This window comes from Peromyscus leucopus, chromosome 1 (assembly GCF_004664715.2).
Source record: "Peromyscus leucopus breed LL Stock chromosome 1, UCI_PerLeu_2.1, whole genome shotgun sequence".
Lineage (NCBI taxonomy): Eukaryota > Metazoa > Chordata > Mammalia > Rodentia > Cricetidae > Peromyscus > Peromyscus leucopus.
The window spans coordinates 59,021,326-59,075,944 of NC_051063.1; the positions used below are offsets into that span (position 1 = coordinate 59,021,326).

General features: G+C 52.3%; 2 protein-coding genes across 3 annotated transcripts; one reads left to right on the forward strand and one right to left on the reverse strand.

The window, feature by feature from the left end:
• Positions 1 to 18,653: 18,653 nt before the first annotated feature.
• On the reverse strand, positions 18,654 to 27,663 carry Mrpl21 (mitochondrial ribosomal protein L21). The gene is made up of 7 exons (XM_028871512.2): positions 27,526 to 27,663; positions 25,763 to 25,820; positions 24,401 to 24,486; positions 22,391 to 22,554; positions 21,714 to 21,766; positions 20,681 to 20,784; positions 18,654 to 18,875 (listed from the first exon to the last, which is right to left on the reverse strand). The coding sequence occupies exons 1-7, from the start codon at positions 27,623 to 27,625 to the stop codon at positions 18,811 to 18,813; spliced, it is 630 nt and encodes a 209-aa protein (XP_028727345.1). The 5' UTR covers positions 27,626 to 27,663; the 3' UTR covers positions 18,654 to 18,810.
• Positions 27,664 to 27,694: 31 nt separating this feature from the next.
• Ighmbp2 (immunoglobulin mu DNA binding protein 2) lies at positions 27,695 to 49,725 on the forward strand. Of its 2 annotated transcripts, none has more exons than XM_028871502.2 (15): positions 27,695 to 27,993; positions 28,607 to 28,776; positions 30,428 to 30,617; positions 30,788 to 30,885; positions 32,983 to 33,146; positions 34,431 to 34,631; positions 35,974 to 36,121; positions 38,158 to 38,332; positions 41,295 to 41,477; positions 41,733 to 41,851; positions 42,505 to 42,599; positions 43,425 to 43,548; positions 44,386 to 45,234; positions 47,864 to 48,033; positions 48,959 to 49,725. In XM_028871502.2, the coding sequence occupies exons 1-15, from the start codon at positions 27,908 to 27,910 to the stop codon at positions 49,160 to 49,162; spliced, it is 2,976 nt and encodes a 991-aa protein (XP_028727335.1). In that variant the 5' UTR covers positions 27,695 to 27,907; the 3' UTR covers positions 49,163 to 49,725. The 2 variants fall into 2 exon arrangements, 1 of the variants encoding a protein (XP_028727335.1); XR_005092208.1 differs by lacking the exon at positions 48,959 to 49,725 and adding an exon at positions 47,085 to 47,480 and having other exon boundaries at positions 27,730 to 27,993; positions 47,864 to 47,953.
• Positions 49,726 to 54,619: the final 4,894 nt, after the last annotated feature.

Sequence of the window (54,619 nt, forward strand, 5' to 3'; positions counted from 1 at the left end):
TCCTTCCCCTGCCTCTGAGCATCCATCCCTTCTGTTCCCTCTACAAGTGTCTTCTGGTCTTCTCTTCCTGTCTTTGTGTACAGCTATGCACCAGAGACCTGAAGGGAAGGTAGGAACCAACCAGACTAGTCCTGGTTCTCTAGGGAAGACGTACTCAGAGAAGGGGCAGGCTCTGGTCACCTGCCATGCTGGACCCGCAGGGCCACACGGAGACTCCAGTGTCAGCAAGGCAAACGGGGTGATGGTGAGACCTACCATGCAGTGGCTGCATCCGGCTCCGCTTAGCTCTGTGTTCAGCCAATGACCTCATCATTGTTGTATGTTGGTATTTTTTAAATGTAAGGTTTCAGCTTTTAAGTCTACAATGATATGACTCATGTTTCATAACAAGTCATTTGGAGACACACAATCTGGTGGGTTTGGAGCTACAAACAGGGTGCTACAATCCTTGACGAAATCCAGTTCCAGAAGTTTTCTCTAAACCCTTTCCATTCAAAAGGCCACTGGTCCCCAGCTCTCAATCCTGGGCAGACCACTAATCTGTTTCCTGTCAAATTAAAAAATAAGGATTTGGGCGCTGGAGAGATGGCTCAGAGGTTAAGAGTACTAGCTGTTCTTCCAGAGGTCTTGAGTTCAATTCCCAGCTCACAACCACCTATAGTGGGATCTGGTGCCCTCTTCTGGCCTGCAAGTATGCATGCAAGCAGAACACTATACATAATAAATGAATAATAAATAAATACATATACATAAATAAATATACATAATAAATAAATCTTAAAAACATAAGGATTTCTCTTTTCTAGACATTTCATATCAGAGGGACCCTATAACATAATCATTTGTGTCTGGCCTCTTTGAGCATGGCCTTTTCAGGGGTCACCTGGGTGTGTTGTTGTACATGCCCTTAATTCCTTCTTATGGCTGAGTAATATTCCATCTGTATGGGCATACCACACTTAGTTTTTTTCATTTATCAGTTGAGGGATGACCATGGCTCCTAAGGAAGTGTGCTGTTGGTAGGAGTCCCTCTCACTAATGACCTTGAACTATGAGTGGATTGCTTCCCATTTGGGAGATAAATGGACTCTAAGGTCCAACCTTGAGGTCACCTGCTTCATCTCTTAGGCACCACCTCCCTGCCCCCGCCCCACTAAAGAGACTGATAACCCTGTCTTCCTGGCTTTGGGGCAGCCTTCTGTGGGACTGGCAGTATCCCTCTGGAACTTTCCTGAGGTCTCGGGCCCTTTCAACCCTTTAAAACTTGTACAATGGAAGAGGTAGATGGCCAGGTGCTAATAGGTCTGCAGGTAAGCTAACTGTCTCGTCCCCACACACCCAAGATGGGACCAGCCCTAGAACTACGGAGGTGGGAGCTGGAGTGACCGTTCCTTGTGGCCTGTGGAGATGGGAATGGCCAGGAGCTGCCGAGACCACGCCCCTCCCAGGTTAAGTTAAGAGACACCTGTTTGCTCAGCCCCCTTAAATGTATTTCCCTTGCAAGCCACTTAAGGGGAATCCAGAGGACCTGTGCTGGGGGAGGGGGAGGGTAGATGGCCAGGCCAGGCAGATGGGGTCTGACCACGGGGTGGGGCAGTGTGTCGGTCGCCCACCGGTGATTCCTTCAAGGTCAAGGTCAGCCAGACTGCTGGAGGAACAGGCCACCTGGGTATTTACCCCGCAGAGAGTGAGAGGGCACCCCTAGCCCTGTGCGGAACTCAGGGGGTCAGTGGGGGGCCGCAGTGGTGCCCTCTGCATAGAGTTTCTGGCAAGGCAGTGTGCACTCCCGGATTCCTGCTCTGGGTCGGGGCCTTGGCAGCAGTAATGGCCAGTGTAGTGCCCCAAGCTTATGCTGTTGTTAAAGACAAAGTCTTTCTATTTATGTAGCCCAGGCTGGCCTTCAGCTTGCAATAGCTCTCCTGCCTTGCCTCTCAGAGTTCTTGAATCACAGGCATGGGCCACCAAGCTTCTTTATCCTAACTTTACACTGTAAAATGAATAAGTACTCATTGTGGGGGGAGAAAAAGCCGAAATTGGAAACAGAACCTAAATAAGTAAGTAAATAAGTAAATAAGTAAGTAAATGGCTATATTTCATTGTCTTTAAATTTTTTTACTTTAATTTATTTTTGAGGCAGGGTCTTGCAACTCTCTATGTAGACCAAGCTGGCCTTGAACTCACAGAGATTAGCCTGCCTCTGCCAAGTGTTAGGATTAAAGGTGTGCATACACCATCATACCTAGTCAAAATTAATAGAATTTTAAAATTGCTTTTTGTCCTGTGGCCGGCTCCCATTTCCGTCTTGAATTTACTTGCAGATCTTGAAGCCTCTTCTCTTTAGCAAACAGCTTCCCTGTTGTTCAGCTTGACTTACTGGTTGCCAAGAGTCCCCTTCTAAAGCTTTATTTTACCACAACTAACTTGTTCCCCACACCAGGAGGGTCTCCAAGCTTTTCCTGCCATAGAAATGGAGCCACAAATAACTGTTCTAAGGTCATCTGCTCTACCTCAGGCCCGGGGTATTGTGGACTCTCAGAGCTGACTGCTGGGTTGAGGCCACATGCAGAACAATGGTTGGTGTCCTTTTAATGTCCTCTACCAAGTTGTCCTCTTCGTTAGCTGTCAGAAGAGGCTGGCCTAAAAGGAGATGCGGATGCACTGTGTGCTGACGTGTGCATGCTTGTAAATAGGTACATAGGCTTGTGTGTGGGTTCCTGTGGGCGTGCAGCTTGTGCATGCCTGTGACTCACTGAGGCTGCCAAACACCCAGACTGCCCTCTGCAGCTGCAGGTGCTGCATTTGTCTCTGAAGACCACAAGCTTGAGAGCCAGGCAGGGAGATGTCACAGTGTGGGTTCAAAGACAAGGACAGTGATTCTCCAAGGTCAAGGCAAGAGGAGACCCCTCTCATCTGAAGAAAGGCCAGTGTCGGTGTCCCACGTAGGCCTCCGACTTACGGAATGATGTCTGTCCCTTAGTGACAGCCATCTGGAGGCTGGGGCAGTGCTTCATCTGGAAAGCATGTGCTGTGCCAGTGTGAGAGCCTCAGCACCAAGGGGAAGAGCCAGATGTGGTCGCGTGCACATATAATCCAGCACTGGGGAGAAGGAAGAGGATCCCCGGGCTTGCTGGCTAGACAGCCTAGCCGCATGGGTGAGCCCTCGGCCAGCGAGAGAAGAATGTGGCCAGCTCCTGAGGTTGATCTCTGACCTCTACATGCACGTAAGTGGGGAGGGAGAGAGAGCATGCCATCTGCCCCACGTGATCTGTTAACTTGTGTGTCAATCTTAGCTGCAGCCTTACAGACGGTGTTTGATCCTCTTTGTGTGCACTCTGTGACTGATGCAGGACATCAGCCATTGACACTCTGTGGTGACTGGCCCTTTTTGTGACTCCCTGAAGCCATTTCATAGTCTCAGCAAGGGTGGATGCCAAGGGGCCGGGTGGCTCAGTGGTGGAATGTTGGTGAAGCATGTACAAGGCAGTTGGTTCCATTCCCAGCATTCCAAGCAAAATGTAGCAGGTGCCCAAATGTGAGATATCCCTGCTCGGAGAAATGAATAATGGACCTGGGGTCTTTTTTGTTTTGAGACTGTGTCCTGCTCATAAGGCCAGGCTAGCCTTAAACTCATATCCTCCTGTTTCAGCTTCCCAAATGCTGGGACTATTGGCACGCTCGTGAGAACTCTATGGGCAATTTTCATTTGCATTTCAATTAGTTATTCATTCATATGTTCACGATACCAGGAATGGAATGAGCCCAGAGTCCTGTGCTTGCTGAGCAAGTGGCCTACCTCTGAGCCACGCCCAGGCCCGTACTTCACATTTTCTTTTCCATTATGAATAATGCTGAGAGTTTTGCATTTCCTTTTCCACTCACCACCCAGCCACTCTGCCTGGTTTTCTATTAGGCTGTTAGTCTTTTTATACATTAAGCTGAAGAAAATTTAGCAGAACATCTTCCAAACAGAAAAGCTAGGCTGGTGAGGGGGTTCAGTGGGTAAAGGTGCTCTGGGGCCAAGCCTGACAACCTGAGTGGGATCCCTGGGACCCACCCGGTGGAAGAGGAGAACTGACTCCTGCAAGCTGACCTCTGACCTCCTCAGGCACCCCGTGGCACTCGAACACAAACACACAAATAAACAGAAGTGATAAAACAGATGTAGGGCTTGGTGTCGCAGGCTTGCAATCCCAAAAGGCATGAGGCAGAGGCAGGAAGATTGTAGCAGGTTCCATGCCGTCCGGGCCCACACAGCAAGTTCGAGGCCAGCCACAGAACAAAACGAATAAACAGGAACAAAACCAAGCAAAGAAGCAACTGGCCTTGGTGACACATGACTGTCACCTGACACAACCCAGGCCTTGACAACCGGGGTTGATGGTATTTCATGAGCCCTGCCACCATCAGCTCCATCCATTTCAGAAACATTCACTACCGGACAGGAAATGCCTGCCATCAGCAGCCACTCCCACATTCTGCCCTCTGTCGGCCCCAGGGGACCATTGGTCTGTTTTCTGTCCCTGTGGACTGGCCTGTTCTGGACATTTCATAGAATGGACTTCATAGAAGTGAAGTCACACAATGTGTGGCATTTGTGCCCGGACTCTGTATTGTAACAGCGACGGTGAGCCAATCCCACCGTGTCTATTTCCCAGGTGCTGACGTTACAGGCGTGTGGGGCTACCCTGGCCTGCTGAAGCATGCTTGGGTGTGTGCATGCTTGCATGTAGGAGTAGATGTGTGTGTGTGTGTGTGTGTGTGTGTGTGTGTGTGTTCACGTGGAGGCAGAGGACTACCTCCTTAGGAGCTGTCCCCTTTGCTTTTGTGAGAGAGGGTCTCTCAAGAGCCCTGGAACTTGCTGGTAGGCTAGGCTGGTTGGCCAGTGGGCCCCAGGGATCCACCTGTCTCTGCCTCTCAGGCACGGGGTTAGGGGTATGTGTTGCTGCAACTGGCTTTTGTGTGGGTTCTGGGAGCTGACCAGAGGTCTTCATGTTTATAAAACAGGTACTTTATCCAGTTACTCAGTGAGCCATCACCCTAGTACAGGTTTTGCGTTTTTATTTATTTTTTGAGACAGTTTTTTTTTCCTGTTCTTGTTCTTTTTAGAGACAGGGTTTCTCCATGTAGCCCTGGCTGTTCTGGAACTCACTTTGTAGACCAGGCTAACCTCAAACTCACAGAGATCTGCCTGCCTCTGCCTCCCAAGTGCTGAGATCAAAGGCGTGCGCCACCACCGCCCAGCTCGAGACAGGGTCTTTCTATGTAACCCTAGGTGGCCTGGAGTTGTATGTACAGATCAGGCTGGCCTCGAACTCAGAGATCCACCTGCTTTTGCCTCCTGAGTACTGGGATTAAAGGTGTGTACCACCATACCCAGCTTCTATGTGTTTTTTGAGTAGGGTCTCACTTTGTAGCCCAGGCTGGCTAGATTCTCTGTGTAGTGCAGGCTGGTCTCAAACTCATGGAAATCCTCCTGCTTCAGCTTCCTGGGTGCTGGGATTACAAGACCCAGTCACCAGGCCTGGCTTCCGGTATTTACTGAGAGCCCAGTGTGTGCTGGGGCCTGGGCTCCAGGGGGAGCTAGAAGCCTCTGGACTCAGTTTGATATGCTCCTGGGCTCCGCAAGCTGCGTTTTGTTGTATGTGGGCCTGAGACCTCCACCCTGGTGCCACCTGACACAGAAACCAGCTGGACATGGGTAAACTCATTAGCATCCAAGCCCATGTTGGTACAGTGCAACCCATGGAGTTCCCATGTGAGGGACAATCATCTCTTTGTCTCCTGTGTCTCCTCGCTCCCGAGGACCTTCAACAGTGAGACTTTTCTACTCTGCTGCCTCAGGAGCGTTCTGCCTCTTGTTTCCTCTGCCTCCCCATCTCCTCCTGTCAAACTCCGGGTGTCAACATCCCTACAGTCTGCTGTGAGGTGGAGGGCTGCCTGGCCTGCCATCGTACTCAGGCAGGACCTCCCTGGTGTTCATGCCCTGTTCCTCCTGGCACTGTGGCGATACTCCACCGTGACCTTGTTCATTAACTTGTCACTGGCTCTGCCAGCTTGAATAATAACAAAACCCACTTACAAATTGGGGTGCTGGGGAGATGGCTCAGTGGATAAGTCACCTGCTGGGCAAGTGTGAGGCCCTGGCTTTGGATCCCCACACCCAAGTCAAAGCTGGGCTGGGCAGTGTGGGCCTGTAGTGCTAGCTGGGTGGCAGAGGGAGGTGGATCTCAGAGGCTCATTGGTTAGTCTAGCCTCGTGAGTGAGGGATGATTGAGGATGACATTCCCACCTCAATCTCTGGCCTCTACATACACCCACCTAGGTGGTGAATGTACCCTCTACACACACACACACACACACACACACACACACACACACACACACACACCCCACTTTGTTATTTGAGGCAGAGGCAGGATCTCATGCAGCTCAAGTTGCCCTCACACTCTCTGTGTAGCTGAAAATGACCTCAAACTCTGGGTCCTTCTGTCTCTACGGCTCAAATCCTGGGATGACAGATGTAAGCTATCACACCCTGATAGCTAATGCAGTCCCGGGCATCATGCTTTCTAGTCAAGCACTTTACAGACCAAGCTACATCCTCAGCCTGCATGAGGGAGTTTTTTAAAAGTTCACTTCAAGCCGTGCAGTGATGGCACACTCCTTTAATCCCAGCGCTTGGGAGGCAAAAGCAGATGGATCTCTGAGTTTGAGGCCAGCCTGGTCTACAGAGTGAGTTCCAGAATGGCCAGGGCTGCACAGAGAAACCCTGTCTTGAAAACAACAACAAACAACAACAACAAAAAACAATTCAGTTCAGACGTTCTTGGGAGCCTCAACACTCCCAGAGCCTCTGAGAATCAATCTTCTCTAAGGCAGAGCTGGGCCTGAGGCAGTGTGTGCAGAGGGAGAGATGGTCAGACACCCTCTGCTTCCTGCAGCCTTGGGTCAGCCCTCCAGGATGACGTGTGCTCTTTGGTTCCACCAGAGAATTCAGACTGTCGAAATAACAGTGTTTACTCCAGACACAGGCTTGCCTCTAGCTGCATCTGGCATCTGCTGTGTTTATTATCTGTCTGTCTGTCTGTCTATCATCTACTTATATCTTCAATCTGCCCATCTGCCCACAATCTATCAACCAATCTGTCTTCTGACAGCTGTCAATCTATTACTATCAATCATCTATTCATCTATCTGTCCATCTATCCCTCCATCATCTATTATATCTCATCAGTTTTTCTATCATCCATCTACCTATCCATCTGTCTGTCCATCTGTCATCTGCCTATCTCTCATCCTTCCATCTGTCATTTATATGTCCACCTATCTATCTCTCAATGTATTTATCTATCATCCATCCATCCATCCATCCATCCATCCATCCAGCTAGCCAGCCAGCCAGCCAGCCATTAAATATCTACTTATCTATCATCTGTCTACTAATCCACCCATTTATCCATTGTCTATCTACCTACCTACTTTTATCAACCAATCTGTCATCCATCTATCTGTGTCTGAAAAAAAAATGTTCCTAGGGATTTCCCAGCTCGCTCCTCTGCTGGGAAGTGACCTGCCACTCATATGGGAGATGGAGGCAGGGAGACCAGGAGTTCAAGGCCTTTCTCAGCTATATAGGAAGTGTTAGATCCAATGGGCTACATGAGATCCCATTTCATAAAAACAAAACAAACATGGGCTGGAGAGACGACTCAGCAGTTAAGACACTTGTTCTGTCAGAGGACCTGGGTTCAATTCCCAGCCCTCATATGGCATTCATACCATCCATAACTCCAGTTCCAGGGGATCTGACTCCCTCTTCTGACCTCCGAGGACACCAGGCACACATATGGTGCACAGACATAAATGGGAACAAAACACTCATTGTAAAGTAAATAAATCTTAAAAAAAAAAATAAAAACAAAAAGGAATTACTAGTCCAGTCTGTGATTGTATTAGATGGATATGTTTCCTGGGAGGACCACCTGAGGTTGCAGACTTCTGTTAGGTTTTACCAGGTTCCAAAAACAGCCATGGGCCCCTCTATACATGACCTTTGCCTTCTGAGGAATCTGGCAGGAATGAGCTAAAAAGCTCCTGACTTGTAAAAATTATTAGATTTTATTTGCAGTCTGTGTGCATGTATGTGGACATTCACATGGCAGGGTGCACATGTGGAGGTCAAAGGCCAACTCCCAGGAGTCAGTTCTCTCCTTCCACCATGTGGGTATGGGGAATTAAACTCGGGTCGTCAGTCTTTGCAAGTGCCTTAATCACTGAGCCATCTTCAAGGCCTTTGTGTAAGAGAGGACACCCCTGTGTACAGGCCCAATTCACTCCTTTATCCAGAGCTATGATTCTTCTTCACCCACTATGTGACCCAACTTTACCACCTGTAGAAAGGGACATTAAGTTTGGCCATGTGCTAGAACAGGCAGCAGGCAGAGGCAGCACTGGTCTACCAGGCCTTGAGCAATGGGCACCACAGTTTCATTCAGCCCGGCACCCCAAAGACTCTCAGCTGGGAAAGCTCTGAGGGGCTTTGGAATTCTGATATATTGAAAGCTTAAAAGAAAAGCCATGGGGCTGGAGAGGTGCTTCTTCCAGAGGACCCGAGCTTGGTTCCCAACAACACACAATTGTCTGGCAACACACAATCCCTGGGATCAGACAGCCTCTCTTACAGCAAACTCACACACACACATGCATATAAACAAAACTTAAAAGTAGATTTTTGTTGTTGTTGTTGTTGTTATTGAGACAGGGTTTCTCTGTGTAGCCCTGGCTGTCTTGAAACTCACAGAGACCTACCTGCCTCTGCCTCCCAAGTGACAGGATCAAAGGTGTGCACCACACTGCCTGGCTTAGATATTTTTTTTTTAAGAATTACCAGGCAGTGTGCGCACACTTTAATTCAGCATCGGAGGCAGAGCAGGCGGATCTCTGTGAGTTCGAGGCCAGCCTGAACTACCAAGTGAGTTCCAGGAAAGGCACAAAGCTACACAGAGAAACCCTGTCTCGAAAACCAAAAAAAAAAAAAAAGAATTACAGCCATCGTGTGTGTGTGTGTGTGTGTGTGTGTGTGTGTCTTTTGCAGGAGGCAGGACAGTGCTTACTGGTATTTTCCACCCCAGAGACTGTGCTATGGGACACTGTGCTCTGGGCAGAAGGGCCATTACCATTCCAACCAGAGCAGCTGTGACTACCAGCTAGAAACGTCAGTAATGGCAGGCCTGGAGCTGAGAGATGCTCAGAAGTTAAGAGCACTGACTGCTCTTGCACAGGACCTGAGTTTAGTTCCCAATACCCACATCTGATGACCCACAACTACTTAAAACTCTAGCTCCAGGGGATCAGACACCGTGTTCCAGACTCTATGGTCCTGTACACAATGCACATACATACACACACACACACACACACACACACACACACACACACACACAACATTTTAACATTTTAGGTTTAGTTTTATCTTACATGTACGAGTGTTTGCCTCCATGTATGTCTGTGCATAACACTTCTGGCTGGTGTCTGTGGAGGCCAGAAGAGGGCATCAGATCCCCTGGAACCAGAGTACAGATGGTTGTGAGCCACTGTGTGGGTGCTGGGAACTGAACCCTGGCCCTCTGTAAGAGCAATAAGTTCTTTTAACTGTTGAGCCATCTCTCCAGCCCCTAAATAGACAAGCCTTAAAAAAAAAAAAAGTGAGCTTGTGGTGTTCTTGTCTGAGAGGGTGGCAGTTAGTCTCTCCTCACCTGAGATCCAGCTGCTCTCCTTGGGCTTGCTGGCCACCTAGTCTGGCCAGATTAGGGAGCAAGATTCAGTGAGAGACAAACTCAAAAACTAAGGTGGAACATGACTGAGAAAGTGTTGAACTCTGGCCTCCACACATGAGCATACACATTTACACCTACATGAACTGAACACGTATGAATTCACACACACAAAGACCTCTTCCCTCTCCCTCTCCCTCCTCCTCCTTCTTCTCTCTCTCTCTCTCTTCTCTCTCTCTCTCTCTCTTCTCTCTCTCTCTCTCTCTCTCTCTACACACACACACACACACACACACACACACACACACACACACACACACGGTTTCTCTGTGGTCCTAGCTGTCTTGAAACTCACAGAGATCTGCCTGCACCACTGTCCAGCTAAGAGCTCTTTCTCTGTGTGTGTGTGTGTGTGTGAGAGAGAGAGAGAGAGAGAGAGAGAGAGAGAGAGAGAGAGAGAGAGAGAAAAGAAGAAGAAGGAGAGAGGAAGAGAGGAAGAAGAGGAAGAAGAAGAAGAGAGGAAGAAGAAGAGAAGAGGAGGGGAGGAAGAGGAGGGAGGGAAGGAGAGAGAGCAGTATCTATGGAGGCCAGAAGAAGGCACTGGATCACTTGAAGCTGGAGCTAAAGGTGGTTGGGAGCTTCCTGATGTGGGTGCTGGTAACTGAAGTCTTCTGGAGGTGCAGCACGTTCTTAACAGGGTCCATCCACTCTCGAACGCCTGGATCTTCTTTCAGTACAGGAGCTCAGGGGACCACAAGCTCCTATTTCGCATCCTGATTAATAACGGCTTACAGGACAGGATGAACCTACTGTGGTCCTTTCTGTTGCTATGACAACACACTTGAGAAAATCCATGTGGAAGGAGAGAAGCTGGATCTGGCTCAGTTTCTGAGGTTTCCTTCTGTGTGGGGCTGGCCCTGTGCTTTCGGGCCTGGTTGTGGCAGGACAGTCCTTGGTGGAGGAGGTTACTCCCTCACAGAACTGAGGAGAAAATGTGAGCGCGGAGGAGAGAAGCCAGGGATGGAAAGGCAGGCTTCTCCTCTCCAGGGATGGCTCCATCATTGTCAAGATGTGGAACCACCTAGGAGACACACTTCCTTCTGTGAGGAGATTTGCCCTGAGCTGGAGTTCCACGCCGAATAAAAAATGAGCTGAGCATCTGTAGTCACCTGCCTCTGCTTCCTGACTGGGAGTGCAATGTGACCAGCCACCTTCTGCTGGTGCCACTGTGACTGCACCCTGATGGACTTTGTCCCTTACATCCTGAGCCAAAAGAAATCCTCTGGAAGTTGCTTGTGTAAGGTATTCTGTCACAGTAACAAGAAATCCAGCTGATGTGACCCTCATCCAGGGCACGGACTTCCTCCTACTAGACAGGCCCCACCTACTAAAGGTTTCACTGCCTCCTCAGAGCACCATCACTGTGGGGTCCAAACCTTTAATCCATGGGCCTTAGGGGACACAGAAGATCCAAAACCTAGAGCTGGGGAATGAAAAAAAGGAAGAAAAAGGAAAAGAAAGGACATGACTGCTCCTAGGTGTGGTGGAGGAGAAAGTTTATTGTACATACCTGGGAGAGCAGTCAGAGGCAGGGACATCTGGGAGAGTCCAGAGTGGACATGCCAGGCTGAGCTGGGCCATGTGGGGAGGTGGCCAGGGGCTGGGGGAGTGGAGTAAAGAGAGGAGACCAGGTGCAGCAGCCAGGAGGCCAAAGATACAAAAGGGGCAGATAACCAGAATGTCTGGAGTATATAGGGAAGAGCCTCTGGGGGAAGTGAAGCCCGGCCCCTGGCTGGAGAGTTTAGGATAGAGGGTGGGGTGTGCCAGCCATAACCTGTAACAGGTAAGGACTGAGGGATGCTGGGAGAACCTGGAGGCTGGGTTCACTTTGATAGGTTAAACAGGCTCCTTAGCCATTTGTCCTGGGTTTGAAACTTAACAGCTGTTTGTGTTTTACACTACTAACCAGGGGAACATTTGCTTCTCCAAAAAGAATCCCTTCACCCACAAGCCAACTGGTCAGACACACCTGCTCTGCAGGCTGTGGCCTGGATCCCAGGGTTTGGCTGCAGGCTTTGACTTTACAACACTAGGTGGGGCAAGTTTTCAGCTACCTAACTTCTCTGCCCAGAAACATCCAGGTGAATGAGACATGATGCTTCCCTACGGGTTTGCTTACACTTGCTTGCACAGTCCTCTCAAACACATTACACCTCCTCCATCCAAGAGTGACTCCAGCCAGGCTTCACACCGGCTTTGATGCACCAGCAGGCAGATTCCTTGCCAAGGACATCTGGGAACTTCTTAGACAGCCTCTTTATAAAAGGTGTGTGTGTGTGTGTGTGTGTGTGTGTGTGTGTGTGTGTGTGTGTTTTATGTGATGCACACTGTTTTCATAGAACTGTGTGTGTGTTATGCACATGCATGCCTGTGTGTGTTTGTTTATTTATTTATTTATTTATTTGTTTGTTTGTTTTTCAAGACAGGGTTTCTCTGTAGCTTTGTGCTTTTCCTGGATCTCACTCTGTAGACTCGGCTGGCCTCGAACCCACAAAGATACACTTGCCTCTGCCTCCCAAGTGTTGGGATTAAAGGTATATGCCACCAGTGCCTGGTGCATGCCTGTGTTTTCATAGAACTGAATCTCCAGTCCTAATCTTGCCAAAAACTGGTTCCCACCCTAATATCCTTGGTCCTGTACCATCCCACTCCATAAAGCCCCTCAACACCATAAACTCGGGTGTGACCAATAGTCAGTGCACACACCTACAGCCCCAACACTGGAACGGCCGAGAAAAGAGGACTGATGAAGCCAGCCTGGGGTATGTAGCAAGACCCCATGTCAGCCAAACCCCAAACAACAGCATGCTCATTGCAGATAGCAAGACAACCCTGTCCTTCTGGAAAGCATGCTTTTAGGGGCTCTGGGTCATGAAACAGGAAGAGGAGCCATTGTCTAACACCTGCCCTGGAAGACATGTGCGATGGTCACAGTGGCCAAGGGACAGTTTGGAAGGGCAGCCAGGGGTGAGGTGGGCTGGAGCCTCTGGCACAATCTGCCCATGTGGACTGGCAGAGGGGCAGTGCTTCAGCTCAGAGCTGGTGGGGAGTGAGTCCAGTGGACTAGCATCTCTTTGCTGTCTGGTCCCCAGCCTCAAACACAGAATGTATTCTGATGAGACCAGGATCCCCAGGAGATGGAGGGAAAGCCCCCACAGTGCCCAGGAATCTCTCTGCTATGTCTCCTGAGTCCTGAGCCCTTTGTGCACTAGGGTGGCATCTTGCTGGTGGCCTCAGCACAGTGTGATGTATTATTCTGTATGTGTTCTGTTGTGTAGTGTATGTATGTGCATGGTCATGTAGGTGTGCGTGTGCTGCACATTGGTGTGGAGGTTGGAGGAGACAACAGAATCCGTTCTCTCCTTCTACCTTATGTGGGTTCCAGGAATTGAACCCAGGTCTTCAGGCTTGTACAGTTAGTCCTACTGAGTCATCTCACTGGCCTACCCACTTTGGTTTTGTTTTAGGGGCTTTTTTGAGATGTGTTTTTGTTATGTAGCTTTGGCTGGCTTCCAACTCATAGGGATCTGCCTACCTCTGCACCCCAAGTCCTGGGATTAAAGGTGGGTGCCCACAAGCCTGATTTTTCTGCTTCTGTCCTCTCACCAATCTTTTGAGACAGGCTCTCACTATGTAGAAGGCCTTGGCTGACTTTGGAGCTTACTATGTAGACCAGATTGGCCTTGAACTCAGAGATTGATCTGTCTCTGTCTTTCGAGTATTGGCTGAATGAACCCACACCCAGCTCTCCGCTTTTTTTTTTTTTTTTTTTTTTTTTTGTATACAAGGTCCCTCACTGAATCTGGAGCACACAAGTTCAGCTAGATAGGCTGTGAACCTTAGGGGTCCTCCTTTGTCTGCACCCCAAGCTGTAGGTAGACTTTTCTTTCCCACCCGCCAGTTCCCAAGTAACCAACGAAATATTCAATATTATAAACACTTGGCTGATAGCTCGGGCTTATTACTAACTAGCGCTTACAATTTAAATTAACCCATAATTCTTGTCTACGTTCTACCACATGGCTCATGGCCTGTTACCTCATTTTGTACACATCCTGCTTCCTCTGCATCTGGCTCAAGACTCCTCAGACTCCATCTTTCTCTCTCCCAGCATTCTGTCCAGAAATCCTACCTAGCTATTGGCCAATCAGCTTTTTATTAACAATGAGAACAACACATTTTCACAGTATACAAAACGATTATTCCACAATGAGGTACTGATGTGCTATCATGCCAAGCGTTTTAAAAAATTTTACATATGTACATTGGTATTTTACCTGCATGTATGTGTAAGAGTGTCAGATCTCCTGGAACTAGAGTTTACAGATAGTTCTAAGCTGGCATGTGGTTTCTGGGAATTGAACCTGGGTCCTCTGGAAGAGCAGCCAGTGCTCTTCACCACTGAACCATCTCTCCAGCCCCCATGCCAACCTTAAAAAAATTATATCATTTTATCTATCTGTCTTTTTATCTATCTATCTATCTATCTATCTATCTATCTATCTATCTATCTGTCATCTATCTATGTGGTGTGTGTGTGTGTGTGTGTGTGTGTGTGTGTGTGTGTGTGTGTTAGGCACATATGTGATAGGGCATGCTTGTAGAGGTAGAAAACAACTTGGGGAAATCAGTTCTCTCCCTCTACTCTGTGGGTCCTGGGGTAGAACTCAGGTTGCTGGGGCAGCACCTGGCTTTTTATGTCGATGCTGGGGATTCAAACAGACCCTTATGGTTGTGTGACAGGCAGGGAGCTGACTGAGCCATCTCCCTAGCCCCACGCTCCTGAGGCAATGCAGGAAGATGCTGCCAGCTGTTAGCATTCACCAGCAGCTTGGTGAGTGGTCCCATGTCTGTGTTCTTGAACCTCCAGGCCCCCAGTGGAGAATTGCTTCCCTGCAGCTGTCACCTGATGGAAGAGGAGGAAGGTGACACACAGCTAGGCCTCAGGCAGCTGGGCCTCTGCACCATCTCCCGTCTCTGCATTTGGAGCTGCTGGGCGGCAAGGGACAGGTGCTATTGTGCCAGATGTGGGTCAAAGGGCGCTGCACCTTCCAAACGTACATCTGTTATCTTGGGGAGCTGCTGCAGGTCTGGGGTGTGGACACACTGGAGGAAGAGGTGCAGCACCTGCTGTTGTGAGCTCAGTCCCCAGAGCCACATGCAAGGAAGAGTTGAGGTCCTGTGGCATCTGGGACAGACCCCTTGTCAGCCCTGTGGCCACCACGAACCTCGCTACTGTCACAGTACAGCCCACACAGGGAGGGCTTTGCAAGCCAGGCCCACAGGTGGGTGCCTAGAGACCCAGGCTAGAGTCTCTCCCACAGCTCTGGAGCACTCAGGCTAGAGTCTCTCCCACAGCTCTGGAGCACTGGCCTTGTCTGACACAACCTTCCTGAGGGTGACCTGGGACCTCACACACAGCCCCTGTGAGACAGCCACACTTGAGAGGTGTTCAAACTGTTCATGAGGGCCACATCTGGCTCACCGGTAGAATGAAACTGGGGATTTTTTAATTCAATTAATTATTTTTGAGACAGGGTGCTATGTAGGCCAGGCTGGTCTGGAACACACAGCCCCATCTGCATCTGCCTCCTGAGGACTGGTATTGAAGGCATATACCACTATGCCTGGCTCTATTTATTTTTGAGACAGGGTCTCCCATAGCCATGATTGGCCTCAAATTTCCCATGGAGCCAAAGCTGGCCTTGAACTTCAGATCTTTTTGCTTCCACCTTCTAAGTACTGGGATTACAGGCTTGTTTTTAAAATTATATTTACTGGGACTGGAGAGGTAGCTTAGCAGTTAAGAATGTTTACTGCTCTCCAGGTGGTAGGGGAGGCAGAGGCAGGCAGATCCCTGTGAGTTCAAGGCCAGCCTGGTCTACAGAATGAGTTGCAGGATAGCCAGGGCTACATAGAGAAATCCTGTCTCGAAAAGTGTTTATTGCTCTTGTGGAGGACCAGGGGTTGGTTTCCAGCACCCACAGGACCACTCCCGACTCCTGTGACTCCAGGTCCAAGGACCCAGTGGCCTCCTTGATCTCCTTCACACAGGTGGTACACATAAATAAATAACTAAAACCTTTCTATTACAGTTAAGTTTGTTTGGAGGTCAGAGGACAATCTGCCAGGGTCAGAGTCTGGGAGACTGGACTCAGGTTAGCAGGCTCGTCGGCAAGCCGCTATCTGCTGAGCCATCCCACCAGTCTGCAAGAGGTTGTCTTCAAAAACGGACAAAACAAGCTGGTGAGACGGGGCCTTGTCATGTGAACTCAGACACCTCTGCTCAATCTTGGACAAGTCACACTAGTAATAAAATTTAAAACCAAAAACAAACAACCCATCAACCAAACAGTGCTGGGCTGTAGCTCAGTGGCAGAGTGCTCGCCTAGTACACATGAAGCTCTGGGTTCTGCCCCCAGCACTGTAAGAATGGTGTGCGTTCTTACACACGCTCACACCAGTGATCCCAGCGGAGGCAGACATGAGGATTAGATATTCCAGATCATTCTCTGCTACATATTGAGTCTGAGGCCAGCCTGACATACATACCTAGCATCTTAAAAACTTTAAAACAAAACAATGAGCCAGGCGGTGGTGGTGGTAGTGGCGGCGGCGGCGGCGGCGGCGGCGGCGGCGGCGGCGGCGGCGCAGCGCAGCAGCAGCAGCAGCAGCAGCAGCAGCAGCGGCGCACACCTTTAATCCCAGCACTCGGGAGGCAGAACCAGGCAGATCTCTGTGAGTTCGAGGCCAGCCTAGTCTACAGAGTGAGTTCCAGGACAGCCAAGGCTACACAGAAAAGCCCTGTCTCAAAAAAAAAAAAAAAACAAAACAACCCCCCCAAACAAAACAAACAAAAGAAGAAAAAGTATAGATATGTACAAGTCAAAGTCAAAGAATTGTAGACCAGTGGTTCTCACTCTGTGGGTCATGACCCCTTTGGGGGTCAAATGACTCTTTCACAGGGGTCACACATCAGATATCCTGCATATCAGACACTTTACATTATGATTCACAACAGTAGTAAAATTACAGTTATGAAGTAGCAATGAAATAGTTTTATGGTCGGGGGTCAGCACATGAGGAACTGTATTAAAGGGTCGTAACAGTAGGAAGTCTGAGAACCATGATACAGGCTGGTGGGGCTCTGAGATAGTGCTGACCTAGCAGGAGGGCGAAGAGAGATGGCTTCCTGGGTCCAGCATGAGCTTTGAATGGCAAGAGAAACATGTTAGACATTGGCTGGGGCCCGGGGCCAGCGAGAGAGCTCAGTGGTTAAGAGTACATATTGTTCTTGCAGAGGACCTGAGCTCCATTCCCAGCACTCATATCTGACAAACACACAAACTGCCTGTAACTCAGACTCTAGGTGATCTGAAGCCACTTGCCCCCCACCCCCATATCCAGACATACATAAATTAATAGTGATAAAAGAAGTTGGGTTGGGGACGGCTCAGTGTGTAAAGCACTTGCTGTATAAGCCTGGAGACTTGAGTTCAGATCCATGTGTAAGCCATGTCTGTAATCCCAGTCCATCTACAGAGAGCCGGAGACAGGAGAGTCTCCATGAGTTCCATAGCCAGCTGGCCTGCCTTACGTGATAGTGAAGAAACTGTCTTGAATGAGGTACAGGTAGGTCTAATTCCTGAGAGTTGTTCTCTTGCCATGTCCCCCCCCCCCCCCACGAGAGAGTGAGAGAGAGGGAAGGAGGTAGGTTTCGATAGAAGTTGCAGGTTGCTGCCATGGCTTCCTGGAGGGAACGCACTCTACACCCAGGGCCTGTCCACCACCTTCCTACCAAGGCCGGCTTCAGCAGCCAGTCTGGGGCTCCTGTAGACCTGCTCTCTGCAGTTCCCTCTCCCCTTTCAAGCTTCGGGCGGGCGGAGCTGGTCAGTGGGGTGCCGCCCCCTGCCCCACACAGAAGGAGCTGCAGGGCAACTGCTTTCCACGCCAATCCAAATGCCCCACCCTGGAAGTGGTGGCACACATGCAATCCCAGCACTGAGAAGGCTGAGACAGAGGAGTGCTTCAAAGTCAGGGGCAGCCTGGGCTACGTAGAGTGATACTGTGTGTCTCAAAAACTGAACATCTGAGGGTGATTCCTTAGGGTGGCTGGGAAAAATGAAGAAAATCGGTGACTGGATACAGGCTGTTGCCCTGGGAGACTGGCAGTTCCTGTGGATGGCCCACGGCTCCTCCTGACTCCAGGCTTCTGGCTGTGACCTTCCTGGTCCTCCTTCCCAAGGTGGGCCTGACTCACAAGGTCACAGCCTTGGTTGGAGCTCCCTTCTGCCTGCCCTATCCTTATTATCCCTGTCTCCAGAAAGCACTGTGGCCTCCTCTACCCAGTGCTGTGACCTCTGCCTGAAGGACAATGGAGACAAAGGACAGCAGCTGACACTCAGCACACATCACCCAGCCAGTCGCAGCTTCCTTCCTTCCCAGACAGGGTCATGTAGCTCAGGCTGGCCCAGGACTTATTATGCAGCTGAGGATGACCTTGAATTTGCGATCCTCCTGCCTCAGCCTCTTAGAGCTGGGGATGAAACCCAGGGCTTCCTGCATGCTAGGGAAGGCTCTGCCACCTGAGCCACATGCCCAATCCCAGCAGCTGTTCTGGGAACCCACTCCTGGCCTTGCCCCCCTCTGCCCCAGCTATCAGTCCTTCTTATGCTAAGAATACCATTCCTGTCTGTCCAGGCAGCCGGTTTGGCCAGGGTTTGAGTGGGGTCTGACCAGTCATTTTCTCCAGGCTTGCTGCTCTGGCTCTGGGCATGGCTGTTCAGATGTGGGGGATGTGAACCAATAATCAGGCATGAACCAGCTCAGTCTCCTACAAAATACTTTATTTGTTTTTATTATCAGAGAGGGTCTTGCTGTGTAGCCCAGCCTGGCCTGGAACTTGTGATCCCCCTGCCTCAGCGTCCTGAGTGCAGACCTGAGTTTATGTTATGCTTCTTAGCGATCTGCTCTGTGGTCACAGCAAACGAGGTGCGATCTCAATGGTGTTAATCCGGAGGACGGTCTGTGGGTTCACGATGACTGAAAGAGAGAGAGAACCTTGTCACGGGCCGGGCCTCATCTCCTTCCTCGACAGCTGGGCTCCAGCTGTCCCCAGCAGTGCATTCTGCCCGGCCCCTGGCCATGTCCCTTGCCCCACTCTATTTGATGTGTACTGACCACCTCACTCCTGTCCTGGGCCCCGCCTACCACTGCAGAGGCTGGAACCGCAGCAGGCCACGGGCAAGGGTCTGCTCCTATGGCCACACTGGCCTTAAGGCCTCGAGGGCAGGATGGGCCTACTCACTTTGGGAGACAGGGATGGGCGAGGCTCCCTCTTAACACAGACCACGGTGCTCCTGACTAGGGTGGGTATGAGACTATATTCCGCTGCCTAGCACTGCTTTGCAACGGCCACTGTTACTATTTGGGGGGGATGCAGGGAGGGAGTTGATAAAAAGATTCTTTTAATTGTGTTTATGGGGCCCCTCTGCCTTGTAGGGAATGGTGTTCCGTGGCTCTCTATCTGTTCATGGACAACTGGCTGCTTTGAGGACAGTGTCAAATGTCCACATCAGAACAAAGCAGGTAACCGAGTGGGTCACACCTATTAGGGCCTAACAATTGGGCGTTCCCTCAGCAATGAGGGGTAGTGACATCTGCTCTTCCCCCTTAGGAACCCCCTCACTCCAGACAAGAGGGAATGACTCGAGGGGCAGGGGCACTGGTGTGCCCTCCTGCCCTCCACGGCCCGTGGCCTCGGCACCACACACCCGCTTTCTGGCACTGCCTCCCCATGACTTCCACCACCATGGCTAAGCCAACCACCATCTTGCCCCCGTCCCAAGGGAACGCAGTGCCCTGTGAAGTCACCCTGACTCCACCCTGCCCTCACTCAGGTCAGCAGCCGCATGGCACCACTCCTCCCTAGGACTGTTACTCCCGGGGGCGGTGGGAGGGAGGCTGACTAGAAGAGAACAATCCCCCTGTGGGAGAGCCTGTCTTTGCTTCTGCCCGTCATCTGGTCACCTGCGCAGCTCCTGCCAAAGCAGCCCTGGGGCAGCTCTCAGCTGGTGCCGAGGGCCCAGCCTGCAGCCTTCCCCATTGGTCCGAGGCACTGTGGTCTCAACCCTGAACGCTCCTGAGCTGCCCTCGGCCTCTCCTCGCACTGGCCCCGGGGCTTCTTCAGCATCCCCTGCTTCCCACCTTCAGATGAACCTAGTCCTGTCATAGGCGGCCTCAACTCCTTAAAACTCAGTCAGCTGGCCACGGCCCTGACCACTCAGGACGTCTGTACTTGGCATCTGCACCACACCGCCGGGGCCCATTCCTAACGGGCCGATGCGGCAGCGCCGAGAAGGGAGAATGCAGACTGCCTGTGACCCAAAGCACGTCAAGGAGCACAAGCAGCTCCTCCACTCCCTGCAGAGGTCACGGACCTGGTCCTGAGCGTCTAATCACGTCTCCCTTTGAATGATCTATGAGGTCACACGTACCACACATGCCAGGAGCTTTCCATCCTATCACCTCCTAAGCCCAACCTGTGCCGTGGAGGGCGAACTATATCCCTCTCATGTGGGAGTTGCTTTTGGTTTTCCACGACAACCCAAGGTATCACTGCTGTCCTCGTGTTTCAAGTCAGATGCCATGCTGGTCGACAGCTGCCGTGTGGTCTGCGTGTCACACTGGGGCCATGTGAGTAGTTCTGGGGCCCTCACCCCACACAACACTGGCGTGACTATTAGGGCTGACATCACCCTGGTCTTGCCCAGCTACTTGGCAGGGAACCTGGGTCACAGCCACCATGTGCTGGGAACACGGGCCTCAAAACACTGTTTTGCACTTACTTTTTTTCTTCCTGAAGTTTTTCCTTTTCCTAAATTTCATGTTGATTTTGGGCCATGATTCTGTCTTTTCAATGACTGTGGCTTCAACTTGCACGAGATCCTTTCTAGAAAAAATGAAGAGAAACAACAATGTGAAGGTGCACCGAATACGCACCTCCTTGATTGCTTTTAGCTTTGCTCACACCTTGGGGAAGCTTCCCCAGAGGAGAGTTCCTGGCTCTGCAATGGGGTCTCACGCAGCCCAGACTGACCTAGAACTCCCCTTACATCCAAGGAGTGACTCGGACCTGATCCTCCTGCCTCTGCTTCCTGTGCAGGAAGCAATAGACATATGCCCACATCTGGTTTATAAACTGTAAACATTTTGAAAACAGTAAGAAAGCATAATGAAGAGCATGGCCTTCCAGTTCTTGGGAGGCAGAGGCAGGAGGATGGCCACAAATTCAAAGCCAGTCTAGTATATACTGTGAGCTCCAGTCTAACCAGGCTACACAGTTAAACTCTGTCTCAAAAAGACAACAAAGAAAACTTTATTTTTTCTTAATTTTGTTTGTGGTGCTGAGATATAAACCCAGGGCCTCAAGCTTAACAGTATGCACCCTATTCCTGAGCCGAACCACCAGCCCTTAAGATGATCTAAAAGGCGACACTGGCTGCCGGCTATGGTGTTGCACGCCTTTGATCCCAACACCCAGTAGGCAGAGGCAGTCAGATCTCTGTGAGTTCAAGGCAAGCCTGGTCTACCTAGTGAATTTCAGGACAGTCATGGCTGTTACACAAGAGAGACCCTGTCTCAGAAAACCAAAATAAAATAACAGAGAGAGAGGCTGCACTGTAGCGGATCAGTGACCGACCAGTCACCTGGCTGGATGTCCCCTGGGGCAGCAAACACCCTCCAGAATGGTATAGGAGGGTGCTGCATCTAGCTCTCACAGTGATGTGCGATAATCCCCACTGGGCCCAACCACAGAGTGTCCCATCTGTGAATCAACCCCGGGCCCTGGACCAAGCCCTGTGTTCAGCAGCTCATTACCCGAGGAGCGGCTTGCCGAGGAGTGTGAAGTTGTCTGCCCCAACCAGCAGGACCTGAGAGGATAAAATGTAGCGTATTTAATCCCTGGCTCCTCACCAAGGTCACAGAAACCACTGGGAGCAGGGAGTGGGTGGTGCCCACATGTTGAAACTAGACAGGAAACTGAAAATAGAGAGGCCCAGGGCCCACAGTGGAGGGAGATAAATGACCTCTGCAAGCTGTTCTGTGACTCCCTCCACCTGCTGGAGAGGTAGATGCTGGAGGATCAGGAGTAGTCTTGTCTACACAGCAAGTCTGAGGCTAGCTTGAGAGACAAGAGACTTTGTCACAGATAAAAATAACATTATCGGACTGAGCTGCCCTGGCTGCCATGACTGCTGCCCGCCCAGCAGCATCCTGTGGAACTTCCCAGCCTCCCTGCAACAGCAGGGGCTACAAATCTCGCTCTGAGCTCGAATGGCGGTTTTATATGGGTGACTGAAAATGCTATGGAGGCACAGCTCGGTCTCCTTGCCCTCCACCAGCCCTGGTTTTCCTTTTGCTCTGCCCCCACACCGATCCTACTCCCCATCCACTGTGGCTGGGACTCTTGTGTTCCAGCACAGCTGAGAAAACCCTCCCAGTGATGCCCGTTTGGTGCCCGAGTCCCCGAGTCCACAGAACAGCCTGCACCTCACCTTCTCCAGCCGAATCCTCTCCCCACACTGGATGTCCAACTCATTTTCGATTAGAATCAGGTCCTCGGAGGTCACCTTCCATTGGTGGCTGGCAAAGTGCACAACAGCGAAGAGCCGGCCATACTGGCCCGTGGCGATCAGCTCGTTCACCTTCCTTACAACCTCTGCAGGACAGCAGGTGGCAATCATCCACTGGACAGCCGGCCGGCCATCTACTTGTGAGGGGTGCTCCCTGCAGTTGTCCAGCCCTGCCCCCCCACCCAGTGGGCAGGTTCAGGGTTGGGCTGGCACTCTCAGGAGTGCTGGCAGGGAGTGTCACTTCGGCAGTTCTGGGGCGGGACCCTCACTTTGCTTTGCTTTTTAAAAAAATCAAAAGCCAGTGGACAAGCTGAGCATGAACGGCACACGCCTATAATCCCATTGTTTGGGAGCTTGGGGCAGGAGGACTGCAGTGAGTTTGAGTCTAGCCTGGGCTACACCCCAGGGTGAGGTGTAAGCAGTCTAAGAAGTAAAAGGACAGTCCTTCTGCAGCCTGAGGAGCCAGAATTCTATCTCTCTGAGCTGGCAGGGCCCTCCTGCCCTCCCCCACCTCCTTCTCTGCCCCCATTGTCACATGCTGGCTCAAGTCATAGTCCCCTAGCCCTCAACTTTGCCCTGAATGGTACCCAGTGAGCACCCAGCCCCACCCGTAGGCCGAGGGCTGGACACACAGGATGGACATGACAATTCCTGCTCTGGAGACAGACCGAGACCAGAAGTAGCTCCTGGCATCCCTGGTGAAGGCTCAATGAGGAAAAGCCTTCAGTATCCGTGGGCTCAACATCCACAGAACTGGCCAAGCACAGACAGATGGAAAATACTCAGAAAACCACAACAAAAATAAAAAACAAAACTGGTGCATGCACCAAACATATGCAGAACTCTCCTGGTGGTGGTGCCCTCAACAGTGCAGTGGCGGTGAGCAGAGTGCAGCGGAGTGAGCAGAGTGCAGTGGGAGTGAGCGCAGTGCAGTCGGAGGTGAGCGCAGTGCAGCGGGGTGAGTGCAGTGCAGTGGGGTGAGCGCAGTGCAGCGGGGTGAGCAGAGCAGCGGGATGAGCAGAATGCAGTGGGGGTGAGCAGAGTGCAGCGGGGTGAGCAGAGTGCAGCGGGGTGAGCGCAGTACAGAAGGGGCTCCAGAGGACAGGCAGGGACTGCACAGGCTGCACACGAACACTTTGCTGTTCCACATCAGGGCACAACATTCACGGATTCTGATATCTGTGGGAAGTCCTCCCACCGAACCCACAGACCCCTAGGCAGGACTGTATTTATTTGAATCTCTGTTAAATGCCAGAAGATGAGGTAGCCATGCCCATGGTTTGGATGCATTCCTTATGCTGACTGCCTCTAAGATAATAGCAGAGATCCAGGCTGCATCTCCTCCTTGACTGGTTTTTAACTTTTTCGCCTTTTATCTCAATAAAACAAATTTGTAAAGACGAAAAAGAAAAAGAAAAAGAAAAAGAAAAAGAAAAAGCCAGAAGATTGCCTGCAACAATGGGGATTTCCAAATCTGGGGACTCAGCAGGGGCTCTACAGACAGCTGACACAGCCGTGCTGCCTTTCCTGACATGTAGTCCAGGTGGACACGAACTTGGGATTGTGAGGGTTGGGATGCCAGGCGTGCACCACACATATCTGGAGATGGAGGTGGACCCACTCCCCACTCCCATCACTCGGCTGCCTTGGGGCAGGTGCTGGAGGGCTGTTTATCAGTGAAGGCACACCTTAATGTGGCTCACACGTGCTGTGGTTCAGAGCACTCAGAAACCTGTTATCCTGCTCCGTGGCAATGACCGCCTCCATGGCTCATGAGAATGGACACTAGGTGCTACCCATTCATTTCCCTTTTTGTTCTGGTTTTTGAGATAGAGTCTAGGTTGGCCTCAGACTCTCAGTAATCCTCCTGACTGGGCCTCCCAAGTGCTAGGGCTACAAAGGCTGCCCTGCGTGGCCCCTGCAAAGTCTTACCTGCATGGTGTCTGGTCTCTTCAACTGGGTCTGGCAGAACCACTTCTTGCCAGGGCGGTGAACTCAGGGAGGTCTTAGGAACGTATCTGCAAAAGCCATTTCATAAATTCACATCACATCCACATGAAAGGCAGCTTCAAGTGCCCAATAAACAGCTGTGTGGTGTCAAAGGGTGTGTGTACAAGTTGCTATGGAGGCTTATGAGATCCACAACACTAATGCTGGCTCTAGATCACTAACATAGGAATTCTAACCATTCTGTCCCCAAGGGAATGTGCAGACTTCAGACCTAAGATTTGCCTGTCCATGCCATTCACAAGCACATCTGTGCAATGAATGGACACTTTCCCAGCATACCAGTTCTCAAAGTCTCTAGGAACATAAATCCATAGTCTGTGGTCAGGTAGTGACCCTGGGGGACCAGGAGTAGCTAGAGGAGCTGTTCTCTAAGAGTCTGTTCTGAGTGCCATTAGGTTCAGTGACTGGGCAGGACAGATGGAGAACATGGAAAGAGGGAGCTGGGAAAAGTTTGGCAGGAGGGCTGGACCTGTCACAGGAGAATCGGAAGAACAGGCTGCTCAGTGAAATGCCACTTGGGGGTTCTTCATGTTTTCAGACTCTGTTTTGTAATTTGTCCTTCTGAGAATCAAAAAGGCTTCTGCTGCTGAGACTATCCACACAGCAGGCTTACTTATATAGTTTTGGGCCAAACCTGTATGCCAGATGCTATTCTGGGGGTATGCATATATGTAACTTATGCATACATGCATGCATTACTTCTGTTGGGGATAGAACTGCATGTGTGTGTGTGTGTGTGTGTGTGTGTGTGTGTGTGTGTGTATGCATTTGTGGTGAAGGTGGAACCCAAGGCCTCAAGTATGTTAGGCAAACATGCTATCACTGAGCTATAGCCCCCCCCTCCACAACCCCATTAAAATATAGATTTTCTGTTGTTGTTTGTTGTTTTGTTTTGTTTTAAAGACAGGGTCTCTCTATTATGTAGCTCTGGCTATTCTGGACCTTCCTATCTAGATCAGGCTGGCTTCAAACTCAGAGAGATCCATCTGTTTCTGTCTCCCAAGTGCTGGGATTAAAGTCATATATTACTAAGTCTGCCATCACACCCAACCTCAAATTTAGAGAAGTATTTTGTTTTGTTTTGTTTTTGTTTTTCATAGGGTTTCTCTGTGTAGCTCTGGCTATCCTAGAACTTGCTCTCTAGACCAGGCTGGCCTCTGCCTCCTGAGTGCTCAGAGTAAAGGTTTGTGCCACCACTGCCCAAGTTGAGAAGTTTTAACTTGGAAGTAACATTTTTACAGAGGAATGAAAAAAATCACCAAACCCACAAATTGGTATTATTACCCTTGTGGATATGAAGTGCTCTGTGAATTGAACCTTCGAGAAGCAGACTGGAGGGAAGCTGTAAGAACAAGAGAAACATGGTGGGTAGTTACTCTGAGGAAATGCACAGATCTGTTGTGAGTGTCTGGTCTGACCTACGGGATCACAGCCTGCCTTTGGAAAAGTCCAGGTGAGGACTGGCGATGGCTCGGAGGTAAAGTACCTGCTATATGAGTGTGAGAACCCAAGTTCAGATCAGCAGCACGAAAACAGGCTGATTCACCAGGCACAGCACCACCCACTGTTACCCCAGTACTGGGGAAGAGAGACAAAGGGATCTCAGGGGCTGGTTGACTAGCTAATCTAACCAAAATGGCCAGCTCCAGGTTTAGTAAGAAACCTTTAGAAATAAGGCGGGGAGGGGCTGGAGGTCAGTGCTTAAGAGCACTGGCTGCTCTTGTAGAGGGCGAAGTTTGTGGGAGGGGCAGGGTTGGGGTGGAGCAGATTCCAATTTGGTGCCTATAAGCAGAACTCTTTCCTAGCACCTACAAGACAGCTCACAACTGCCTGGAACTCCCAGTTCCGGGGGAATCTGTGATAAGTCAGCCTGACTCCATCTTAGGTGTGAAAGCCATCTTAGAGTAAAAACAAACTAGGTTCGTTCATGTTTATGATTAAATCTGTTTCTCAAGGGTCAAGTTTTGCCCTACTTGTGACTTAACTACAAATGGTTCTGTACTGCCTGTTCCAGGAAACAGCTATTTTCTGTTTCAAAAGGTTATTATGACCACCTGTTGTTAGACCACCTTGTTACCATGTCTTTGTTTCAGAAGGTTAATATGACCAACTTGTTATGCTTATGTTTTACTTCTGTAACCTATTTGCCTGCCAAATCCTCCATTTGGAAACTCCCTACTCCTAAACTATAAGAACTTATCTCACCCAAGTCCAATGCTGACCTTTTGAACTCTGCCTTAGGGGGAAGCAGCTGTGTACAAGAAAAACAAAACAAAAAAAAAAAAACTTGCATTAATTGATTTGTCCATGATGATTTGGGTTGGTGGTTTTTTCCTCAAACCTAAGAGATTAATATCTGATCCCTTCTTTGGACTCCAAAAGCACCCTCACTAAAATGCACATATAAGACATCTCTCATACACAAATAAACATCAAAATAAATTTTAAAAGAAAAAAGAAAGGAAGGAAGAAAGAAAGAAAAAGAAAAGGTAGAAGACAAATAGTGGTCACCTGACATTGTCATCCGGTCTCCACTCAGGCATTTGCACCCACTTGCACACTTGCACACTTGCACACACACACACACACACACCACATATTCAACCCAAAAAAGTTCGGCCGACAAAACTAAAGACACACTACTAAGTTACTAGTTATGTTTCAAGATGGTTCATCCCATGGTCTAAGATCCGAGGGTGGCTAGAAGACCGAGAACAAATGTCCACGTTCAGGCACTGAAACCCTATATAGAGGCTTCCGAACCGCTTCTAAGTCCCCTCTATATGACCCTGGGTGGCACTTTTCTGAGCCTGTTTGAGTATTTGTAATATAGGACCTACACGTACGTTTAAGAGCGCTTGTTATTATTAAACAACGAATTGAAGGAACCGCGTTCTCATCCCAGGTTCTCGTACTCCCAAATCCCGTGCAATATTCACGATGCAAGCAACCAACACATCAGGCACCAAGACGGACTCAGACAACGTGCGGCAAACAGCGGGCGCACGGCTTCTGTTTCCTCCCTCCCCAGGCCTCCCTGGTCTCACCAGCTCCGGGTCCGGAGGATGCCAGGATGCTGCGGCTACATACAGACGCCAGCCGCCTGAAAGCGGCTGGCAATGCCGAGGCAGCTATGGACGCCGCCATTTTTCCACAGTCCCACCCGGAAGTGGAAGCTGCGCAAAACCTCGTGCTTCGACTCACTATCCGGGTGGGAAACACCTGGAAGAGGGGAACACGGGTCCTACTGGAATCACTGGCTTAGCAGAGAACACAGGAAATAGGTCCTTCAGGATTCACTGTCCCGACAGGGAGTACAAGTCCGTTGAGGACACTGGCCCGGTGGGGGACAGGGTCCGACGGGAACACAGGTCCCACAGGACCAACTGGCTGAGCAGGAAGCACCAATCGGGCTGCACCGCGGAGGAGATGGCCTCGTCCACCGTGGAGAGTTTCGTGGCCCAGCAGCTACAGCTGCTGGAGCTGGAGCGGGACGCCGAGGTGGAGGAGCGCAGGTAAGTGCGGCCGCGGATCTCCCGGCCTCTGCAGCGCTCGTTCCTAGTCTCCCGGGGCGGGTCTGGTGTTGGCTGGCACGCGGAGTCTGCAAAGCAAAGCGGTGTCAGGGCCGCACGCATGTCATTCCAGCATTCGGGGAGTCGAGGCAGGAGGATCGTGAGTTCAAGGTCTTTGGCTAAATGGCTAATTTGAGGTCAGCCTGTGCTACAGGAGATCCTTTGCCACCCCTACCCCCACCCTACCCCCCAAAAAAAGAAGAGAAAGAGAGGGAGGGAGAGAGAGGGAGGGAGGGAGAGGGAATAATCTGCAAGTCAAACTAGAACCTTGAACCACAGTTAAGGTGTTGGGGGTAAGAGGCAGAGAGGGAGTAAGTTATAAATAGGAGGCCCACAGGACTTCCTGAAAGATGGTGTAGAGGCATGGGAAGACTATTGGCAGACCTGGAGCAGGTTAAGCAGTACCAATCCTGGGAGCTGTAGGAGGGGCGGGGTTGGAGTGGAGCAGATTCCAATTTGGTGCCTATAATCAGAACTCTTTCCTCGCTTACTTTTCCTGCAAGGGATTGAAATAGGAAGGGTGTGGACACAAACAGCTATCCTGGGTATCTTCCAGGTCCTGGCAGGAACACAGTTCTCTGAAAGAGCTCCAGAGCCGAGGGGTCTGTTTGCTGAAGCTTCAAGTGTCCAGCCAGTGCACCGGGCTGTACGGACAGCGGTTGGTCACCTTTGAGCCTAGGAAATTCGGGCCTGTGGTGGTGCTTCCCAGCAACAGCTTCACTTCTGGTAGGTGTCTGATGTAGGCTTGTGTTGACCACTGCTGGTGTTCAGATTAAGGCTTGTGCTCTCCCAGAGGCTGCAGGACAGACCCAGATGGAGTATGAAGCAATGAAAACTTCCTATTCAGAAATGGGACAATTATCATGGCTGGTCATGCTGTTTTGAGTCAGGGTCTGAAGTTGACTGTGTAGTTGAGGATGACTTTGAGCCTTGAACTGATCTTGCCGTTACCTCCCAGTTGCTGGGATTACAGGCCTAAACCATGGTGCCTGACTTTTTGTTAGTTTTGGAGCCAGGAATGTGACTCACTGTGTAGCCCTGGTCCATCTGGAACTTTCTGTGTGGACCAGGCTGTACTAGAAGTTGCAGTGAGCTTTCTGTGTCTGCCTACTGAGTTCTGGGGTTGCAAGTATGCACTGTCACATTTGACTGTGACATTTGACTGTGACTACACTGCATTTTGGTTGCCCAGATTGGCAGCTTTCTCTTTGCAGTGTCTGGGATAGAACCCAAGGCCTCTGCATGCTGAGCAAGCACCGAACCATTGCACTGCACTCTGGAGCTTTTTGACCACACACCGGGATGCTAGGTTGCCTTCAGCCCTGAAAGCTGAGAGCCGGCGGGGCTGCCTGTGCTGCCCTCTTTTGTTTTGTCTTTTAATGTGCATTGGTGTTTGCCTGCGTATATGTCTGTGTGACAGTTGTGAGCTGCCCTGTGGGTGCTGGGAATCGAACCCAGGTCCTCTGGAAGAGCAGCCTGTGCTCTTAACTGCTGAGCCATCTGTCCAGTCCTGTGCTGTCCTGTTTTGAGTGGCAGTCTTTGACTTCATAGACTCCTGTTCCAGGAATTTTCAGTTCCCCTGCTGGGTTTGAAGAAGGTCAGATGAGGGGGAGGGGAAGACGACGAAGGAAGCTGCTGGTGGCTGGGAGACCAAGCAGAACTTGAGATCGTGACCTTGTTAAGGGAGCTGCATTCAGTCCGCCCCCTTGGGAGATGGGAGCAGGAGTGCCTGCCACTGTCAGGCGTGAGGGAGCAGGGCGGAGCATGTTCATTGTCCTCTCTGAAGCTGTGTGGAGTGACTGCTATGATGGGTGGTGGTGATGGGAATTGAGCCTCTATGTGGAACACCTGCGAGCTGGAGTGGTGGGGTGTGGACACCGCTGTTGACCAAATTCAGGGGATGTGACCAAATTCAGGGGATGTGGCTGTTGTCCATCTTCTGAGGGGCAGTCTCAAGTCTCAGTCACTCAGAAGTAGCAATCCTGAGATGAGGAGTCCGACACACAGCTCAGCTTCTGCCCCTGGAGCATCCTTGCCAGATCCCATTTGTCTTTCTAAAGTCAGGGAGGAGACCAGTAAGATTCAAGGCACAGGTGAAACTCACATATGGGTGAGGTGGCTCCAGGGAGAAAGGTGCTTGAATTCAGTTCCCAGGATCCACATCGCAGAAGCGGGGTGGGGGAGGTGGGGGGGGATGGGGACAGGGGGGACACACCAATGCCACGAGCCGTCTTCTGACCTGCACATAACGAACCATGACACACACATGTAAATAAATGCATGATGATATATATATTGTTTGAAATCATATATATTTATTTGAAATATACAGGAAATGATCACATACCATAATACTTAGCTGGGTTTGTTTTTGCAGGTGATATTGTGGGTCTGTATGATGCTAACGAAAGCAGCCAGCTGGCTACTGGGGTCCTGACCCGCATCACTCAAAAGTCAGTCACGGTGGCCTTTGACGAGTCCCATGATTTCCAGTTGAACCTGGACCGAGAGAACACCTACAGACTGCTGAAGCTCGCCAATGACGTCACCTACAAGCGACTGAAAAAGTGAGCATTCCAGGCTGAAAATCGGAGGGGTGTTTTCCTTGGATGGGACTCATGGGCACCCTTATTTGTGTTGAGGGCGGGAGTGGCCTGTCTGCTGGGTGCTCTCAGGTGATGGTGTCCCGGAACTGCTGTCCCAAAGAGCGCCTCATTTTGGCTCTGGTTCCTCGCAGAGCGCTGCTGACACTGAAGAAGTACCACTCTGGGCCAGCATCCGCACTCATAGATGTCCTTTTGGGTGACTCCGCCCCAAGTCCCTCCACCGAAATACGTGAGGATTTTTTAATTTCTTTTTTAAGATTTGTGTGTGTGTGTGTGTGTGTGTGTGTGTGTGTGTGTGCGCGCGCTTGCCAGGGGTTTCTATCACGTATCTTCCTCAGTCCCTTTCCTTTCCACCCTGTTTTTTCTCTATTATGGTGTGTCGTGTGTGCATGTGGAGGTCAGGCAGCAGCCCTGTGAGTTGGTTCTCTCCTGCCTGCCTTACATGGCCCTAGAGACTGAGCTCAGATAGTCAGCTGTGGCAATGCCGTTACGCACTGAACCGTTACGCACTGACGCCAGCTTATGTTTGAGTTTTGAGGGAGGGTCTCTCACTGAACTTGGAGCTCACTGACTAGCTAGGCTGATTGGCCAGTCAGTCCCAAGGATCCACCTGTCTCCACTTCCCGGTGCTGGGACTGTAGATGTGCTTTACTGTTCCCGGGTTTTACATGGTGTTGGAGACCCGAACACAGGTTTCATGCTTGGGTGGCAAAGCACTTTGCCTACTGAGCAGTCTCCTCAGCTCCACACCACAGTTTTAAATGATACTCTTATCTTTTCTTTCTTTCTTTTTTTTTTTTTAAATAGGTCTCATGTAGCCCAGGCTGATCTTAGTCTCAAACTTACTCTATATCCAATAATGACCTTGAACTCCTGACATGCTTCTATGTCCCGAGTGCCACAATACTCACCTCAGAAATATATTAGCTGCCTTTAAAGACTGGTATGTCCTGATTATAGCTGTTATCTCATTAACAAGACTTAGATAAAATGTAGAATGTGCCAGAAACTTGGGATTTGGTAGTGCATTCTCTGTCTCCCATCCCGCTCTTTTGATAGTTACAGGCCTGTTGCCTCTCACAGGTCCAGGTCAGCACCTTCTCGTAGGAGCCTGGTGCACTCGGGTGTCCCTGGTGGACACTGGGGTGGAGCTGAGCACAAGAGGACATTTGGGCTGGAGTGCCTCGGTAGGTCAGGTGCCTGCTGTGCAGTGTGAGAGCCCGGGTTCAGATCCCCAGAATCCGAATGGTCACGCATGTAGTTAGTTCTAGCACTCCTACTATGAGATGGGAGGTAGAAACAAAGTTCCTGGAAGTACGTAGGCCACCTGACCTGGCTGCACACTGGTCAACAACAGAAGGTGGAAGACGAGGACAACACCCGAGGTTGTCCTCTGACCTCTACAAGGATACTGTCACACAGGCACATACATGCACACACAACACACACGCACATGCAACATACATGCATGCTTGCACACATACAGATGGTTTTTTAAGAGAACATCAATAGTTATTTGAGTCTTCCATTATCCAAAATAAAGGCACGATCCTTGGTCTTTGTTATTTTACGGTCACTTAAGAGTGACAAAATGATGGAAATGGATGTGCCCCAAGAAACAGTTCCTTCACGTCTGTTGTTCTAGAGCATGAGTTGGCAAAGTTCTTGGAAGCAGGTTGTCGACATCTAGACTTTAGGGCCATATAATCTCTTTTGTAACTCACCTGCTGTGGCACCCAGCGGCCACTGGTTGGATTATAACCAAATGGCATGGCACTTTCTCCTAAAATGAGGGACAGTCAACAGCAGGCTGGGTGTTGGTTCCTGTTCCTGGAGAAAGCTCGCTTTGGAAATGAGAACTTGGGACTGTGGCTCAACTAATAGCACGCTTGCCTAGCACAAATGAAGGCTGGATTCCATCTCCAGCACCACTACACCAGGTGTGGTGGTGTAGCCTGTAATCCCAGCACTCACGGGGTGGAGGCAGGAGATCAGAATGGCATCAGAATGGCAGGGTCATCTTCACCTACTTAGAGAGTTTGAGGCTAGCCTGGGCAATATGAGACCTTGTTATTTAAAAAAAAAAAGTACAAGCACACCTTTAATCCCAGAATTTGAGGGGTAGAAGCAGGTAGGTCTCTGAGTTGTGAGGCCAGCTTGGTCTACCTAGTGAATTCCAGACTATTCGAGGTTACATAGTGAGATCCCGTCTCAAAGAACAAGAAAACAGAGCAGATTGGTTCTGTGCTGTGTAGCTCAGCCTGGAGTCCAGCCTGCTCTGTGTACTGTTTCTTCCTGATTGCTGACAATGGCACTTCTCCCACAGCCCCACCCACTTTCTACAACACGACCCTGGACCCTTCCCAGAAAGAAGCTGTATCTTTTGCACTGGCCCAGAAAGAACTTGCCATCATCCACGGACCTCCTGGTACCGGGAAGACGACAACTGTGGTGGAAATAATCCTGCAAGCTGTGAATCGAGGCTTAAAGGTGGGTAAAGAGCAGTTATAAGAATGCTGGAGTTAGCGTGTGGGTTCTGCTCCTGTTTTGGATGAATTTCCTCACCTCAGCATGAAGTGTCTGATCTCAGATTATGATACTGGGAAAGTTCCTAGAATTATGATACTGGGAAAGTCCTTGGGGCACCAGCTCTCAGGTCCAGTTGGGAGCCCTCAGCTCACAGCTGGTTCCTCCTGACCTCCCAGGACAGGTTCCCCATGCTTTCTTTCTGTAGACTGGCAATAATTTTAAAAAGCCGGTGAAGACTTTCCACATCAATGCAATACAGTCTTGTTTGTACTGGGCAAGCAAGACAGACAGACAAGGTACAGAAACCAGAAGTTACCAGTGAGGTATGTTTCACAGGCTGCCAACTCCTGAAGTTGGGACCCACACCATTGGCTAGCTGCAAGTGTAGGGTCCCTTTCCAATAAAACTTCTGTTGCTGGGGGAGGGCCTCTCATCTGGTAAAGGCTTGCCAAAGCTGTGACTGAACTCAGGGCTGTTGCTGGCCATTTTACCAAAACACTGGCAGACAGGAACTGGTCAAAAGAAATGGGTTAATACTGGCCAGAACTGAGGAGAGAAAAACTCCCTTGCTTCTCTGGTGTTCTCCACTTGAATCTTTTCCTCCCTGCCTCTCCTCTCTCTTCCCTCTCCACTCCCCTTCTCTCCCTCTTCTTCCCCTCCCCACCCTCCAGAGACTCTCTTCCCCTCGCCCCTCCTTCCCCTCCCTCTCCCCGTCTCTCTGTCTCTCCTCACTGTATTGCCCAGGCTGGCTTTGAACCCACATTGCCCTTCTTGCCTCAGCCTCCCGAGCACTGGGGTCACAGATATGTGCCATTGCACTAGCAGCTTTGGAGTCAGCTGGCAGTGTTCAGTGCTTGGGATGCATAGGTTGTGGATGGATATCTGGGTTCTGGTTATCCGGATGTGGCCTGGGTTGAGTGCCATGCACCCTCGATATCATGTATTTACTCTCTCATTTAGTACCCACTTCCTGTCCTTTAAGGGTTATTGTTTCATTTAATGTGTTGGTAAGTGGGTTGGTTGGTTTGTTTTTGTTGTTTTTGTTTTTCAGACAGGGTTTCTCTGTGTAGCCTTGGCTGTCCTGGAACTTACTCTGTAGACCAGGCTGACCTCAAACTCAGAGAGGTCTGCCTGCTCCTGTCTCCCGAGTACTGGGATAAAAGGCCTGTGCCACTCACTGCCTGGTTGATAAGTGGTTTTAACTAGGAAGGGAATTGCTAGAAGCCTCGCTGCCTGCTTTCCCAGGTTCTGTGCTGTGCTCCCTCCAACATCGCTGTGGACAACCTGGTGGAGCGTCTGGCCCTGTGTAAGAAGCGGATTCTGCGCCTGGGGCACCCTGCCCGCCTCCTGGAGTCTGCCCAGCAGCACTCACTGGACGCCGTGCTGGCACGCAGTGACAACGCCCAGATTGTTGCTGACATCAGAAAGGACATCGACCAGGTCTTTGTAGGTGTCATGGAGCCGATCACCCCTGGCATGAGCTTGTCTGAGCTTCAGTCTTTAGAGAGTGATGTTCTGTTTTGTCCAGGTTCCTCCTCCTAATCTTCTGCTTCTGTTAGCTCAGTTAGTACTTTATAATCCAGGGCTGTGGGTGTGGCTCAGGGTACGGTGCCTCCCTAGCTGGCACAAACCCTGGGTTCAACCCCCGCACCACATAGAATTGAGCATGGTTGCTCAGGCATGTCATTCAAGTTCTGGGGAGGTAGAGTCTGGAGAATCAGAAGTTCAAAGTCATCCTAGGTTGCATAGTGAGTTTAAGACCGGTCCGGGCTACCTGAGACAAACTGGACCACTCTTTAGTGTTGAACCTCGCTTGAGTTTGGACTGCTTACTGGGGGCGGGGTACTGCACTGAGCATTTAGTGGGGATCCTGCTGCTTTGGGAGTGTAGAGCAGGTGAGAAACTGTCCTGAAGGAAGTGTTTCCTGGGCTTGGGGGAGGTGCAGGGCAGGGCAAGTGCCAGTGTGTGCACAGCCCTCGCTTTCATCTCCGGCACTGGGAGGAAAAGCAGCCAAAATAAACATTTCCTCGGTGCCTCCCCAGCACTGGCAAGGTGGGCTGGCCGATACTGACAAGACCAAAAAGACGTAGAAAAGAAAATCCCTTCTGGAGTTGTTGGTCCGTATCACCTCCTGTACCAAGGACACCAGGCTTGTAGAGCAAGGTGGTGGTGGGCTCCGGGTGAAGCTGGTGGTTATAACTGGATCTCTAGTTCACATCCACATCCACATTTTCCTTGGTTTCCTGGGCTGGGCTCTGTCCTCCCATCAGCAATCCCCCTGCCTCACCTTGGCACTCCTTGGTGGCCTCACCACGGGGGAATGATGGCAGCAGAGAGGATGCCAGGGCAGGAGTCCTCCCGCTTTTTGGGAGATTGGAGGCTGCATGATGCAGATCGAGGTGTCACCCTGGGGTCAGATGGTGTACGTGGAGGTGGGAACGAGGAGGAGTGTGCTGCTTGGGTGCAGGCACCATACTGTGTCCTCCTTGTCCACGTGTGATGACGGTGAGCTCAGCCTCCGGCTGAAGTTCTCACCCAAGTTCAGTCTGACATTTTCTTGTCTGGAACACCAGCTGTCTATTGTCCACGGTCACATTTGTAGCTGTCCCTTCACGCCCCTTGGTGGGGACTGGCCCCTGCGGCAGGTGGGCTGTGGGCTTCCTTCACGATGATTCTGCTGTTCAGCACGTCTCGGGAACTTGCTGAGCCGCATCTCTGACTGCCTGAGAGCAGCGTAACAGAAAAGAAGTGCAAGTCTTGTTGGAGTAATTACTGACTTTTCTCCTAGGGCAAGAACAAAAAGACCCAGGATAAGAGAGAGAAAAGTAATTTTCGAAGTGAAATTAAGTTACTAAGGAAGGAACTGAAGGAGAGAGAAGAAGCAGCCATAGTTCAGAGCCTCACTGCTGCAGACGTGGTCCTAGCGACCAACACAGGTGAGAGCCCAGCCCTCCCGCCACACGGCCTTGGCCCTGGAGTCTGCAATAGCTGGTGCTCTTCCTGGGACTCACAGAGCCTCTGGGCTGGGATTTGCTGTGTGGGGAGTCTTGTAACTACAAAATCAATGTCTTTCACAGACATGGGCTATTCTGGGTAGTGTGTGTGTGTGTGTGTGTGTGTGTGTGTGTGTGTGTGTGTGTGTGTGTGTGTGTATACATACGTACATGTGCACGTGCGCCATGCACAGGCCAGAGGAAGAGGTCAGATATCCTCCTCTGCTGCTTTCTGCACTGTGTCCGAGACAGGGTCTCTCTCTGAACCTGGGCAGGCCGGTGGCCAGCAGGACCCAGCAGAGCTCCTGCCCCCACCTGTGACAGACAGTGTGGGCTCCAGGCTCTGTGGGGCCACTCCCCCTTGTTTACGTGGGCACTGCGGAGTTGGATCAGGTCCTTGCGCTTCTGCCGCAAGTGTTCTTACCCACTGAGCCATCTTCCCCGACCTCCCCCTACTTCCTTAGAGGAGGCAGCGTAGCCCGGTCTGGCCTGGAACTCACTGTGGAGCTCGGACTGACCCCAGACTCTAAGTGATGCCCCTGCTTCAGTCTCTGGTTGCTGGGCTTGTAGGTGTGTGCCATCACACTGGCTTCCTTTCTCTGATACGGCTTCTAGCTCTTCTTGTGGCAGCCCACAAGTTCCATGTTCTCGTTTTCACATTTCAAATGGTGATTTGCTGCCTGTTGCTGGGGAGAGGGGGATGCCATGAAGTCTTGGTTTCCGTTTTGACTCACTTAGTTAGCAGTGTTTTAGTTTAGTTTTATTTAGTTGGGGACTCCTGTGCTACCTTCCCGACTGGCTTTCAGTTTGCCTCTGTGCCTATCATGTCCAGTTCCATGTGATGCCTTGACTTGGGTGGTCCATTGAGACACTTGCTTCGTGGTCCACAGCGTGCTCAGTTATCCAGAATGTTCTGTGTGTACTCCTTGGGAAAGGGAGCTATGGTGTTAGTGGGATCGTAGCAGGGTGCTGATAGCCTGTTCTGTTTGCTCAGTCACAGAGAGACAGTGGGGCAGGTTCAGGCTGGAAAGTGTGCACCTGTGTGCTTCTCCAGACACTCAGCTCTTGCTTCGACTCCTTGGACGCACTTTCAGAGACATGAATGATAGGTCCTGCCTTCTTGATTAATTACCCAGTTCACCATCATGAAAGGGTTTCATTTATTTGTTTTGGGATTTGTTTGTTTTGTTTTTGTTTTGCTTTTTTTTAAAGTTTTATTTTAATCGTGTGTGTGTGTGTGTGTGTGTGTGTGTGTGTGTGTGCATGTGCATGTGCATGCATGTATGCACATGAATGCAGGTGCCTGTGGAGGCCAGAGACATCAGATCCCCTGGAGCTGGAGTTACATTTGTGAGCCACCTCACGTGGGTGCTGGGAACTGAACTCAGTCCTCCGCAAGAGCAGTACATCCTCATAACTACTGAGCCACCCTCCAGCTGCCAGCTTTTTGGTGCTTTTTGAGTCTGGGTCTCATGTGGCTCCAGGCTGCCTCAAACTTGATTTGTGTCTGAAGATGACCCTGATTCCTTAGCCTCCTGCCTCTCCTTCCCAAGTGCTGGGGCCACAGGTGTGCACCACCAACCTCATATGGCTGTGTTCGTCCACTTAGTGTCTGCTAGTGTTGGTTTTTTCTTCTTTCTTTTAAATTTTAGTTAAAATCCTAAATAAGATATTTTATATTTACTTATTTTGTATATATATATATATGTGTGTGTGTGTGTGTGTGTGTGTGTGTGTGTGTGTGTGTGTGTGTGTGTATTGTGTGGGTGGATAATACACGGAGGTCGGAAGATAGTTTGCAGAAGTCAGTTCTCTCCTTCCAGCATGTGAGTCCCAGGGCTTGAACTCGGGTCATTAGGCTTGGCACCAGGCTTCTTTATCCACTGAGCCTTCTCCATGGCCTTGTACACAGTAGTTTTAGTATTAGACTAGGTCATGAAGCAGAAAGGAATGAGCCAGCTTGGTTCCCTGCCTTCCAGGTGCGTCTTGCGATGGCCCTCTGAAGCTGCTGCCTGAAGACCACTTTGATGTGGTGGTGGTGGACGAGTGTGCCCAGGCCCTGGAAGCCAGCTGCTGGATCCCCCTACTGAAGGCCCCAAAGTGCATCCTAGCCGGAGACCACAAGCAGCTGCCACCCACCACTGTCTCCCACAAGTAAGACACTTGCCTGCCTGCTCTGCTGACCCTCCCCCTAGCTCCTTACTGTCCCACAGGGCCATCCTGCATGCCCGAGCTCACCATGAGGTCTGGGTATTCCTCTCTCCTATGGCTCTCAACTGCCTCTCCTCCCTGTGCCGAACTTAGGTGTCTACACAGCTGACCAGTTGGGCTGTGTGCTGTGTGAGGATGGGGGCTGTGTCGTCCTCGTCCTGGCTTCAGGTCCCAGCATGCAGCTGGCTTGTTCCTGTGTTCACCGGAGGCTTGTTGCTCTGAGAGCCTGTGAAGGATGGGCGGGCTTGATGGTGGAGCTAGAAAACCCCTTCAGGCAGGGCATGCTGGCCTGCGGCAGTTAGCTCCCAGCCTGCTCTTAGGCACCTTCACCAGGACTGGTGGGGTGGCCCAGCTCAGCCTCTCCTGGGTGGAGCCAGTGCTTCTGCTGGGCAGCCCTTCACACTCTTCCCTGTCATCCCTCTCACTGCTCTGGCCACGCTGGCCTCCTCGGACCTCAGTGTGCCTCCTGCCTCACTGTCCCTGTCTGGACCATTGCTTCCCTGGGTATTGGGTAGCCTTGCCCTCCATTTAGATGGACCCTGTGTGGTTTCCTGTGTCCGCTCTTCTCAGCTGCTACTGTCAGTCTCTTTTAGGGTTCACCTGGTTTCTCTGAGCTTGAATCACTCACTCTCTGGCAGTGTCATGTGATTATCTGTCTTGTCTGCCTGTCATCCCATCTAGAAAGCTCACTGTTGGCCTGTGTGCAGGATCTGACATATGAGTAGTCATTAGCAGATGGGCCTAGTTCTGGAAAGACAGCCTCCAGAAGCCAGGGCCCTCAGCCTGCTTGTGGCCTCCCTGAAGCTGGGGAGGCTTTGCCCTAGTTCCTGCTGCATTTGAAATTGCCTCTTTCCCATGTGCTCAGAGGTCCTGGTGCAGCCTGAACTCTGGTGGTGAAAGAATTGCTAGGAAAGGTGCTGTGTGGAACCTCTCAGGAGGGGGTGACTGTAGAGGTGGGATGCTCAGGCAGGGGTGTGTTGAAGAAAAGCACCTACAGCAGCCCCTCAGAACCAGGCTTGGGGGGATCTTTGAGGGGGTAGACTGGAGGATTCTGAGGAGCATGGAAGTCCTGATCGGAAGGCAGGGGTCTGAGCAGGAGTGAGAAGGCTCATGGTATGTGCCTGGTGGCTTCTCAGAGTATGACAGCAGATGGCTCTGTCCTCTAGGGAGCTGAGGGTGGAATCTGGGCTGTCCCTAGGAAAAGATGGACCATGTTTGTCCCTTGGAAAAGCTGGGTGATATCAGTGGCTGTGCTGTGCTCTTCTGGGTTTATGGGGGTGTGACAGGCATCCTGCCTTTGGCCTATAGGCAGACTTTTCTGTCCCACCAGCCAGCTCCCAAATAACCACACAGAGACTTCTTATTAATTATAAGTGCTTGGCTGATAGCTTAGGCTTGTTACTAACTAGCTCTTTTTTTTTTTTTTTTTTGGTTTTTCAAGACAGGGTTTCTCTGTGTAGCTTTGTGCCTTTCCTGAAACTCACTTGGTAGCCCAGGCTGGCCTCGAACTCACAGAGATCCGCCTGCCTCTGCCTCCCGAGTGCTGGGATTAAAGGCATGCGCCACTACCGCCCGGCTCTAACTAGCTCTTATAACTAAAATTAACCTGTTTTTTATTGATCTATGTGCTACCCTAAGGCTTGTTTACCTCATCTGCATACTTCCCATCCTGTTCACTCTGTGTCTCATTTAGCACCTCCCTTCTTCTTCCTAGAATTCTCTGTCTGGCCCTCCTGCCTCTACCTCTTCCTGCCTAGCTATTGGCCATTTAACTCTTTATTAAGCCAATGAGAGCAACGAATCTTTACAGTGTACAAAAAGATTATTTCACAACATTGGCTTTAGTAACTTCGGTGACGATGATTCTTAAGAATCAATTGAATCTGAGACTGGAGAGATGGCTCAGGGGTTAAGAGGATCCAAAGGATCCAGAATTGGTTCCTAGCACCTACATGGAGGCTCATAACTGTCAGACTCCACTTACAAAGGATCCGATGCCCTCTTCTGGCCTCTGCAGGCACATGTCGGATACAAAGACAACATAAAGTGCTGGCAAAACACCCGCACACATACAATTCTAAAAATAAATATTCAGTAAGAATCAGCTGATTGTCAACTTGAAGGACTTTGTAATTCCTAGGGGCATGCTGAGACAGAATGGGGGAGCTTTCTCATGGTCTTGGACATTTCAACATGGAGAGAGGCACTGTGCCAGAGTCTCTGTGGATGGGCAGCCTCAGACTGTACCTAAGCTCTCAGGTCTCACTCTCCTTTGGATGAGGTAGAAATGGTTCAGCAGTAGAGAATGAGTGTGTTTATCCCTGGACAGTGTGGGCCTGGGGAGTACTCAGCCACAGCGGCTGGCTGTAGGGGTGACTGCTACCCACTGGAACATGCTTGAGTTTGTTTTGAGACATGTAGCCCAGGCTGGCCTTGGACTCACTACGTAGCTGAAGGTGGCCTTGAATTCATGACCTCCCGAGTGCTGGATCCAGGCACACTTTACAGTGTTGGGGCCTCAGTTCTGAAAGGGGCTGCCTGGTCTCAAGGCTTCAGGGAGGACCTGTGTCTGCCTTACCTGCCTTTCAAGGCCACTGCAGATGGTGGCTCAGGGTTCTTCTCCCATCTTCTCAGCAGCATGGTAACCTTGAATCTTTGGGCCCTGCCTTCCTCTTGTGTCTTTGCTGTCTGCCAAGAGCCTGTTGCTCTGAAGGGGATGGATGTGTTCTTAGGCTGTGGTGGTTATGTTGAATACTGCAGCCCAGCCCAGTCTCCCCTTCCATCGTGCGGAAAGCTGGGGAAGTACTGGGTCCTGGGACTGAGGGCTGCAGATTTCCCTGCCTTCCCACGGTGTCACATCTGGACTCAGCACTCTTTTTTTTTTTCTTTTCCTACTCGGGCACAGGGCAGCACTGGCTGGGCTGTCCCGCAGCCTGATGGAGCGTCTGGCGGAGAAGCATGGCGCTGGTGTGGTAAGGATGCTGACGGTACAGTACCGGATGCACCAGGCCATCACGCGCTGGGCCTCGGAGGCCATGTACCATGGGCAGCTTACTGCCCATCCCTCTGTGGCGGGACACCTCCTGAAGTGAGTGACCTGGCCTCTTGCTTCCCCTGATCTTTCTGCCTCACCTGGCTCCAGCCCCAGCTGGCTTTCTGTGGGAGGGAAGTGTGTCCTGTTAGGAGTTTGGGGTGGCAGAAGCTGCTGACCCTCACCTTCTGGATATTGCCTGGGCCTTCCTGGGAGCTGGACCCATTGGGCAGCCCTTCTGTCTCTTTGGTGGGAAGGGCCAGTGCTGTTGTGAAGGGGGTCAGTCCTACCTTCTGCTCACCCCTGTGCCAGGGATCTCCCAGGTGTGGCTGACACAGAGGAGACACGTGTCCCCCTGCTGCTCATAGACACGGCCGGCTGTGGGCTGCTGGAGCTGAATGAGGAGGACAGCCAGTCCAAGGGAAACCCGGGTGAGTCGGCAGCCAGGATCCCCTGTCCTTCTTGGGCTGCCTTCTATAACAAATCACTCCAGGGCTGGAAATGCGTCCTAGCAGTTAAGAGCATCGCTCCTCTTCCAGAGGACCCAAGGTCAGTTCTCAGCACCCTTATCGGACAGATCACAATTACCTGTAACTCCAGCTCAGGATATTTAATGACCTCTTCTGGCCTGTGCAGGTACCCAGGCATGTGTGGCTGTGCTTACACACACACACATCTATAGGTAATTATAAATATGTATTTAAAAATGAAGTAAAACAGGTCACTCCAGGCCTGGCTCTGGCTGGACTCCAGGGGCCAGGGCAGCATCTGTGTGCTCTTCCTGGGGCACAGCTGATGCCTGGGCTCCCGGGGCTGGTAGCCTTTCCCATGCTCTGAACACCAACCTGGCTGCTTGGTTCATCTTGGGTTGAGAATCTCTCTAAGCCTGCAGTACCCAGGTCCTGTGAAGTTCATCTGCCAGCCTGCTGACCCTCTCTTTGGTCATCTGGCCACTCCAAGGATGCCCCCTGCCCTTGGCCCAGCATAAGGTCTGCTCACACCAGGCAGAAAGTGTCGCCCACAGCGCAGTAACAGAGGCTGCATAGCATGGCCCTCACTGAACACCGCCCTCTCTCCTCCCCAGGCGAAGTCCGCCTTGTCTCTTTGCACATCCAGGCGCTGGTGGATGCCGGGGTCCACGCAGGTGACATTGCTGTCATCGCTCCCTACAACCTCCAGGTGTGAGGGACCTCCTTCTGTGTCTTTGTGTCATTGGACTCAGCTAGAGGCTGAAAGGACAGGCTAGTGTGTTGGCTCCTGTGACTACAGAGTCCAGGGCTAGAGTGGACCTCACTGCACAGCAGCACGAGAGTGTATGTGTTTCTGTACCTGCCGTTGCCACGAGCCTGACCTCAGCCTGGTCCCCGCTTCCTTGAGCACTGGCCAGCATTCCCAGGTGGACAGAGTCCATGCTGGCGGACCAGCCTGGCCCAGGTTGTGTCCCCTGCCCCCCACATCGGCCTTGGTGGGAGAAGCTTGCTGCCTGCTTAGTGCAAGGTGCTCACAAACAAGTGTCACCCCATTCTGGTTCCCGGCGTCACACAGGAGGCCACCGGAGACAAGGAGACAAGGTGCTACCACCCTCCCAGCACATAACTTAGTGGAGATCTCTCCCCGGTGTGTGAGGTCCCAGTCAGTCCCCACTGCTCTGTTGACGTGTCCTCCCGGGATGCCCCTGCCTCCCCAGCTCTGCTGACCCTCAGGGGTCAGTGCCATGCTCCTCGAGCCTGCACTTCACATGAGCTCAGAGGGCAGAGGCTGAACACTGGCACTGCCCATGCAGAAGAGTTCCACATGCTTTCAGGATCAGTGCTCTCACTCCCAGGCTAAGAAGAGAAAAAGGCTACAGGCCTCAGGGACACACAGTGTCATGGCAGTTTGCTGCTGTTGTCGTCACTGAAGGGGGCCCACAGTGGCCATTCCTGAGGGCAGGGCTCCCAGGCACGAGGGCTCTTGAAGTCCCCTGACTTGGTGATAAGATCTCAGCCCTGCTTTCTGTTTCAGGTGGACCTGCTCAGACAGAGCCTCTCCCACAAGCACCCCGAGCTCGAGATTAAGTCGGTTGATGGCTTCCAAGGCCGAGAGAAGGAGGCCGTGATCCTGACCTTTGTCAGGTCCAACAGGAAACGTACGTAGTGCAGCCCCCATTGGAGCCTTGTGCACAGCCTGGGAGTGAGTGCGCTGACCCTGAAGGCATGTGGAACTCCCCTGCATGGGTAGTAGCACAGTGGTCGGCCTCTGCCCTCTGGGCTCATGTAAAGCACAGGCTCAAGGAGCATGGCACTGACCCCTGAGGGTCAGCAGAGCTGGGGAGTCAGGGAGCATCCTGGGAGGACACGTGAACAGAGCTTCCCCCTAGTGTCGGGAGGGAGAGCATGGTGTTCTCAGCAAAGGAAATAGACTCAGTCTGGTCAAGGAGCAGGTGACTGGGGAGGCAGGCTGGGCCCCAAGTGACTTGGTCACCCTGTCCAGGGGAGGAACTTCCCCTTCATGCCCTAGAGCCCTGTCTTTTAGCCTGGAGGAACGATTTGATTTCTGTGTGGCCACAGCTTGCCATGCAGTGAGAAAACTGCATCCAGGCCCTGGCAGAATAGCCTTGGGAGCAGGGCTGGGGATGGACGAGGAGGGAGATGGCTTTGGCACAGAGCTCTGCCCTGTGTCCGCAGCAGCTGTTCCTGGCATCCCGAGTCCAGGCGTGCGGAGGCGGCTGTACTTGCCAGGCAGTGGTGCCGTCTCAGCGCTCCCACACTGACTGGGGAACTGCACTGGGTCAGCAGCGGGGCGAGCATCAGAGCAGATGCTGTCCACCGTGCCGATGGCAGGTCGGGTAGTGCGCGCAGGGAACGCAAGGGGGCAGCTGTAGACTGCTGTAGCTCTGATGATGTGACCGGCAGTGACTGTCCCCGACAAGCATCCTGTCCCCTGACTTGGATCTCCGTCTCTCTAACCTCTGGCCTGTTCTCAGGTGAGGTTGGTTTTCTGGCCGAGGACAGGCGGATCAACGTCGCTGTCACCCGTGCCCGACGCCACGTAGCAGTCGTCTGTGATTCCCGCACTGTCAACAGCCACGCCTTTTTGAAGACCCTGGTGGATTACTTCACAGAGCATGGGGAGGTTCGCACAGCTTTTGAGTACCTGGATGACATTGTCCCCGAGAACTACACCCATGAGGGCTCCCAGGGACACAGCCATGGCCCCAAGACCAGGGGCCCTGCCACCTCCACCAGGAAGCCTTCCGGTGAGCAGGAGAGTGGCCAGGAGGCCAGAGCAGCTGCTGGACAGGGCCGCAGGAAGCCGAGCGCGAGGCCCCCAGGCCCTCAGGGCCACCCCCAGCCCAGCTCCGGTGCAAGCGACTCGGACAGAACTGGAGGCACAGACCGCACAGAGCACTTGAGGGCCGTGATCGAGAAGTTTGTGGCCAGCAAGGAGTCACAGTTGGAGTTTCCCACATCCCTGAGCTCCCACGACAGGCTGCGAGTCCACCAGATAGCTGAGGAGTTTGGGCTGAGGCACGACAGCACCGGGGAGGGCAAGGCCCGGCACATCACCGTGAGCAGGAAGAGCCCTGCGGGGCCTGGCGGTGTAGCCCCACGGCCTCCCTCACCCCCCAGCCCTGCACAGGCCGAGCCCCAGCCACTGGCAGAAGAGCCCCCGGGGCAGGCCCAGGGCCCCACCCAGCTGGACCTGAAGGCGCTGCACCTGGAGAGGCTGCAGAGACAGCCGCGCAGCCAAGCCCAGGCAGCCAAGGCTCAGCCAGGGCTGGGTCTGCGACCGCAGAAGGCTCCACAGAAGAAGAAGAAAAAAGAAACGAAAGGTGAGCCACGTCTCTCGAGCACACGGTGCCACTTGGTTCCTGTCTCCTGCCACCACCTGCCACCACCTGCCACTCAGGAGCCAGTTAGACTCCCTTGGCCACGTGGATGACTCTTGTCTCGCTGGCCTGGCCTCCCCTAGGGTAGTGACAGGCAGGTCACCTGCTCATCTCTAGAGCCCTGAGGGGCACGAAAGAGAAGCCCTGGCACGCTCAGTGCTGCTGTCCCTCTGGGGAAAGGAGGCGGTTAGGGCCCTCTGGGGCAGGGCGTGTTCTGAGTGGCATTGTAGGGGCAGGTACTCAGAGCTGCAGGCTTGCTGAGACCGCCGTTCTTCGGCACCGCGCCAGGGCCCAGTAGACTGTGTGCGCTGCGTTCAGCCTGCACTGTGCCTGCCATCCCCTGGGGGACTCCACCCCTGAGTTGGCACACATGCTCCAGCACAGCGAGGGTGGACCCACTGGGGAATGGTACAGGTGTTCTGGACACTTCAGCGGGCCCTTGCCAGTGGGACCACCGGTCAGCTCCCTTCGGGGCACTGTTCCCGGAGCCAGACCTCACGGGTGCGGCTCTCAGCTTCAGAACCAGTTCCCAGGGGGGTGGCACTGCTCCGTGCATGCCATAGCACTCGTGGGGTGGCTCCTGTAGCCAGGCTATGTGCTGGTGACCAAGATGACCCCTGCCTCAGATGGAAAAGCACTGTGTCTATGCCAAGGCAAGCCTGGACCTACCCACGTCTGCTTTTCCTGCACAAGGCCTAGGTGGCCTCGGAGCCCCATCTACTCCTGGGGTTCTGGGATTGCCTCAGGCTACCATCTTTCAGAGTCCCCAGGGCCTGCAAAGGTTCAGGCCCTGTGCCAGTACCCTGCCCAGCAGCCGAGGTACCACATAGGTGGCCACACCTATGACAGGCTCTGCCCGCCTGGTGCTCTTCGGGGCCCTGGTCACGGAGTGATAACTGGCAGGAAGGATGAGCTGAAGGCAGAAGGGTTGGGTAGCAGCACCCTCCATCTGGTCTGATTCCTCTGCTTGGTCCTTCTTTCCCGTCCATCTCCTGAGCATGCTCACTGAGGGTGCTGCCAGAACGGGATGCACCCTCCTGGAGGCCCTCTCTAAGCCACTTGGTTCTACTTGGGATGTGGCAGGGGCCAGTGACTGGTGGCTTCAGTTTCCCCTTTATAAGAGAGAGAGAGACAGGGGTGGAGTGGGGCCGGGGCCAGGGGCAGAGCAGGGCCCTCCTCAGTCAGTGCTCTCTGTCCCTTGTGTTTGCACACGTGTGTGCTTTGTGGGGCTGCACTGTGTTGCCGCATCTCTGTACTCCCAAGATTTCTCTGTGATACAAATGGGGTTTCTTTTTCTTTTTTTTTTTCGAGACAGGGTTTCTCTGTGTTTCTCTGGCTGTCCAGGAACTCGCTTTGTAGACCAGGCTGGCCTTGAGCTCACAGAGATCTGCCTGCCTCTGCCTCTCAAATGCTGGCATTAAAGGCGTGCGCCACCACCCAGCAGAAACGGGGTTTCTTAAACGTTGGCACTCCCACCCTCCATCACCCAAGGCTCTGTAAAGACATTGACATTTATCTATTGTGTACATGTGGGTACATGTGCCGTAGCACAGCTGGGGGCCAAGGACGACTTGCAGGGTCAGTGTTCTTCATTCCACAGATGGAACTCAAGTCGCCAGGGTTGGAGGCCAGTGTTCTTAACCAGTGAGACATTCCCACTGCCTTCTCCTGAGAGATTTCCCTGGCCCTCAGTACGTAGATACAGAATGTGCAAATCAAATATTTACTAGTAAGTCATAAAATTGTGCTTTAGAAGTTCTTTGGAATACATGAAATTTTACCATTTATTAAAGATGAGAACAGATTTGCATCCAGTCATCTGGACACTTGTCTAACACAACACAGCCCAAAGATGTACCACTTGATGAATTCTGAGGAGCGCTGGACAGAAAGTGCCCCGTTGTGTCTGGTGTCTGTCGTTAGAACAAGAGCCTTTGTGAGAATGGAGTCACATACATGCAGTGAAGCACCCAGCTCCTCCAGTGGCTGGACTTGCAGCAGAGGGTGGCCACTCTGGTGTGACGGTGGGGCAGTGCTGAGCATGCGTGTTGTGTGTTGAGATCCAAGACTTCAGCAGAGGCACCGTGCCACACACATTTGATTCTGAAGAGATGTGTACTTTCTGGAGCCTTTCACAGTTGCTGAGTTTTTCACGACTCCATCCTGACCCCAGAACACCCACAGTTTAAGTGAGACACTTCACTGTCAAGCAATTCCTGCCCCTGCCTGAGGGTCTGGGAGGCTTCAGCTGGGGCCCGAGTTGGGCAGCCTCCGTCCCTGGTGGTCCTCAAGTCTGCCTGGGTTCTGTTTGCAGTCGTATCACAGGGAGCCTGCACCCCACCCTCCCAAGGGTTTTCTAGGTGAAAGGGTGTGCATTTAGAAGCACTCTACACCCTGTCCTCCTCCCTCGGGGCTGGACAGTGGGGTGGGCAGGCTGTCAGCTTGGCGAGGACCCTGGCGTCCTGGGTGGATGGCGAATCCCACCAAGGACTCTGGGGATGGGCTGTCGGCTGTCTGCAGTGTCTGGTCTCCATCCTCTCCTTGGCCTGAGCTCTGCCTTCTTCCTCCCCAGGTCTACATGCGGCTCTGCCCTGCGAAGACGACTTTGATGCCCTGGTGTCCGCTGTGGTTAAGGCTGACAACACCTGTAGCTTTGCCAAGTGTTCGGCCAGCACCACCACCCTGGGCCAGCTCTGCATGTACTGTAACCGCTGCTACTGCCTCAGCCATCACCTGCCCGAGGTGACGGCCCTCCCAGACGGGGCGGGGGTGGGGGGGGTGGGGACCACATCACTTGGTTGGCTGCGGGTGGTGTTGGGGGACTGGTGTAGCCAGACCAGCCTAGCGTTTTCTGTAAAAGCCAAAGCAGATGCTGATCATGATCTGATGTGAACACTTGGGGCACAAGGAAGCAAAGGGCACCTTTGCCGAGGGGCAGCCACAGCAGTGGGAACTCTGGGTAGAGGAGCTCTGTCCATCCTACACTCTGTAGATTGGCTGACCTAGCTCCAGGCAGAGGCTGGGGAGGGGCTCTTGGCCTGCAGACTGAGTGGACCTCCAGAATCCTCGGGGTCAGGTACAGAACCTCTGAGGACTTGGGGCAGAGCAAGCTTTGACTACTCTGGGATCTGAGAAGGACACTGGCATGGAGTAGGGAATGTAAACTACTGAGTGCTCCCAGGAGGAAATTCAGGAACCAGGACAGTTGGGGGTCAGTGGGCTGAGGCCCACAGGGTGGAAGTTAGGCTGGCCGGGGAGTACAGGAGAGATGGCAGGCTGCCTTCTAGCGTGCAGAGCTTGCCCTTCTAGCATAGACAGCTGGGTTGGGTGGAATGGCCCCGGGCTGTCAGAGTCAGGTGTGGGCAGCACAAAGTGTGACCAGGGCCATGGTATCACCGGACTGGCAGCAGCTTGGGGAGTCGGGGCTGGTGAGCAGAAGCAGCTGCAGGGACCATGTTGACCACCCTGTGGGCAGACAAGAGGTACTGTCCCCTGTCCCCAGTCTCCAGGACTCCAGCCTCAGGATCCAGGCCCCTCGCTGGGTAGCTGTGAAGGATGGACTTGGGGAGGGTGGAAGGGCAGGTCCACGGTCTCGCACCTTTGATGCCGATCTGCAGGCTGCAGTTTCCCGTGGCCACAACTCACCCTGGCTCTCGTGACTTTTCAGATCCATGGCTGCGGTGAAAAGGCTCGCGCCCATGCCCGGCAGAGGATCAGTCGGGAAGGAGTGCTCTATGCAGGCAGTGGGACCAGGGATAGGGCCCTGGACCCGGCCAAGAGGGCCCAGCTGCAGAGGAGGCTGGACAAGAAGCTGGGCGAGCTCAGCAGCCAGAGGACAAGCAAGAAGAAGGAGAAGGAGAGGGGTACATGAGGCTACATCCTCGTGCAGGGCTGGTGGGGCAGAGGGCCAGACCCTGGGACCAGCTTCCTCAGGGTCAGCAGGTGGGGCCACTTCTCTGCTTGACCTGGCACGTCCCTGCTTCTCCCATGACAAGGGTGTCGTTTGTAAGGAGACCTGCCTGGTCTTAGACTCCATCAGAGTAACTCTGCCCTGGCTGGCCAGGCCCCTCTGATACTGCTCAGATGCATGTCCTGAGAAGTGAGTACCTTGCAAAGCAGGCCATGGCCACCTTCATCTGTCTTCTTCAGTGACACAGTGGGGCACAGATTGTGTTCTCTAGGGACGAGAGGAGGCTGCTCCAGAGAGGCTCCTAGCCTGGGATGGCCTGCCCTCTGCTGCTTGGTGACTGTGGGATGGAGCTGTCCCAGGGCACCTCACTTCTTACCTCACAAAGACTGCATCCTCTGCTGCATTCTGTACAGTTGCTCATGGGAACTTCGACAGATGTATTTTAGCCTCAGTTTCTTGTTTCAAAAGATTATAAATTATTTGCAAATTAAAGTGCACATTAGTGGCTCTTTGCTTATGTCAGAGGTGAGCGTCCTTTACCTCTGGCTCAGATGTCACCCTGCACATGAGGTGAATGGGCAGTGATGGCACCTGCCCCAGGGCATCCAAGAGTGATGGGATGGGTAATGTACAGTCTGGCGGCGTGGACAAGGCAAGGCCATTGCTGGGGAGGTTTCATGATACGTGGGGAGGAAAGGACCCCCTCGCAGCTGACTTTCCTAGCAAGGAGGATGGAGTTTCAGATTGGGAAGTTTGGCACCATCTAACTGGACAGTCAACCCAGGCATCAGGGAGATGCTGGGGATCCCAACACAGACTGGGTGAGATGCTTCCTGGTGGAGCCAGGCTCGGAATCCTCCCTCCCGTGAGGGTCTTCATGCCTGCTGTCTGCCCACTCCCCTAAGGGTCATTTTTGTCCAAGCAAAGGGCAGCATGGTTTTCCTGGCCTGGTGCCTGAGGTTTCCCTCCTGGGAGCCTGCTCATGCTGCAGTCACACGACTGTCCCTCAGGTGGCTGCAGGCCTTGACCTCTCTGCTGTTATCAGGGCAGGAGGATCACCCTCGCCTTCTGCTGTGTGGCTGTGTCCTGCAGGTTGGACATGACCATGGCCACCTGAACCAGAACAGCTGTAATACGTGCACAAGACCTCAGGAGACAGGGTTCCCTAACAGCCCCCTGCCTAAGGTCTCCTAAGACCCCTCCCCTCTTGAGGTTGTTTAAGAGGCAAACAGTTGGCTGGCGGGGGAACTCTTAGGTAATGCAACTGCCCATACGTCCCCCAAGGGGACTTCCAGATGCTACAGCTGCTGTTGAGTCACCCATGCCCAGGGGACTTCCAGGCAGTACAGAGTCACCCATGCTCCTAAAGCCAGTACTCACCCATTCACCCAATTAGACTCGGACAGAATCCTTCCTTTGGTCTGCAGTGATCTGTCTCGCTAGGGTGAGATCGTCCCAGAAGAAGTCATATGACACACACACACACACACACACACACACACACACACACCCCCCCCGAGCTCATGGTTGCCTTCCTTGCTTGTGACCATGCATGGTGTCTGTTGGGAAGGGGACATGGCTGAGGCTGCGTTATACCCCAGTGCGGAGCTCAGTCAGTGTTGGAACTGCAGCTGGACTGCCACTGGTGCAGCGCTGGGCATTACACGCATCCCAAGAACGGCGAGCTGTGCTCTGCCCAAGATGCAGTGGGAATGCCGTGCCATGTGGAAGTGTTGTTACTCCAGGGTTGCGGAGCTCAGGGTAGAAGCTGCCGGGCCCCCCTGAACTGTGGGTATGAGCCCTGACGGAGCCCCAGGATTGAACTCAGGGATAGACCAGACTCCAACAGGGCCAGCCAGTTCTGCTCCAGTGCTGACATGTCCACTGGAGGCCAGACGCCGGCTCTCGTGCTGGAGGCCAGCGGCCACCCTGCCTGCCTTCTAGAAGGCTGTTTGTAGAAGGGAAGGAATCCGAAGAGAAACAGCCCTCCCAGTGAGGCGGGGGGTTGACCTGGTGACAGGGTTGGAGCCCCTGGATCTAGCCACACCAACCTCCATCCTTCCCTGCATTCTAAACTAGTAAGTTTCTTTTTGGCTGAACAGAGTCCACCTTGGGTTTCTGTGCCTTGCCAAAGGCTCTTTGCTGGTCCAGTTGTGCCTGTAGCTGTACATCTTCAAAAAAAATGCCTGTGTGTGTGTTTGTGTGTGTGTGTGTGTGTGTATGTGTGTGTGTGTGATGGAGAAGGGGCACATGTGTGGGAGTAACAACTGCAAGAGTCAGTTCCCCGCTTCCACAGTGTGGTTCCCAGGAGTCGCTCGGGCCATCGGCCTTGGCGGCAGGCACCTTCCCCTCCACGGCTGGCTTTTCCATGGGTCTGGAGATCCAAACTCCGCTTCTGGTGCTTGAGCAGCAGTTAACCCGCTGAGCTGTTTCCCTGGCCTAACACATCTGTGTCTTACTGGGTCTGTGCATTCTGGCATGGAGCTTGTGCCGATCCAGTGTCCCTGTCCACTGAGAAAAGACCAGATCTCATGTTGCCACTGGGAGCGGCTCCCATGCATGGCCCTCCAGGAGGAGCTAGGCTAGCACAGGCTGGGGCCTGAGAAGATGTAGAGTCCTAGTAATGTCAACACCATCACGCTAGTGTGTGACTTCTGCAGGTAACCCCACCCCCGACCCCATGCACACACATACATGATTTCCTGTCCCTCTACTAAGCAGGGTAGGAGAATGGCCGTGCCTCTCTTGGCAGTAAAAAGTGTGGCTTGGGTCCTGTACGCAGGTCTCCATGCCAGGGAATGCACCATGTCTCCACACCCCACAAGCCTCTCATGGATCATCCTCACCTTGACTGCTGCGCCTTAAACTGCTGGCATCAAAGCTGGCTGAGTTAAAAGTTTCCATGTCTCATCCCAGAGAGCCTTCATTAGGAAAATGTCTGTGTCTGATTGCTTGAAAAAAATGTCCTGTAGCCTTGCTGGGCAGGTTAGCCCAGGAAATGGCAAAGGCAGCCAGATGTCTGGCCCGGCCACTGTGAGCGCTGGGTCCCCAGGACAGCCTCCCAGGAGGGCGTGGCTCCCAGAGGTTCCGGTTCGTGAGGAGTGAGAAGTTTCTTGTGGAGGTGCCCAGGTGGCCCTTTACTCCTCATACTACAGCCCCAGGTATTCCTCATTTGTAAAATGGGGCATTGCAGGACCCACTTCATGGGACAGTTGTGACAGTTAGAGAAAATCTAGTGCCAGGCTCTGGTGACATTGTCTGGTCTCTGGCAAAGCCACTATGCAGGGTGCTGAGGTGGCTACAGTTCCAAGACACAATGCTGCCCCTGCTGGTCAAAGATCACCAGTGTGCCTCTGTGGCATTGCCCAGAGGGGTGGCCCCAGTGGGCTGCTGGGCACACAACTCCTTCAGGAGGTTCCCAGCCCAAGTGACAACCTTGGCACTTACAGGGAATTGCAGTCTGCGCCAGGAGCTTGGCAAGAGCCGCAGCCTTATTTGGTCTGGAAACTTCTGCGAGTGAAGGAAATGTGGAGCAGGCCCGTGGACCTCTAGTGGGCAGGCAGAGATGTGACTGTTTCCCAGCACAGGATCTGGACGTACTGAGAACCTCCATCACTGAACGCTCCCCAGGCCCAACGCTCCTTAGCATCTGCCGACAGCAAACAAAGCTGGCCGTCAGCGTGGCAAGGCTGTACACCTTCCCTGCTTCTCTGCTGGGCTGGTTGACTGTCCTTCCCTACTCGATTCCCAGCTCAGCCCTCTCCCGACCCTCTGCTGCCAGGAGGAACTGTCACGAAGCTTCACCAAAGAGCAGTGATGACCCCACCACACAGTTCACCCTCGAGAGTGCAGGATCCTACAGGAGTTAATAGGTAGAGTCCTGGCCACTCTAGTTTGTCCCCGCCTCCCACAAAAGCTGTGGTCTGTGCTTAATCCCTTTGCTTTCCTCCAGTCCCAGGAACCATGGGTCCACCTCCTGTACTTGAAAATAGACCTGGAAACGTCATTGAGTACACAGCCCTTTGCCTCTGAGTTATCTTACTTGGCATCCTGTGGTCAAGGTTTGTCCGGGTTGTGTTATGCATCAGTCTTGTTCCTTTTTATTGCCAAGTAACAGCCTATTGTGTGGACATACCACAGGTTTTCAATTCATCCACCTGTAGGTGGATAGTGGTTGCTTCTGCTTTGGGACTGTTGAGAACTGCAGAGATGCTGTGAACTGAAACTGTGAGCAAGCCCCCAATTAAATGCTTCTTTTGTAAGTTGCCTTGGTCACGGTGTCTCTTCACAGCAAGAGAACAGTGACTAAGACATCAAGGATGACCCTGACTCCTTATCCTCCTCCCTGTACCTCCCAAGCACTGGGATTACAGGTGTGACCCCACACCTGGCTTTGACACGTCCTCTTTGCCCTGACTTCTAAACATTCTGGACTTTCTCTCGGACCTTCCACTCACTCTGCTGACCCCACCAAGACCTCAAGCTCTCCGTCCTAACTCCTGTGTGTCCTCTTCTTCTCTGATGGATCTTCACTTGGCCTCTGACTGACTCTCACCCATGCTTGTCCCCCTCAGTCTCTCTCCTCAGTTCTATAATATCACAGTTTGATGCTGCCATTGATGGTGGAGGTTGAGTACCGGCCTGTGTATAGAAGACTGTCCCTCGGGAGCAGACTGGGCCTCACAGGGAGCAGGAAGGGGAGGTAGATGTCGTGTTTCAGAAAACCCCTGGTGACCACCCTGTGGAGAAGGTTGTCACCCAGGAAGACCCAGGAAGTCAAAGGAAATTACCAGGCCAGATAGATGAGGAGGGGCCTTCTGCTGTGTTCAGGAGTGACAGTTCCCATCACAAGCCTCTTGTCCCGATGGACGGGTGGGGAGGCTGGACAGTGTGCATATGTGGTTGGACCTGGGACTTGCAGTGGGAACTCATAACCGCTGCTGGGAAGTCTCAGCCCCAAAGGTCTGGAGAGTTCCAGATTGTTCACTGATGTCAATAAGGTTGATGGCATTTGGCAATATGGGAGGCTGCGGGCCAGGACAGACAGCATATGGCCTTCCCTGGCCACCTTGGTCTCCCCATTCACCCTGGCTGTTCCTGTCTAAAGTGGATTTCCAGGTTCAGACTTGGGTAGAGCCCCGCTGGGGAATATTAACTACAGGAGGCACAGAAGCCAGGGACCAGAGACTGATTTGGACAGACTCTTACCCTTGGGTTGACATCCTTGGTGGATGCAGAGACAAGATGGAGGAGGGTACTCAGGCAGGGCTGGGCTGTGGCCGTATTCTGTGGCCTGAGCTCTAGGCCACCTTAGCGCCCCCTCACCAGGTAGCCTGGAGTTCCGTCCAGTGCCAATGACTGACTGACACATGTCCTGGGAGAGGACAGGGACAGAGGACTATCCCTGCTCAAAGAGAG

Excerpts from the sequence above, each read along its gene's own strand:
- Mrpl21 (XM_028871512.2), bottom strand. The coding sequence starts at position 27,625 with ATGGCGGCGTCCATAGCTGCCTCGGCATTGCCAGCCGCTTTCAGGCGG. Across the intron at positions 22,555-24,400 it reads AGAGACCAGACACCATGCAG|AGGTTGTAAGGAAGGTGAAC; the intron begins GTAAGACTTTGC and ends GCTGTCCTGCAG. Across the intron at positions 18,876-20,680 it reads AAACTTCAGGAAGAAAAAAA|TCATCGTGAACCCACAGACC; the intron begins GTAAGTGCAAAA and ends TCTCTCTTTCAG.
- Ighmbp2 (XM_028871502.2), top strand. The coding sequence starts at position 27,908 with ATGGCCTCGTCCACCGTGGAGAGTTTCGTGGCCCAGCAGCTACAGCTG. Across the intron at positions 30,618-30,787 it reads ACCTACAAGCGACTGAAAAA|AGCGCTGCTGACACTGAAGA; the intron begins GTGAGCATTCCA and ends GGTTCCTCGCAG. Across the intron at positions 42,600-43,424 it reads TCGCTCCCTACAACCTCCAG|GTGGACCTGCTCAGACAGAG; the intron begins GTGTGAGGGACC and ends TTTCTGTTTCAG.